This window comes from Rattus norvegicus, chromosome 10, assembly GCF_021556685.1.
Source record: "Rattus norvegicus strain SHRSP/BbbUtx chromosome 10, alternate assembly SHRSP_T2T, whole genome shotgun sequence".
Taxonomy (NCBI): Eukaryota; Metazoa; Chordata; class Mammalia; order Rodentia; family Muridae; genus Rattus; species Rattus norvegicus.
Genome location: NC_141543.1, coordinates 103986202 through 104058290, shown reverse-complemented (window position 1 = coordinate 104058290; position 72089 = coordinate 103986202). Strand labels below are relative to the sequence as shown.

Below are 72089 nucleotides of genomic sequence, written 5' to 3'. Positions count from 1 at the left end.
TTAGTCTCATCGTTAGCTAACATCTTCTCCTCAAGTACCTCAACACTACCCAGAACACTAAGAGTAAAAGTAGAGAACGTTGTTGTGTTCACACTGAAGTTTATGTGACTGATTCCTCACCAGGGTCATGGCTGGATTGTGGGATAGAAGGTTCGATAAAGTGCAGGATTTTCCTTCAGGAATTCAGGTTCCATATCTAAGTGTATAAAAAGACACTCAAAACAGGTTTCCTATGAACAATGACTTGTAACCTAGAAGTTGAAGAGTACTGGTCACCCAAACATTGTAATGATGACGACAATGATCGTGATGATGATGATGATGATGATGATGATGGTGGTGGTGGTGGTGGTGGTGATGATGATGGTGATGTGTCTTGAATCCATCCTTGGGGTGATTGACATGAGCTGGCTCACCTATATCATCCAGGGCACGTTGAGGTTGGTGGATAGTCCAGTTATTAATACCCTCATTTGAATACTTCCTTATTTTTTTATTTGTGATTTTGTATATGTGTTTGTCTAGCCATGTACATGAGTGCCCATGGAGGCCAGAGGCATCAGATCCCCTGGAGCTGAAGTTACAGGTGGTTGGTGGTGATGGGAACCAAACTCAGGCCCTGTGCAATCAGAGATGCCATTGCTCAAGCTCACACAGCTACGCATGAGGAGAACCCAGGATTCCTGCTCACGATTCTTTGTTCCTTTCAAGCCTGCAGCTTTCTCTGTCAGGTTTTGTGAATTTTTTAATTTTTTTTTTTTTTTTATTTTGAGGCACCAGATAGACGTAAGTTAGAAGGGAGAAATGACACACGAGAAAGTCTGGACTTCCTTGTAAGTGACTCATCGCCAGTGTGGGCTTTCCTGAGTGTGCTTCCAGATACAAGGGAGGAGGGAACAACCACATGATGTATTATTGGCTGCCACCTGTAACTTACAGTAGGAGAGTTTACTGTCCACCGGACCTCGGTGCTAACATGATAATGTCATATGCTTTTGCTCTTAGCAGGTGACAACGGAAGAAAAAAAAAAAAACCCAATGGATTATAATTACGGGATCCTGAAATTTCATGCTACAGCTGACTGTAATGAGAATCCTCGTATGTTATGACAACTGAAGATTAGTAATTTATCTCTCGCCAAGCGGCAGGGTGGTTTCCGATGTTGCCGGTTTGTTAACTCTTACAGAAAGCACAGGTAATGTGTCAGATGGCCTCGTGAGTAATAGCCCGGTTTTACGATGCAGGATAAATCAATCACATAGATTTCTTGTGTTGGCTTAATGAGGTTAGGTCAGCAAGCACAGAGCTTGGGAAAATGCTGTTGGTCAACAGCCTCCAAGTGCTGACACAGGACCCTTGCGGGGCTGAGATTGGTTGGAGTGGATCCTCAAGCAGTTGGCCTGTGGGTGGGTGGCAAAGGTCTAGGTTCTGCTTTAGGAATTAGCTCTCAAGAAGTTAAGAGTTCCAGCATAGAGTCGAAGTTGCAGAGAGTCTTTGGAGGTTAATAGGTGAGGGGTTAAATCAATAAAATCGGTAAGAACCAAACGAAAAACAACCGGTTCTGAGGCTGGCAACCCTTGTCATTCTCTTGAGGAATGACAGTTGTGTTTGGAAGAGCCAGCTTGCAGACTATCACAATGGCAGATGACCCCCCGCCCCCAACCCAGAGCGGTGTTTGGTACACTCTGTGGGCACCACTGGTTGAGGCAAAGTGTTTGAGGTGCTCTTTAGTGACTTCCTTGTCTTTCTACTTCCTTGCCATTGCTACAACCTTCCTTCACCTCTTGAGCCAGGGTCATGGAGAGGGAAGACATTCCATTTGGCTGTGGCCTTTGTACCTTGTGCTTTTTCTAGATGAGTTAGGAACTGCCTCTGACCTCCCTCAGACATTTGCCTGTGAGAAAAGATTAAAAGACTATACATGGACTGACCCTGGGCTCCAACCTCATAGGTAGCAATGAATAGCCTAGTAAGAGCACCAGTGGAAGGGGAAGCCCTTGGTCCTGCCAAGACTGAACCCCCAGTGAACGTGATTGTTGGGGGGAGGGTGGTAATGGGGGGGAGGATGGGGAGGGGAACACCCATAGAGAAGGGGGGAGGGGTTAGGGGGATGTTGGCCTGGAAACCGGGAAAGGGAATAACAATTGAAATGTAAATAAGAAATACTCAAGTTAATAAAGACAACCAAAAAAAAAAAAAAAAAAACAAACAAACAAACAAAAAAAAAACAAAAGGAAAAAAGAAAAAAAAAGTTATCAGGAACTTCTCACCCAAGTGCACACCCACAGGTACCATGGAGCTATCCCGTCTGCCTTTCTCTGGATGGACTGTCTGTGAGAACACCACACAACAGCGGTTCAAGGGGCCATGTAGGTCGCGCTTGTTAGGGGAGCGATCAGAGATCGTGGAAGGAGTCAGAGAAGTATGGGGCGGCCTGATACTTAAGTGTTCTCTCTGTGTCTTGCCTTTGTGGATGTGGCCATGATCCGTAAGGGCTTTCAAGTTGAGCCTAAGAAGAATTTTCCGTGGCTAAGGCTGTGTGTGTGTGTGTGTGTGTGCGCGTTGTTTCATTTCATGCTTCTACTGTGTCCTTTCTAGGCAGAGATGTAGACTGACCAGCTATGGCAAACATTTAGATAAACCCGTGTTAGTAACTGAGCAGAAGGTGATAGGGGAGACCTCGGGACAGTGTTTCCTGACAGGTGCCAGGGTGCCTCATCAGTCAGGATTGGCTGGGTTGTGGTGTGGTAACTAATCCCCGCGCCCACCAAGTAAGTTTTAACTTTTACTGTAAACTCAAGGAGCGCTACACAAACCCAGCATCTTCTCCCCCTCTTCCTCGCCCTCCTTCACCCTTCTCCCCCCCCCCGCCCCCCCCCCCCCCCCCCCCCGGAGCTGAGGCCCAAACTCAGGGCCTTCCACTTTCTAGGCAAGCGCTCTACCACTGAGCTAAATCCAATCAGCTCTCAATCTGAAAACGCCCAGGCAGGCGCCCCCGGAAACCCCTTTAGACACTCCCCTATGCTTTGCCTTTGAAATGCCCCCGACCCCCATCAACCCCACCCCTGGCTCACATGGTTTGAACACTTGATCTCCAGCTGGTGGCGCTGTTTGGAGCGTGTAGCAGGTGGGGGCTGGCGGAAGGAAGTAGTTTGCTCAACTGGGCCGGCCTTAAGGGTTGTAACACAGGGTGGATCTGAACGATGCTCTCTGCTTCCTGATCATCACCTCTGGGTACTGCTGCTACAACCACAAGCCACTCCCATTGTCATGTTGTCCTACCACGGTGGACTGAATCCCAGCAATCTATGAGCCAAAATAACCCCTTTATGTTGTTTCTGTTAGGAGCTTGGTACACAATGTCACCAGTCATTAAAACATACTCTTCGGGTTGGGGATTTAGCTCAGTGGTAGAGCGCTTGCCTAGGAAGCGCAAGGCCCTGGGTTCGGTCCCCAGCTCCGGAAAAAAGAACCAAAAAAAAAAAAAAAAAAAAACATACTCTTTCCCTTCTCTTCCTCCAGAATTATTTACTTTAATTTTTTTCTTTACCTTTGTAGTTTTATCTCTCAAATTCTAATGGTTTAAGACAATAAAAAGCACATTTTAAGAAATGCGATAAATCTGCCACCAGAAGCTGAATATTATTAATTTGTTGTCATTATCATCTTTATTCTAGGCCAGACACTGCCAGAACTTTCTGGAACATTGCAGAGGGAATGTTCTGGGGAAACCTTTGGGAATGTTCTGGGGAAACCTTTTATATATATATAAAATATATATATATATTTTTTTTCCATGATATGTCCAGAAGGGGGAGTTGTGGAGGTACCAAGAGTCAGCGTTCTTGGGACAAAACGAACTGTTTAAATTAAAGCTTTTAGGGCAGTACCTGTCAATCTTAGTATTTACTCAGAGCTTATAACTATGCGAACTGTTTAAACATTTTCTGTTTAGGTAAGATAGTCAAGACTGACAGAGATCCTCCCTACCCCATCACAGAGAACAGGGTCTGACCCAGTATTAGCTGCCCATGTGGTCTGACCCAATATCAGCTGCCTTTGCATTGCTGTGTCCCAGAATATCTGACAGAAACACGTTAAGGTGGGAACGCTAGGTTTTGGCTCACGATTCCAGAGGAATTGCAGCCCACCGCCGGAAGACTAAACAGGAGTACACCACCTCCACCACCGCATTCAAGGTGGGAGCTGGGAGTGTAGAGCAGAAGGAGCTGTTCTAGGCCAGGGGAAACAAAAGTAAAGAGAGCAGAAAGCTACAGGAAGTAAGGGGGCGTGGCTAAGACCTTCAAAGGTCTTTCTCTTTTGCCTCACTTCTGCCAGCCAGGCTCCATCTCCTAGGCAACACTACTGGGTAGGGACCTAGTGCTCAGGACATGATCCAAGGGGGCTGGTGTTTCATCCTGGAACCATAATAGACCCCAAGTGTAAACAGAGCTATGGGCCATCCTTTTGTAGCATCTTGAGGTCTTTCTATTTCTACTCCGTGATCTAATTTGGAGAGTGTTGCGGGGAGGGTGGCGTAGGGAGAGGAAAAGAAAATGAGCTAGCCCTTGCTAGAGACCTCCGTGGTTTCTCTTTTGTCGTTGTTATTATTTCATGATGTTGGTCTTTCCCCCTAGTTTGGGTGACAAGAACGTGATTCATGTTCAAGGGGAGGGACCTTATCTGCCGTTTCTTTGACAGCAGAACTGTCACAAAGCCCATCCCTATAAAAGCTGACCTGGCAAATGAGACCAAGTCTCCACATGGAAAATCAAAGTCAGGGATCTGGCAGGGAGTTGAAAAGATGGTTTGAATCAGAGGCAGAGACAGACCATGGACTTTGGGGTGGGGGGCATAGGGGATGTCTGCACCATCGTGCCAAGATGGCTGGGGACTTGGGCCAGTAAGTTTCCACCCTGAGGAGGAGGCTCTAGTGGAAGCCAGAACATGGCAGGTCTCTGGTTTAAATTTGACTCATCAGAGGGTCCTTCAAGCTAATTGGGAAGGAGCGGGCTGTGTTTTCTTTCCTGCTTAATAACAGGAGAATTGCTTACAGCCCTGGACTTTATTAGGGAGAATTTGACATTGTTTGGTCGGACGCAGGTTCGGTCCAGGGAGCTAATCTCTCACACCTGTTTGGCGTTGTTAAGGAGCCAGGGGCCCTAGCCCATTTGCTGTTGGGTACTACAGAGACCGATACAGGGAGAAGGCAGGCAGCAAAACCAGAGAGATGCTGTGATTTCTCTCATTCCTAACTCTACAACTCCAGTGCTTAGGTGCAATGGCCTGTTACAAATTTACTGAATATGATGTCTCTGTACAGCGCAGATCTACAAAAGGACTGGGTCCCTAAACATTCGGCCAGGAGCTATTAGGTACATGGTACTGCCCAGTGCTTGCAAGAGAGCCGAGCAGGGGTCCTATACTTTGGGAATTAAGTTGTGAAAACAAAATAATTGTGTGTGTGTGTGTGTGTGTGCGCACACACACACACACACACATACCTATGTGAATGCACATATCCAGGGAAGCTAGAGGCATCAAGATACCCTAGAGCTGGAGTTAAGGGTTGTTGTGAGTCATCTGAACTGGAACCCATAGGACTCCTGATATGGAACCGAACTGGGATCCTCTGCAAATGCAGTACATGCTCTTACCTGCTGAGTCATCTCTCTCTTGTCCTCGCTTTAGGAATTTTTATATTAGTCCATCCCCGGAATATATTGGGTCATCATTCAGAGTTCTAGGAAGTGGGAGCTCTGAGGGAGAGGGGTTCCTCCTGGCTCCTGGCCTTGGTTTTTGTACTTCACTGGTGTGAATTCCAACACTATATATGTTATTGCATAAGTTCGGGAAATGTGGCTTTTTGCCTCTCAGGGAACATTTTACACCCAGTGCTGCTAAAATAATGGTCAATAGTGGCTGTATCGGAAAACAAAGTGTGTCCCATTCACCCTGAGGAGATGGAAAGTCCCTCATGAAGAGGACAAACACAGGGCTGGTGGGTGTCCAGAACATACACTTTTTCTTCAGTTCATGGCACCTGACAAATGAGGAAGCCAGGGCGAAGTAATTCTCCATAGACAATTAAAAATAGCAAATCGAAAATGTAAAGACTGGGTCTGGAGCTAGCATGTCATGGACTCAGAACTCCACAGAGGACTTGCTGCCTCTGAGAGATTGCTACCTCTGGAAAAAGCTTAGGAATGCTTTCTGTGTTCTCTGCCTGGGAAACCACAGGGTGGGATCCTGCCTTGACCCTCTTAGCATGTGTATTCCGGTCCCTGCTGGCTGTGGAAGACATATCAGAACATCCGACTTTCTTTGTCAGGACATATGCGTTGTTCCATATGGAGGGCAGTGGCCCTCAGAAGAAAGGCTGAGAAGGGGCGCGCAGTCCTGGTTGGTGAGGCACAGGGGCCAAGTGATTGAGAAGCCACCTCAGGAGGGTGAACTGGCTGTGAGGAGTCAGAGGCCGAAGTCCTGCACTCCCTGGGCTTTTGCAAGTCACAAATTCAACAGTAGCATTTAAGTAAGAATTTTAAGACAGACAGTACCCTCTAATAATGACACCCCCAACTATCAGCCTTTGGAGGTCCCCTAAGAAACTCTAGAGACCTGACTTACACCTCAGCTTTATGCTGGAAAACAGCCAAAGCTTCAGGCTCAACTGGCTTCAAACCTTGCTGCCCACAACGTTATGACACAGAGCTCTGTCTCCCTTACGAGCAGATGGCCATGATGTCACATCTATCTGCTTGCCTGTCTATGTACGTGGTAGTCGTATGTTTACGGCTTTATCTCTTTCCCACAGGAGCCTCTGTTCAGGTACCGCTGTACTTTCCTCTTGCTATTTTAGGACCAGTGGCAGGAGATGCTGAGAGCAAAGTTGTCAGGAGGAGATCAAGAGTAGACACCTTAGAGTCCTATGCCCATCCACGCACCCATACTCACACATACGCCTACCCTGTCGATTGGAGGGTTTCAGCCATTTGGTGATTCTTTGAAGGCTCCTATGAGCGGACAGCAGGGAGATCCAGTCATTCTCACCACACTAAGTCCACTGGATCACAGAAAACTGCTCCTCTCTTCTGAGCTGTATTCTGCTGTTTCATACAGGATTTTATTGAAAAACAAAGCTATGTCCTGGCCTTGTAAATACAAACAATAACAATGCAACAAGAATGAGAGCCCAGACTGCTGGCAAGAGAACAATAACAATGTAACAAGATGGAGAGCTCAGACTGCTGTTGTTTTCTATGAGCCGATGTCCTGGGCTCTGTTAAGAGTTTGATGTCACTCCTGAGAGACACAGCCAGAATACAGCAAATACAGAGGCGAATGCCAGCAGCAAACCACTGAACTGAGAATAGGACCCCCGTTGAAGGAATCAGAGAAAGAACTGGAAGAGCTTGAAGGGGCTCGAGACCCCATATGTACAACAATGCCAAGCAACCAGAGCTTCCAGGGACTAAGCCACTACCTAAAGACTATACATGGACTGACCCTGGACTCTGACCTCATAGGTAGCAATGAATATCCTAGTAAGAGCATCAGTGGAAGGGGAAGTCCTGGGTCCTGCTAAGACTGAACCCCCAGTGAACTAGACTGGTGGGGGGAGGGCGGCAATGGGGGGAGGGTTGGGAGGGGAACACCCATAAGGAAGGCGAGGGGGGAGGGGGATGTTTGTCCGGATACCGGGAAAGGGAATAACACTCGAAATGTATATAAGAAATACTCAAGTTAATAAAAAAAAAAAAAGAGATGGATAAAAAGAGGAGCTTTTTGTGAACAGAGAAACTGGGGATTTCTCTATTTTGTTTAGGCAGTTTCGATCCATAGAGTTTCACGATGATAATTATGACCAGGTATTCCAGTTCAGGAATAGAAGTGCTTTGATGATTAAAAAAACGGAGCCTATTTGGTTGGTAGTGGGTGAAAGGAAAATTACGAAGGTATGGTGTTCTCATGATTACCCTTGAAAGTAATGAATAAAGAAAATAAACCAAAATTAAAAAAAAAAAAAGAGTTTGATGTCTCTGACCCCGATCCTCCTAACCAGGGTGCAACGGCTATCCATGGGGCCAACAAACAGCTCAGAAATCTGGGCGTGGAATCAGTGGTCCCTCAGGCAAGGAGATAAGACAGGTAAGTGTGTCGAGTTGACAACCTGGTGTTCAGGTCTTTGCCCTATAAACAGCCTTTACCTAAACACAGGTGTAAGAAAGATGGGACTTTCTGGAGGCTCTACTTCAAAAGGAGCCTGCGCTTAAAAAATACATGGGTTTTGTGTGTTTTGTATGTTTGTGCCATGTGTGCATGGATGCATATGTGGAGATCTGAGGACAGCCTTGAATGTTATTTTTAAGACCTCTGTCTCTCTGTCTCTCTCTGTCTCTCTATCTTTCTGTCTCTCTGTCTCTCTAGTGTTTCTGTCTCTCTCTGTGTGCCTCTGTCTCTTCTTCCCTCCCCCCTCTCTTTTTCTTGAAATGCAAATCTCCAAGTTTGCTAGGCTAGGGATCAGCCTGTCTGCCTCCCCAGTGCTGGGGTTACATAAAGGGAGTATTTTGACCTGGAACTTTCTGCTTAGGCTAAACTGGCCCGCCAGGAACCTCAGGGATCTGCCTATCTCCATCGATGTTGCTATGACGAGAGGCTGTTCTTATTTTAGCCATCCTCAATTGTGTGAGCCTAGGCAAACTCTGGACTTCATCTTCTCATCTATGAAATGGGAGCCCTAGCTTACTTCTCTTTCCCACCAGGTCTCAGTAGGGCTGCCATGGTAACACTTTCATGGCCTTTTTGGAAGTCATGAACCAGTGCAGACAAGTAAAGGACGGAAGGTTGAGTTCTAGACTCCCTTGTCTGTGCTTGCATGAGTCTTACTTGGAGCTGTCCTGACACAGTAGCAAGGTGAGCAGCAAGAATTCAAGCCACAACCTCCTGATCCCTGTTGCCCTTCCTCAGTGTTTTGTGACCTGCCACTATTAGGGAAATGTTAAAGGAGGTACCTAATGCCCTCCACATACCTGTCAGTCCATACTCTCCATCATTAAAACCACTCCCTCTCTTTGTTTGTAATTTTGTCAGTAGTTGTTGGTAAGTGTTTAACAGCTAGTTCTCAGAAGAGGTACGCACAGACGTTCCTTACAAGTTACACTGACAAAAAGGATGTGGGAAGTGTGTCTAAAAATTACCACCTAGGTGGATTCTCTATGGCAGATTCCACTTGGTTAATTGAGTGTCCCAAGAATCTTGGTTGGGAGTTTTCTTGGACAGCAGAAGAAGCCTTCTAGTGACAATGTAAGTGTTGCTTGCCATTTATATTTTCATTGAGGAACAAGAAGAAAGAATGAAGCGATTCAGTGAAGGTGCATCCTTTACTCTAATGGTGGAGGATGGTTGTTCTCTCAATCTGGGGCAGTTTTCTGTACTAACTAGAAGAACATTTCTTAAAACTTTTTATTGTGTGCGATTTGTGATTCCAACAGCCCCGACACACGTGCAAATGCACTGTTGGTATTTTTAATTTGCACCGTCGCTTTCTTCATTGCTGCCTTATGTGCGAATGATTTCAAAGACACAAATAAAAACTAGGATTGACAGCATTTTTTTTTTATGTCTGCAGAGATGTATGACTGTACACAGTGAGCTTGTGGATATGTGTTTATGTGTGCATGGGTGTACACCTATGTATACATGTACATGCATGTGTGTGCATGGGCATGCAGAGGCCAGAGGTCAACCTCAGAGACTCGTCTTCAAAGCTAACTCACCTTATTCTTTGAGGTAGTGTCTCCCACTGAAACTGGAACTCACTGACGAGACTAGACCGGCTGGCCAGGGAGATCCAGGGTTCTGCCTAACGTGCATATGTCCAGTGTTGGGATTACAAGTGTATGCCAGCACGCTTGGCTTTATTATGTGAGGACCAGGGCTCAACGTCAGATCCCCATGTTTGCCCAGCAAGCACTTTGCTTACTGAGCTCCTCCCTACACCCCATCACTCGCTGTGAGATGATTGTACAATCGTGTTGAATAACAGCATGGGAAACAGACAAAATAAATGTTTTCAGGACAGAAGCACGAGTACAGGAGGAGACAACTCATTATTTACCATGTCAGTTGCTAGAATCTCCTTTCGAGCAGTGCCAGCATTTAACAATTGGCTTGAGAGACTCCTCAAAATGTTTCCATCTGCTCCCGGGAGTGGGTGTGGCTTTCCCCAACACATCTTCCTGGTTGCCTGGTTGTTTTTCTCTTTCTCCAGATCTGGGATTTTTTTTTTTTTTTTTTTTTTTTTTTTTAGTGTTCAGAGAGCCGTGGGGGTGAGCGTGTCTATGTGTTACACGGGCGAGGACTCGGAGACATGGTTCCTGTCTCGCAGAGCTCACCACCTTCTTGAAAAACAAACAAATAAGCGGTGACTCAGAGCAGTTTCCAGGATGCGTCGTCTTCGCTTTCTTTTTACGAGACGGTGGCAACACACACCACGCGCATGCGCGCCTTGCTTCTGCTTCCGCCGTTGCTGTCTCAGTCTGGCATTAATGTCCAGTTTTCCACTGAAACATTCCTCTTCTCTTTCTGGGTTTGTGTATTGATGTGTGTGTGGAGGCCAGGGATCAATGCTAGGTGGCTAGGTCTCTTCCTCTTCCTCTTTTTTTTTTTTTTCCTTTAGACAGGGTCATTTACTGAATTAGGCACTTGCTGATAGCCCTGGCGATCCTCCTGTCTCCAACCTCTCCCCACCAGATTGCACATACACTGCTCTACCTATCCTTTCCCCACAGAAAAGAGAGTCGAGTTAAACACCTTCCAGTGTGTACAGAGACGCCATCGATCTCCTTTTCAGGATCAAACCTTATTCTTGACGCTTTTATCCTCTTTCATGGACAAATACTCCCTTTAGGTGCCAAACCAAGAACGCTAAAATTCACACTGATTGTTAAGAGCAAATTGTGCCTCGTTATGAGAGATCCCCATTTTGTAGGCTCCTCCTAAGACCCCCAGAGCAGGGAGCTGTCAAACCATAGTGACACGGGGATACCTCTGAGTGTATACACGTAGTGTGCATGGGCTTGCATACATGGGGACCCAGGCATGAAGAGTAAAAGTGTGTCATCACATCTTAGCGGGGATTGTTTGACACAAAGGCTTAGCAGTGGGCTCTGTCATCGTGTCGAGCATCTCCTAAAATGACTTCGAAAACTTTAATTATGCCAGGGTCTTATTTTCAGCTCTTGATAGCTTTTGAACTCTCAGAGTTGGGGGAGGGGCCATCCCAAGCCCGAGCCTTTTCTATAGCGCCTTTGTCTCCCTGCTCAGGTATTAAGTTGGTGGTTCAACAATCACAGGTACCCTTCGGTTCAATTTTCTCCACTCCACCCCCCCCCCCTTCGTAAGCACCATCTTGGCCCTGAATGTGAGCCTGTGTTCTCCTGACCTACCATCCTGCACAGGGGGACCGAGGAAGAATGGGCCACAGGAATGCGCGCAGAACAGAGCCAAATTGTTCAAGCTGCGTGAAGAAGAAAGAAAAAAAAAGTGGGAGAGGGGTGGGGAGGGAGAAGAAGAAAAGATTCCCTTGTCGGGTCAGTTTCTCTGGAGATATTCGGAGGATAACACAGTAATTTTTAGGACGGGGTTGCGGGGGGGAGTAAAAGCGAGAGAGCCCAGTTTTATCGGCACAGTGGCGCGCACAGAAAGGTGACATTTGAGAGAACAATCGCGAGGTTGTTTAGCCTCATTTGCTGCTATGAATGAAGCCTAAGAAAAGGTGTCTTTGGGCTGCTCCTAACAGTCATCTTCATCACTCCTGCTCACCCTCTCTCTCTTTCTCAGTTCCCTTATGAAATAAGGGCACGCAGGTAATAAACAAAGCAGTATAAAAGATCAGATTGTGGGGTTCCGTAGGCTCATTCAATGTCTGGAGCATGCTTCGGCCGCTCCACCTCGGCTACTCCGAAGCTGACCGCGTGGAGACCCGGGGATGGTGGCAGGATGGTACTAGACCCCTTCTCTCCGTTTCTGCCACCTTGGTGAATTGAAAAAGGATCATGTCCTTGGTCATTTACACCATACCAGATGGCCAAGGTACAGAAAAAAATGGCAGGGCAGACCCCCTTGGATTTGCCCACGTGGAGTTTGGATATTTACCTGATTTCTTTGTTCAGCCTTGGGCCCGATCCAGGTGAGTAGGAGCTGAGGCTCAGAGGCAGTCTGACTATTGGATCTGACTCCCCTCCACCCCACAGAGGGTCCCCTCTGGTCTTCGCTTCTCTTTTTGCTTCGAGTCAGACTCTGGCATGAAGCTCCTAGCTAAACAGCCTAATGTTGTAAGAAGAAGGCCGAGGTTGCAAAGGAGTTTTATGTTTATGTAGGAACGAGGGACAAAGGACCACTAGGTGGGTTCTTTTTGCTTTTTTGGGGCTGTGTGTGTGGTATTCAGCAATGGCTAGTTCTTCTGCCAACAGGAAAGCTTTCTGACCCTGTTCTTCCAGGCCCGACCCCTGCCTTCTGTCTTAACCACCTCTGTAATCCTCTTGCTTTCAGTCTGTAGGGTTCCCCATGATCAACAGTGAATGGAGGGAGGAATGGGTAACATTGAAAAAAAAAGCAGGAGCTAAGCATAGCAGTGGGCGCTGGTAGTGGATTTGGTTTCCTATGGCATGTGGGTAGGCAGTGTACTTATCTGGAAACGTCATCCCGGTACTGGTGGAAGAAGCTGGGCTCCTACAGGTTAGGCCTAGAAGGATAAATGAAATAGGGGACCCGGGAGTTTTGGGGACTGTTTGTAAGAGTCTCACTGGTCCTTTATTCTGCTTTTCTCTGTCTGGATTATAAGGAACACATCTGGGTATGCGGCCTGGTGGTAGGCACTAGTGAGGTCACCCCAGTTTTGCAGAGATAAACATAGGACGCGTCCTTCTTCTGTATTTGGATAAGGGTGCCTTTTGAATGTCACACACATGCTTAAAAGATTTGCTTGCCTGGGTTGCTGATAGAAACTGTAATTATGTGGGTGCTTAGCTCAAGCATCCCGGTGGACTTGTCCTCCTAGTAGCCGTCTGTCTTTCCACCAGCGTGTGAGAGGAAAAGGGCATTCAACACCCATGGTCTATGACACTAAACTTTCTTACATTTGCAGGGCACATTGTGTTTTGGGATTTTATGTCCTTTTTTTTTTTTCCTGAATGATCTGTTTATTAACTTGTATTTTGTTGAGTAGAGGGTCAGTATAGTATAAGACATTCGTGATTTTGTTTTTCTCTCCATTTAACTGAAACCTTGGACTCCCAGGGCGAGAAATAGACGCCCAACTCAGGTGTGTGTGTGTGTGTGTGTGTGTGTGTGTGTGTGTGTGTGTGTATCCCTAAGAATAACACTACAAATGTTATATATAAATGATTTACCATCTGCCCTGTTCCTAAGAGGGCATGAATGCAAAATAGTCACTCTATCAATTCCCTATGATTTACTGACTTAAACCCAGGCTCTAGATCTTTCCAGAGTCACCTCTGACAGCATATTGCCTGAGAAATGAGTACAAATGCAGCAAAGGCGTGGCACTAATTCGCAGGAGCGGGGTTGTGCTCATAGCTCCATAAACGAGGTTCCCAGAAATGCAATTTATTGTCTCCGGTTCCCCTCAGTCACCAGCTACAGGTACCCCGAACACTTCCCCCGATTTCCACAGCACAGACAACCATCTCTCTATTTGCTGAACTTTGAGAATATTTCCCTTTTCTCCGTCTGCGTTTTCTGAGCTGTGTGGAACTAACGAAGCTTCTCCCAGGATGCTCAGAGAGAGACAACTCAATCCTCTGACATTGAGCTGTACCCAAAACATCGTAGGGGTGTAGCTCGTGTTTGCACAGCAAAGGGGAACCCGAGAGGTTCTCACAGCCGTAGATATTGATTTAGGAAAGCATGTGATTCTGTTTGCTTACACACACACACATCTGCTTTCTTAAGTGCAGATTTCAGATTCTCACCCAGTTAACAACTTTTAACTGTTTTATTTAATTTATCCGTGGTTAGTAATCAGTCGGTTGCTTCAGTATCAGTCAAGTATCTTAGCATGTTTTGTCTTCCAGTGTCGTCCACAGTTACTCTACACACTCAGGTAGCCTGTTAGAAATGTTTTCTCTCGGGCGCTCTATCCTGACACTCACAGCAATGTACACATGTCAGTGCCAAGTCCCAGAATAGAATAGAATTTATTTTCTTGAAATTCCTGATGAAAGGCTTAGAATGGCCAGGAGAGCTATTGGTAGCCCACGGGGCTAAGGGACTATTATTCCTTTGAAGTGAAAGGAAGAGAAAGTATAGTCAACAGCAGTGTAAGTTATGATCTAGGGCTACAGCCTGAAAAACAGTTTCCCTATTTAATGCTGGGTGAAGGGGTTGCCAGGGATGTCCAGCCCTGGGGATTTACGCTTTACAGACTAATGGGGGTATAGGGACCCACACCTTAGACACATGCATTATTCAATGTTGCTTTCTGTGCTTATTAACCTTGTGGGTACAGGCAGCATTAACCACTGGCCTAGAAACCTTCTGGAACAACATGGCAACATTTAGGAGAACACATAGTCTTGTGTTTGGGATTTTAAGAGACTCCGAGGCGACTTGGTGCTCAGGAGGATTTGAGAGCAGTTTGGCTTATAGCCACTACTGTTGGCTAATAATTGCACTAATCTTTACTTGAGGGAGGGGTTGTGTGGGCATTCCCCCCTGTCCCTCAGTCCTCTAGCCAGGGAACAATAGGGACATTGTGTTTCTGCACTGTTCCATAAGATGGGTCAGGGGCTGCTACTGGGTGGATAAGGTCTTCAGTGGATGAGCCACCAGGCATTAGCTCTCGGCCATAATTAAGGAACCCGAGAGCTCTGTATTACAGCTTCGGCCGGATGAGAGGAAAAGGTTTTATCCCATGAGGCATCTGAACAGCAGCTGAGATGGGGTTATCAGACCCATCGACCCTTGGGGTTGGGGGTGCTTAGCAGCAGGTGCAACGCTTATTTGACAACAACGGGAGGCTGCACACCCCAGTAAAAACCATTCTGCCTTCTTAAGAACAGAAACCAAAACCGGGAGTAGAAACACCCAGCGGAGATGGCGCTGCAAAATGAGCCAGGAGCTTGTGCTTACCTGGAAACCGTATTTACCTTTAATATTAACGTTCATACTACCACGAGGTGCTAAGGCCGTCTACAAGGCTAAGACGATTTTAGATGCTCTTTCGTGAAACAGAAGATAACTTAATGCAGCCTTCCCCGGGGGAAGCATAAACTGAAAACACCATGAGAATTCTGTTTTTTTTTTTTTTGTTTTGTTTTAGTCTTGCAATTACTATTATTATTTTTTGGTGTGTATGTGTGACTCCAATCTGAGCTTCTGCAGCATGAACTCTGTAAAGGACAATGTCGAACTGAAATGTCCAAATTTGGTCATGGTTGATATGAAGGACTGGGAGTGGAGAAGGTCATGTGTAAACTTTACGCAGACGGTATGTCGTTTTATATAAGAGAATTGTGTCTGTTCAGGTTTTCAGTATGCAGCCGGGTCTTGGAACCAGCATCCCAGGGTTACTGAGGGACACCTGTACTCTCTGGTGTGCAAAGTGCTATCTGAGTATTAAAGTGTGACGATGGTGCACCCTACCATTTAGGAAGCAAGTGCCTTGATCACGCCAAGATGCTAAGAGCAAGTGAGGACATTGTCGCCATTTAGGCTAATTCCCTGCATGCTCCTGGAAGTGGGGCACCTAGCCATTTTATTTAAATTTCTTGTGTGTGTGTGTGTGTGTGTGTGTGCAGGTGTGTATAGATGTGTGTGTATCTGTGTGTGCATTGTGTGCACATGTGTGCATGTGTATGCATATGTGTGCAGGTATGCACATGTATGTGTATGTGTGTATGTATATCTCTGTGTGCAAGTGTGTGCAGGTATGTGTGTGTGCAGGTGTGTATAGATGTGTGTGTGTGTGCAGGTGTGTATAGATGTGTGTGTGTGTCTGTGTGTGCACATATGCACACATGTGTGTATGTATATCTGTGTGTGCACGTGTGTGCAGGTATGTGCATGTGTGTGTGTGCGTGTGCGCGCGGGCACACACGCTTACATGTGTGCACATGAGCGTTCATTTTTGTGGAGGCCAGAGAACAACATTAACTGTTGTTTTTTAGGTGATGCTCCTCCCCCACCTTCTTGAGACAGAGACTTACTGATTGGGCTAGCCTGTCAGGCCAGTGAGCCCCAGGGATGCTTCTGTCTCTACCTTCCCAATGCTGTGATGACAAGCAGGCACCCCATGCCATCCCCTCCTGCCATGTACTTTGCTTTGAGGTCTAAACTCAGAGCCTCGGCTCGTCCAGCAAGCTCTATACTGACTACAGCATCTCCCAGCCCACAGAATCACCCCAACAGCCAGTTCTTTCCAGTGAGTTCCACAGGGTTCTTCAGTCAGGATGGGATGGCTGTCTAACACTGCAACCAGTGAGTTTTGCACTTTTTCGTCCCATGTGTCCTAAGGGCCACAGATGTCTGTGCCTCTCTCCATTCTCTCTAGAGCTGCTGGCCTGGGCAAGGAGGGAGGCTGGTGTGCAGCGGACAGAACCCACTATTAATATGCCTTGGCTTGAAGCTGCTCACTCTTACAGAAGGCCAAGGACATAAGAGGGAGTGAGAATGTTCCCGTGGCATAGCGAGTGGAGGGCAGGCGAGAAGGGTCGGAAGTCAAGCTCATAGATAGCTCATGTCCACAGTGGGTACTGCTGACCTGAATTTGATTGACATCCTAGCAAACTCACTGTCCCTCCTCCTCAGACCCCAGGGGTTCTCCAGCCTGCATTTTCCAGCTCCCCGTGAACATTTCCAAATTACAAAAATAAAATAAAAATACGTGTGGAAAAATACAGTACAAACGACAGCACCTCCCCAGTTTCCAATGGCTCTGTTTTGACTTCGCCATCAGCCAAACTGGAGCCCCTGAGTAGCTGGCTTAATTTGTCACCTTGAGTTATTAACCGTTTCCCTGCCTCTCTCAGTGGGTGTCCTTCTGGCTCCTGGCCCTTGGCTAGCTCTGTGAGCTGTTAATCCTGTGTCCTCTCTCTTGGGCTCATGGCTCTGTCTGCCAAGGAGCTGGGCTTCCCTCATGGAGACACATCTGAATTCACCGCCCTGTCACCTCCCAAGTGGTTATTGCCGAGGAGTGGCTGAAACCCAAGGGTGCTGGGGAAGGGCAGGAAAGGACTCTAGGACCAGCTCTCACATGGTGTAGGTGCCCTTTACAAGTTCAGGGCTGTGGTCTGTTTCTCTTGGTTAAGGGCCAAAGGCAGAGAGAAGTTCATTCTAGAATTGGGATGGTCCAGAGGACTGTCTACAGGGAACCAGAGGGAAAGTAACTCTACTGTGTGCTTCATGTATGTTTTTAATGAAAAACTCTGTGTGTGTGTGTGTGTGTGTGTGTGTCTGCGTGTAGTGTAGTATGTGAATATAGTGTGCGTGTGGTGTGAGTGTGTGTTTGTGCATGTTTATGAGAGTGTATGAGTGTAGTGTATGTTTGTGTATGTGAAGTCTCTCTCTAGGTGTAATGTGTCAGTGTGTGCAGTCTGTGATTGTGTGTGAGCAGTCCTGAGTGTGTGTGAGAGTGTGTATGAATATGTGTGTGTGGTGTACAAATGTGTGTAAGTGTGTAGTGTGTTTTTGTGTATGGAATCAGTGTGCAGTCCTGGGAGCTTGTGAATGTGTGTGTGTATACTGTGAATGTGTGTGTGCGTGAGTGTGTATAGAGTGTGAGTGTGTAATGTGTGGAGCACACGTGTGTGTGAGGTGTGTGAGTGTGAGTGTGTATGTGCAATGTGAGTGTGTGTATAGAGAATGAGTGTATGTGTGCATGTGTGGAGCACACATGTGTGTGTGTGAGGTGTGTGAGTGTGAGTGTGTATGTGTGTGTGCAATGTGAGTGTGTGTGTAGAGAATGAGTGTATGTGTGCATGTGTGGAGTGTGTGTGTGTGAGGTGTGTGAGTGTGTGTGTGTAGTGTGTGTGTGTTGTGTGTGTGTGTAGTGTGTGTGTGTGTGTGTGTGTGTGTGTGTGTGTGTGTTTTGTGTGGTAGCGTTGCTTGTACCTGGTGCATGTTCATACAGAGGCCAGAGGAGGTGTCCTATTCCGTCGTTCTTCATCTAATCCCCTTGAGATAGGACCTCTCACTGAACTTAAACCTAGACTCATGGTCCAAAAGTCCCAGCAATCCTCCTGCCTCTGCCCCAACAGCCCCGAGTTATGCAGGCATGTGGTCACAGGAGCCTTATTACAAAGGTGCTGGGGATTTAGACCTAGGTCCTCGTGGGTACACAGCAAGCACTCTTACCCACCGAGGCATGTCCTCTGCTCTCACTGGATAGTTTACATCAGTAGAATTATAGTCTCTACACATCCAACCTCTCCCTTTGGGCATTTTATCGTTCATTTTCCCATCGCCCCTTAAGAACTGCGTGCCTGGAATTTTTTTTTCCTACTCGGACACTTAGACTCTTCTTTATTATTCAACATATTCAGAGTGCTACTTAGTCCCATTCCTTGCTCTGAAAATGTACCTATTCCTGATACCATTTTCCTTGGATCCCCGCAGTTTTAAACCACGTAACTTACAGATACAAGTGAACACCATTGGAAGAACTCACTCAAGAGGACAGCTTCTCTGTTTCATTGAAAGAGGGTGCTTCAGAACAATGGCGTCTTGGAGAAACAAGCAGCTTAGATGACTTATGATTGATTCTGTATTATGGAGGCCGCCTTATGTCTGATAATGACCTGGTTGACCATTCAAATATAGAACTGGTTTCTGTGAAACCTTTTCCAGCAACTTAGGCCACTCACTGGAGGCTACAGAAATAACCAGTTTATTATCCTTCAGAAGAGATTTATTTACGTGTAAATACTCGGATGACCTCTACTTTGTTTTAATTTTTGATAGACGTTTTATTTTAGAATATAGTTTATATTAAAGAAAAACTGCGTAGACTCGTCACCCAAGTGTCCCCTTTGATAGAATCTTATACTTTAATGTTACATTTTGCATGCCACAGTAACAATTATAATTACTTTTGATATCGGCACGGAGCAGATATCTGAATTTCACAGCTTACCAGATTTTGTTAGTTTCACCCCAGTGTCCTTTCTCAGTCCGGGATGCTACCTTAAGTTAGTTGTTGTGTGTCCTTGATTTAACCCGTCCTGCAGTCCTTGCTCAGTTTATGACTTTGTCTTTCATGACTTTGACAGTTTAAAGAGAGCTGGTCAATGGTTTTGTCTGAGATTCCCCCATCAGTGTTGGCAGATGTTTTCCTCCTGGTTAACCCGGGACATTGGAGTTCCGAGAGGACGACCGCAGAGATGATACAGCACCAAGGTGGTAGACCTTAACTTGATGTGTTACTCAAGATGTCGACACTCTGACCAAGAGTGAGCACTTTACTCCAGCTTGCCCCTAGACCATTTGTATCACTTGGCCGAGGTAGCTTACTAGGTCATTCACTGTCAAGTTACTTCACACTTTCATACCATAATCTTTGGGAGAAAATCACTAAACGACGTCCACACTTAACTGATAAGGTTGCGTCTCCCCGAGGCCTCTTTAATTTATAAAATTTCCTTCTCTTTTGACAACATATTTCAGACATTTCCCCCATGCTATCTACATAGTCTGTATTTAGGGATTGTTCCCACGTCAAGGACTCCCATGTCCTTCATTAATTTGCATTTATTTTATGGGTGTGTTGATACCATAACTGAATTAACCAGTCCCTCTGTGATAGGCACTTAGGTCACACCCACAAGTTGGTTTTATATATAATACTGACTCGAATAACCTGATGCTCTTCTGAGTATATCTGCAAGATGAATTACTGAAAATTGAATGGTTACACAAAGATAATTGTTTTGTAATTTCACGAGCTGTTGCATATTGCCTTCCGTGGACAGTGGGCCATTTTAGGTCCATAGTGATAAATCATCACAACAATACGGTAGATAGCGTTTCAGGCTGGTGAAGGAAAAGCTTTCACATTGATAGGCCCATCCGATACTTTTGTAAATCTCTTTAAGACACTGTACCAAGGAGATGACTGTAGACACCCAAAGATGAGCAACTTGGTCTCTGAACTTCCCAGATGAAATCTAGACTCCAGCTGATGGCTGAACCCCTCAACCCGTGCCACATCTAGCTACTTAGCCATGGTCTTCCACCAGTCAGTTCCATTGCACACCTTTGAAATCTTCCTGTCCCCTTTGCACAGGACATTCTTCACTCTTCCAAGACTTGCGTCATGCACACCTTGTCTGACTTTACTGAATTCCTCCTTTTCATACCAAGGTCTTTGTGTTGACTTTCTGACCCTCAGAGCAAAGATGGTAGGAGCCGGGGATTTTGAAAGAGGCTGCCTATCACCCTCATGAGTGAGACTTGTATTCTTCCAACACAGGCTTTAGAGAGACTCCCTTCCCTGCTCCCACAACACGAGGGGGCAGAGGGAAGGTGCCGTCCACGAAGCAGAAAGCAAGCCTTTACTAGAAACTGCCTTGGACTTGGACTCTTCATACCCAGGTTTGTGTGACTTGCACATCTCTGTTTCTGCATTAAATATGCTTGTTTGTCTGTGTTACTTGCTGTGTTCAGCCTCTTGGGATGTTAAGAGGATGGACCTGCTTTCTGTGTGTTTTATGAATGTGCTGAGGGAAAGACTTCACTTTTTCTTTACTACCTATTTCTCCCAAAGTTCCCTGATCCCGTACGTGTAGTTAGAATTCTTGATTGGCCTCTCCCTCATCCCCTGTCTTCTAACACATGGCATTGGAAAGCATACCTTGGTGGGACATTGCGTGAAGCTTTTCCTGAAGCTGTGTGAGCAAAGTCCCCTCACCCCAGAAAGGGCACTGATGACTAATATCCAAATTGGAGAACCAATGAGCATATTGGGGTTAATTACAGGGTGTTAGGTGAGGGGTTACTTACAAATGACTTAGAGGCATCTGCATCACCAAAAAGTCCACTCCAGTGTGGGCGATGACTGACAAAAAAACTGCATCTCTGGATCTCTCTGCAAGACTTGCCCGCATCTGGAGAGGTTGGAGAGTTCCTCCAGGCACTCGCACTCATCAGAGTATCTCTTCTCTCGAGCAGTCATTTCTACTTCCTTGGGAAGAGGCCTCCAGAACCTTGTAAATCTTGGCCTTTTGGAATTTGCGGGGGCTATTTACTTTCCGAATCTCACTGCCTCTTCCTTCTTCCTCTTCCTCCTGGAGGGAGTATTTCAATATGGAGGAAATTGCTATAAAACACGGAGCCATCTGCTCACTCTGATTTCTTGGCGTTCACATCCTTTTGTCAGAGTAAGATGATAGCGAGAGATATTTTCTTTGGGATCAAGTGATGGTTTCTCAGAGCTTTCGAGAAATACCTATAAAGACATGGAATTATCCACCATTATCGGAAAGCCCACCTGAGTGGCTCTGGGTCACAGAAAGAGTGGTAGGTTTGGGGAGTTAGACTGCCCCAAACTGATGTGTTAGCTGGGGATGTCTTGAACTTGAGAGGTGCCCTGAAGTAAGGTGGCCTCTTGAGTTTTCTACAGAAGTCCTATTGTGTTGTGAGTTAAAGATACTTGGGAAAGTGTTGAATGATCCACCAGTTGGAAACTACTTCCTTAACTAACCTGAAATTCTATCTACAGCATCTTCTACTGCAGCAGGATTGCCTGCAGCTAAGAAGAACCTGCTGCTTCCCTGCTGCATGGCCATCCTGGTATTGTTCTGGGTATATTTAGTTTCTTTGGGATGTTTTGACAAAGTAACATAATCTGGGCAGCTTGTAAACAGTTCGCGTTGATTTTCACAGTTCAGGAGATGGAGAATGCCAGATCAAGATACAAATAGGTTCAGTTTCTGGTCAAAGTTTGAAGGTTCATGAGGCTTCTCTTTGTAGCCTCACATGGTGTTGGTGGTGGTGGTGTTGGTGGTGGTGGTGTTGGTGGTGGTGGTGTTGGTGGTGGTGGTGTTGGTGGTGGTGGTGATGGTGGTGGTGGTGATGGTGGTTGTGGTGGTGGTGGTGGTGGTAGGGGAAGATGAGGGGATCTCTTGAGAACCTTTGCAATGAGAGTGCAAATCCTGATCTGAGGAGGTGAATCTCATCTCCCAAGAGCCCCACCTCCTGACATCATCACCCTGAGGGGCATACCTTGAAGGTATGTACAATCAATATCTATTAATTTTGCAAAAGAAAAACAAGAAAGTGAACATGAAAAATTTGACTAGTTTATTTTTAAGCCTGTCTTCACATGAGAGATAACTGGTCTCAGTTTCTTATAATTCTAGTCTGAGGAAGTCTACATTTGCAAAAATCCAAAGACTACTATATTGAACTTAAATATTTTGCCAAAGGAGCTTGGTGCTGCTGCTTGCCCCCCTTCTGTGTGTGTGTGTGTGTGTGTGTGTGTGTGTGTGTGTGTGTGTGTGAGTTTCATTAGGGTTACTTACAAGAACAAGGGCAAATTACCAGTAGTTATACAACTGAAGAAAACGTCTTTCTCCCAGTAATCATCTATGTATAAATCCTTTGAGAGATGTGTGGCCTTATGAGCTCCTCCCTTTTCCAGAATAGGATAATGTGGGCTAACATGCCCTCTGTGTAGGTCACACACACACACACACACACACACACACACACACACACACTGCTGTGAGTGTGAGTTCAAGAGCACAATGGGTATTTTTCACTTTCTGATCCCTTCGGCCCACAGATGTATGCTTGGATGCATGGTTTTGTCACACTGGGTTCTCATCCATACCATCTTTATAGAATATGGGGTTTCAGAATTGAAAGGAAGATTACAACCCAACGGAAAGGTGAGAGAGTTGGCAGAAGAAGCCCAGTGTTGGCTCAGACTGCCTTCAACACCCATGGGCCTGTTTGTTTGTTTCTGCCACTCTTCCTTATTTGTCAAGCATTCAACAGTAGCGCTGACACTAATAAAGAGGAACGGTGCTTATTTACCCAGTACTTGCCATGCACCTAAAAATTATTTATTTATGTTGTTTCTCTATCACATCCAATTTGAGAAATTATCATTTCCCTCCCTGAACAGACGAGAACATTTAGGGAACCGTGGTCAAATTACTTGCCTGAGAACGCACAGCAAATAGCAGGCAAAACCAGCACGGTGCAATCGCAGAGAATACATGCACGCGCTCTTTCTGTGACTCTTACAGAGCAAAGTCACACACAGATTGCAGAGAATGTGGCAGAATCCATCTTGAGTTTCCATCCTAGTGAGGAGGGAAGGCTGTGGGAGAGAGTGAAATTCAGGAAAGCGTTAGATACCCACTTACTCTCTCTCGAATTCAGATAAACACTGGGCATGCCATGCCAGATTATGAATGTGACTTACTCAGACCAAAACTTCTTTTGATTGAATTCAAGTTTGGCTTGAATTTGATATGACAAATGTTTTATTTCTTATATTACACATATATCCACATACTCACTCTAAGGAAATATTGCATGGGATATATTTATAGCAAAATTTTTTTATATCTCAAAATTCAAAATGACAACAGTATATCTTAGCTGATATTTTGTGCTGATTATTTGGTCATTTCATTCATTTATTGGTATGTCTAAATATTGCACGGAATGTTCTTATCCTCATGCCACGTGTAATACTCTACAGAACGTCTTTATTTGGAAAAGGATATTTCCATGTTGATCTCAAATTCAGATCTCACTGGGTGTCTGGAATATTTGTTTGCCAAACCAGGCAGTTTCTTAGGAACGGCCCTTTTGGGTGACACTGACAAGCTTATGTGTAGCACATAAGCTTCTTTCCTTTCGTTGGTCACACTAGTTTCTCCCCTACTCTTCCCTGTCCACCTTCATTTCTATTGCCGAGAGAAAACACCTTGGGCAAAAGAAACATAGTGGGGAGGAAAGGGTTTATTTTCACTGACAATTCCAAGTTGCTGTCCATTATTTTGGGGGAAGTTAAGGTAGGAATGTAAGCAGTCACTCATATAAACATCCCCAGACAAGAGACGAGAAGAGTAAACACATAGGTCCCTGTTCAGGGTCAAGCCTAGGATGTGGTGCTGCCCACAGTGGGCTGCATCATTTCACAAAAAAGACAACCCCAAAACCCTTCCCTGGACTGACATGCCAATAGGCCAAGCTGTTCTAGATAATACTTTAGTTGAGATTCACTTCCCAGGTAACTATAGGTTGTGGTGAGTTGACTGTCATTTAAAAGTAACCATAACAAACCCCCATCCTTCTCCCTGTTTTTCTGTGTTCACTCCATCCACTGACATAGCCTGTAACAACAGCAGCATCTTCTAGAGCTGCCCAGGGTGCCCAGGAGTGGGCAAGGAGATGTTTTCCTTCTCTGCCTTGGGACACACCCTATGACTTCCAGGCTTCCTCTTTAATCCAAGAACACCTTCCTCCCAGCTCTCCACATTTGCGGTGCCCAATCCTTTACTCCACCCAGACATAAGCTTTGCCAATGTCCCCACCCTTCCCAGTGGCTCATCCTGGTTTGCATCTGGCTACTTGATGTTCATTAATATTCACCTAAGTCCCAGGGGCCCCTATGGAATGAGGCAACAGAAAGCCTGGCCCCTTTGCTGTTCACTCTCAGATAGGCTTTCAGCGATGGGGTGAGCCCTTGGGGTAGGCTGGGTGGTGCCCTGAACATACTAACTACAGTTAGAGCATTTATACCCTCTGGGCTGGGGGTGCTCCATCAGCTATTTTAAGGCCAGACTGGTGAATACTGGGTTCCCTTCGTTTACCTAGGCTTTCGATATTTTCCCTGGCACAAACCAAGGTGGTCACAGAATGTGGGAAACCAGGCAAGGGAAAAAATGAATGCTCTCTGATGACGCCCCTGGTCGCTGCTGCTAAATTCCATGGAAAAGCTGGGGGCTTGCTATCTTGGCCTACGGGTGTCTCCTAATGCCGGTAGCTGCCCTGGCACCTGCTCAAGTCCAGAGACATGGAAAAAAGCAATCCGTCTGCAAAGTTGGTGCTCGGCCTGCCTAGTAGCCCAGCTCCACCTCTTCCCGTGGAATGTCTTTGCCCACCGTGAATGCCCCTTTATCGTCGGCGGCCGATACTGGCTTTTCAAAAATACTATGGAGGCCTTGTATCCCAGATGCCTGCGGCATGAAGGACCTGCTTCCCTTGCAAGGGTGCTGGCTGAGAAACCTGGACAAAATCTCTTCACTGGGCAGCTAGGGGAGGCCGACACCAATTGCTTTCTGTTTCTTAGTCTGCTGGTCACAAATGGCTGTGTGGGTGATGGATGATTGTTATGGGAGAAAGAGGTAACTTCAATACTGAGGCAAATCTACTCAGACTCTCGTGGCGGAGATATCCTTTCTCACTTTCCACCAGTAGCTTTGCGAGAAGGTGCCCTGCTGACTTGTTGCAGGCTTGGCCCTCTTGGTTAGCCCTTCCTCGTTAGGGCTTCATGTGAAAGAGAACCTTTCTAAGGGACTCAACTGGGATATGTGGTTAAATGTCAACCCTTGCATAGAGCACGCATTTGCTACACACTTATATGGCCTGGATTCTGGGACGCTCACATCGCATACACAGTGACCTTCAGCTTAGACAACAGAACGGTGTGGTAGGTAGGAGCCATTGCACTTGCCTTAAGGAGCCAGAGAAGGTAGTAGCTTGACAGTTTCTTCCTCCCTTGAATGAATTCTCTTGATCATTTGCTCATCTGCTTGTGATGTCATCCTTTTGGGAAGAAGAAGTCATATATAGACTTGAAGATTTTGTATTCATTTGACGACATATTCATAATAGTTTCTACTGATTTCCAAGGGATAGACATCATAACTCTGCTCATATCCAATTATAAATGCCTTACCCAAAGCAGTTCTCTGTCTCCGTCTCATCTCTGTCTCTATTTCTGCGTGTCTCTCTGTATGTGTCTGCGTATGCTATGTGTGTGTGTGTGTGTGTGTATGTGTGTGTGCGCGCGCGCGCACGTGTGCATGCGTGCGCATGAGTGTGGAGTCTCAAAGTGAATCTCAGACAGCCTGTCTTGTCAGCAAGCTAAAGTGATCCGTCTGTCTCCTCTTCACAAACACTGGGATTACAAGCTTGTTTCAGCACACATGTCTTCTTACATGGGTTACGGGTATTAATCTCAAGTCCTCATGCTTGCAAGGCCAACATTTTGCTTACATTTAGAAGTTGCCTTTTTGTAGTATGATACTGGTCTGAGAACCAGTCTCAACCAATTGAAAAATGGAGACAGATTTATTTGGTCTACAGGTAACTCACTGTGGACATGAATATATCCAGACAAACTGGAGATCATCAGACATGGGTATGTGGCTCTGTGGGATGCTCCATGTGAACTTTTGTTCTTGGGAGCATGATATCCAGTACTTAAGCGGTAAGTGCTGTGAACTTCCTAGTTGGGAGCGAACATTGAAACTCCTTCAAAGCCCCTGACTGCGTTGGTTAATGTTTGGCAACTTGAGACAAACCCGAACATACCTTGGGATAGGGAATTGCCTCTATTAGATTGTCCCGATGCTAACTGATTGGTAATCAATGTAGGAAGGCCTACTCCACTATGGGCAGTGCCATTCCCTAGGCAGGTGGACTAGGTTTATAAGAAAGCTTGAAGAATAAGCCACATGGAACAAGCCACTCAGCAGTGATCCCCCATGGCCTCTGCTTTAGTTCCTGCCTTCAGTTTCCTGTCATGAGTTCTAACACTGGTTTTCTCCATGATGGGCTATGACCTGAAAGCTGAAATAAACCCTTCCCTTCTCAACTTGCTTTTGGTTGTGGTGTTTACCACAGAAATCAAACTAGAACACTGTGTTTGTTTGTTTTTGGCTAAATCTAGACTAAATCTAGTTGGTATTAATTTCTTGTTCCCTATGGTACCTCTCATGTCCCAACCATTTCTTTCCTTTGTACTCCATAGGTGTCACCCTCTATCCTTGTGGTGATTGTGTGTCTGGGTTTACTTTGAATGTCCCCCAAACCATCTATAAATGAGCAAAAGGGGGAAAAAAACCATCAGAAAACCTACCCATGAACATTGGCTCATGTCCATATTCATTCCTAACTGTGATGGTTTGTATATGCTCGACCCAGAGAGCGGCACTGTTAGAAAGTGTGGTCCTGTTGGAGTAAGTGTGGCTTTCTTTGGAGTAGGTGTATTACTGTGGGTGTGGACTTTAAGACCCTCATCCTAGCTCCCTGGAAGTCAGTCTTCCCCTAGCAGCCTTCAGGTGAAGATGTAGAACTCTCAGCTCCTCCTGCACCATGCCTGTCTGGATGCTGCCATATTCCCATCTTAATGATAACGGACTGAACCTCTGAAATTGGTTAGCCCCAATGAAATGTTGTCCTTGTAAGAGTTGCCTTAGGCATGGTGTCTGTTCACAGCAGTAGAACCCTAACTAAGACACTAATACTAAGGATGTTTTCCTAGTTAAGGTCATGCTTGGATTTCTTGATGATAATGGTTTCATTAGAGCCTTAGCGGAAAATGCATCCTCCAGTGGATTTGTTTGTTTGTTTGTTTCCTGTTATGGTGCTGCTGAATGAACTTTGGGGTTTTGCACATGCTGGGCAAGTGCTCTAGTACAAAGTCACACCCCAGCCAAAAGTTTAAAGTCCATTCTTGGCAGCACAGAAGGCCCTCTTTGAATAGGAGAATCCCATTGCATTAGAGATCTGAGTTAACAAAATGTGAAAGAATGGACGGACCCTTTCTTGTTCTTCGATGTGAACACAGCACTTTGGAAAGCGAGGGGGTGTGGCTGTCTATTGTTCTTGATCAGGGCACGTCTCCCTCCTTCTGCGAGCGCTGAGTTAACCTCAGGTATGTTTTGGGGTCTGTTGGTTTCAACTTAGCTTTGGATTCCCCCCACCCCCCCGCCTCCCACTCTGAGCTCTACGTAGCATAGCAAAGGAAATATCTTCCTGATTTTCCCAAACGACCATTTATGCAGCATCCATTTCTCAGTGCTCTGAGCTGAGTGGCTGATGTCAAGCATCCTGGGGGGACCCCATGACCGTATCCAGAATAAGCGGATTAAGATACAGAGCAAAACAATAACAAGGGCAGGTGACCTTGTCAAGGGACAATTGCCTAAGCCTTGTGATTGTCCCAAATTGTCAGGTAATACTGAAGCTCATGGGAGAGCACCCACTCACTCATTCTTATGGCCTCATTCAGAAATTCCGTCCTGAAGGTTTTCGGTGTTCAAAGTCCTGCAGGAAGCATTAAGAGACAAGTAGAGATCGATGGAAGTCACTGGAGAACTTACAGGTGGGTTTTGCTTGGGTTTCACTACAGGTCATAAACAGGGAGCTTGTTGTGTGCTATGGGAGTTATTGTTTTTGGAATGCAAATGGCACTGGCTAGATTCAAGGGGATTAATTTGTCAGGGAACTAATTCTTTAGTTTGGCCAGAACATTTCAATCGATTTGGCAGCTGAAGTGCCCTTATATACCCACCCATGAGTGCACTTTATTAAACATGTAGGTTGGTGTGTGTATGTATGTATGTCTTCACCTGTGTACTCATATATGTGTGTGCATGTGGAGGATAGAGGTTGATGAGTATCTGTCTTGATAGCTCTTCACCTAAATTTTTATCACAAAGTCCATCACTGATCCTCAAACTCCCCCATGTCGCTAGCAAGCCCGGAGGAATCCCTCCCCCTCCTCCCCTCCCCTCTCCTTCCCTCCCCTCTCCTCCCGTCTCCTCTCCTTTTCTCTCCACTATCCCTCCTCCCCCTCTTTTTTCCCCTCTCCCTTTTCCCCCCTCCTTCCCCTTCTCTCACCCTCCAGTCCCCTCCCTTTCCTCCAGCAGTGGGATTATAGGGAAATTCCTCTCCTCTTCTTCCCTCCCCAGCACTCCTCCCCTCCCCCTCCTCTCCAGCAGTGGGATTATATGTTAATAACACTGCATTTGGATTTTCATATGAGCACTGGGACCTGAACTCAGGTCCTCATGCCTTGTGGCAATCGCGTTGATGTTCGAGCCGTCTCCCTAGTCCCCACTAGGCATATTGGCATTCAAGACTAATCATTACAGCCATTATATGATTTCCCCCATCATGTATTTGTATGTTTATAAGTTCCTTCATTGTGCTTGGCGTGTGTTGGGGAAGGAGGCATGAAAGCCACAGTGCATGTGCAGACATCAGAGGACAACTTTCAGAAGTCAGATCTCTCCCTCCACCACGTGAGCTCTGGGCATTGAACTCATGTCTTCCAGCTGGCTCACTTAGGAACTGAGCGATCTTGTTGGCCCAGCTGATGTATTCATGATAGGAATTCTTCAGACTGGAATCCCGTGGACCTAGGAGGGTGTGCTCCGAGACTTCGATAGATGCAGAGGCTGATACTGAATTCACCACACTCAATGATTTCTCAGTCTTAACACCTTCTTGTCTTCCTCCCAGATGTTTGGGGATGTCTTCTGGGCCTTGGAAGCAGTAGAAACACATGGCCTGACTCTTGATCCCTCAGACTTTGATGGTCGTAGGAAATGCCTAGGGGTTTGTTAAAAACATTAAGTACCCTCTACCCATGGCAACTAAATCAGACCCCTCAACAAAGGCATGGGAAGCCACTTGAACACAGGCAGACAAGTTTTGGCACGAAAAGGCAACATTCCAGATTTTGATGGGGACTTGGGGTCAATGTAACTGAGAGTCATGGGAAAGGGTAGACAACCCTCAGGGGGTAGATACCTGAAAGAGGGGGGATGAGCCTGGCTGACTTCTCCTTTGGAAAAAGTTCACAGGATACTGGCTGCTGCATCGTCAGCGATCCATACAGACACACTGTGCAGGAACAGGTAATCTGGTAGTGAGGCTGAGAGAGAACAGGAGCCGGATGCAGATAAACATAGTACTGTTTAACATCCCGTGCATGAAATAGACAGCCCTGTTACTGTCACATCAAAAACTTCCTCTAAGGATCACCTCACCCACTGGTTGTGTAGCATAGCCCGTGTGCCTGTCACTTTGGTGTATGGTCAACCTACACGGTCTTTATGTCTCCCGGTGGTGACTTAGGGGGAACAATTTTTGAGGCTCGCCAGGATAAATTAGTGTGTTCAAGTCGATCTACTCTGTTGCGGGGTGGGGAGGAGCTAGATCTGAAATTTGGTTCTCTTGAATTCTAAGACCCACAAGATTATGGATTTGCAAATGCTTTTGATGCACTTTACAGAGGAGTGTGGACAAAGCCACAGGGTGAATAAGGCCTCACTATAGAAAGTTGGTTCACACATTATTTTTTTTTTTACCTTCAGACAAATGAAATATTGGTTTAGGGGCCTGGGCAGGTAGACCAGTCAGTAAAGTGCTTGGTGAGCAAGCTTGATTACCCAGTCCCATCCCCTGCACACACATCAGCCTGGGCTCATATACTTCCAGAACTTAGGAGGGACAGACAGGAGGACCCTTAGGACCTGCTAACCAGTTAGTCTGCCTGAATCTGTGAATTCCAAGTTCAGGGAGAGAGCCTATCTCAAAATACAAGGTACATAGAGATTGAGGAGGGCCAATCATATTTGATCTTTGGCCTTCAAATATAGACACACACACACACACACACACACACACACACACACACACACACACCACACCACACCACACACCCTTCCCTAACACCCCTCCACGTATTTCAAAAATGCCACAGGACAAATGCATAATTACTGTCCACATTTTTACTGTGGCACAGAGGACAACTAGTTCTAATTTTAAAGCTTGGAAGAAGGGCTGTAAGAGGCCCTTCCTGTTGGCAGCTGACTAATCCCCAGCGCCAGAAATCTCACTTCACTTCCTGCTTTGCCTTCACTAACGTGAAAACTCTGAGTTAGACCCATGCTCTTCTCAGTCACCCGCCTTCTCCTCGCAGCTTGTGCACTTTACCAAGACATGCCACGGGAAACATTGGCGGGCTTGAAAACAGCGTGGTCTCAAAACATGGAAAGCAGACGACCCTTTGAATATTCAAGAGCAATTTATGGGAAAAGAAAACACACTCTGAAACCCAAATAAGCACAAAACCGCAAAAAACAAAAACAAACAAACAAACAAAACAAACAAACAAACAAAACCAGGGAAGGGAATAACTTCTGTTGCGAACGGCTCCTTCATGAATATCTCTTTCCTTCTTTCCTCAGGTAAGTGTGGTGGGGCCCTTGGAGATCTGTAGGAGCAGTTTCGAGGAGCCACTGTAGACCAGCAATCGCCACAGCTGCATCATTTGTGCCAAGCAAGAAATTCGTCCTGTTCCACACACCAGGGCTGAGGGGTAGAGCTACCAGCTGCAGTCGGGCATAGTGGTAGCCTGCTATCATTCCCTGAAAGGAGACTCCATGGGAGATGATGGTAGGTTTCTGAGGGATCACTGGCACCCCCAGACTTGCTTCCTCTTAGCGCTTACTTTTCAAAAAGGTTGTAGGCGCACAGCAACCAGTTCAGGGACTCAACAGGACAAGGGAGCCGTCACCGTGGCCGGGAGGTAGTACTGACAGGACTGATGGAAAATAATGACAGCTACCATCCATGGGGCAGCTACTATCTGCCAGATAAACTCAGATAGTTCATCACCAGAGATCATTTTAGCCTCTGGGGCACATATGGGAAGGTCTGATGACATCTTGTTTTTGATCGCGACTGTGGGAAAGAGAGTGGTCTGTGGATGGGCTGCTGGTACTGTCTGGTGGCTAGAAGTCAGGGATGCTGTGGTTGGCTTGATGATGGCTCGGTGATTAAGAGCACAGGCTGCTCTTCCAGAGGACCTTGGCTCTCAGCACTCACATGTCAGCCACAACCACCTGTAAGTCCAGGGCCAGAGCGTCCGATGCCTTCCTCTGACCTCCGAAGGGACTGTAGTCAAATGGCGTACACCCATGATGGATGCCCCTTCTCACACCCCCAATAAGACAAAACAGACATTATATAGGAAGGAAAGAGAAAATAATCCAGGGACGCTGTAATAACTCTGGAGAAGGGGGGCTCCACCTGAGATGCTCCAGTGTGTGCCTTGCATGCACAGAGTTCTGGGCTCAATCCCCAGCACTGTGTCAACTAGACTTAGTGGCACACGTCGCTAATCCTGGCTCTTGGGAGGAAGAGTCAGGAAGATAGGCCTGACATACACAAGACTGTTTCCAAAGCCGAACCAGACAGAGAAACAACTTTTCACGCATGTGACAGAGCCAAGTGTCCAGTAAAGAATTACCACACCTGAAATAATGATGGTGACAAAAGCTGAGTGACCTTACAGCAGGCAAAGCTTCATATATATATATCCTTCCAACAAACTGCCAGGTCATGTTATCGGCATCCCCATTTTATGGAGAATATTCAAGTTTGTGATTATTAGCTATAATTGTTTAGGCTTTGGGCACACTCATAATTCTACCTTGAGATGTCTTAGTTTTATTGTCATTGTAAACATTTGAGATTTGACTTTCAGTGGCTGGAAAATGCTTACCTTAAGCATCAGTATAAAAGTTATGTAGCCCGAGCTGACCGACCCAACCCCCATTCTATTGTGGACTCAGGCTGGCTAGCAGCCGGTGGCTGGAGCATGGGTCACAGATATATACTGTCTGTGAAGGTAATGAAAAGTTGACTTAGCCACTGAGATAAGCAGGCAGGAGACAGAGTGGGACTGTATACGGACAGGCAAATATTTTCTTTCTGCGCGGTGTCTAGGCTGTTTTCCCACATCCTGTGTTCTTCCTAGTGTCTGATAGTGGTGTGGCATACACTGTGGCGAACACTGGGGCTCCGATGCCATGAGAGTCAGACAGAGGCAGTCCCTCTACTGAAAGCTTAGACAGAATTAGGTCATAGAATTCCAAGAGTGTTGGGTCCTTTAGAAGACAACTTCTGTTTTCCTTCTTTTCTGTCCTGATAAGTGCCAAACTCCTTGTCAAAGTGTTTATGACCAGACAGTGAAATCAGACTCTGTCTTCTGAGTCATTTCTTTGCTTCTGGTCTAGATATTTGATTTAAGTTTTTGAAAATTTGTGTGTGTGTGTGTGTGTGTGTGTGTGTGTGTGCATGTGTGTGTAAATCAGACTGTCTTCTGAGTCATTTCTTTGCTTCTGGTCTAGATATTTGGTTTAAGTTTTTGAAAATTAGTGTGTGTGTGTGTGTGTGTGTGTGTGTGTGTGTGTGTGTCTGACTATGTACATATGCATTTAGAAGTCAAAGAAAAGTAGTTCTCTCCTTCTTCTGTGGGTTCTGGAAATTGGGGTTTGAGCTTAGGTTACCAGCCTTGTGTGGGAAGCACTCTCCCATTGAGCCATGCTGTTGGCCCAGAGTGGATGTTTGACCACGCTGAAGGGAGATGGACAGAAGTTTCCTAAAGGTTTTCGAGACATAAAGAGAGCACAACCAAGGTCAAATCTAAATGCTTTTCCTTACTCATAACAAAACAATACGAAAACCTTCTGGTCCTCAGTAGCTGCTTGCTTTGCCCTGGTGTGAGTGAATAGTTTAAAAAAGTATTGTTGTCAAAAGTAATTGTGAATCATTTCAATTCACAATTAAATCAGTAAGCCTCCTAAATATTAGTTGTCTTAGATATGGGCCAATTTGTTTGTGAGGGATACCAAGGTGTTGCCTTTGCCCAAGTTGAACTTGACGTTTTGTTGGGGAGCGAGTGACCATTATCGGAATAAGAAGTTGTTACCCTGATGCTTAGAGGTCTAAGATGGTTTCTGTTATTTGGAATCGACTGGCATCTGACGGGTGCTTCCCTGGTCTTGTGTGACAAGGTTTATTACAAGGCTGCATGAAGTCAGGGTGTAGGGTCTCCATTCCCATCTGAGTCCCAGCTAAAGACAGAGACCTACGTCTGAGCTCATCCATGTGACTGTTGGAAGGGTACAGTTCTGTGACAGTATTGGTCTGTGGGTCTTGCGGTCTTACTGACCCACTGACTGGAGCCACCCTTGATTCCTGCCATGCGGGTCTCAGCAGTGTAGACTGCTTCATGGAACAGGAACTCTGAGAACTCTTGAGGGAACTTGGCAACAAAATGAAAGGTACGACAAAATAGCTCAGCGGGTAAAGGGGCTTGCTGCCAAGCCTGTGGTTCCGAGTTTGATTCCCATCTCACATGATGGGAAGAGAACCAACTCTCACAAGTTGTCCTCTATAGTGCATGCATAGACACTGCAGTGCATTCATGTGCTATGGCACGTGTATTTGTGTGTGCATGCGTGTGCGCTATACACCATACAGCTATACAAATATGTGTTAAAAAGTTATAGTTATGCAAACTGATTTTGAAAGTAGCAGCCTTGTCATCTCTGTATGTGTGGCTTCATTCAGAAAAAAAGCCATTCTCTGCAGCTCTCCATCCAAGTGCATTCTTCCAGGAGAATGGTTGCCAGGAGATCCCGGAAGGCAAATCAAAAGCTGCGTCCCAGGTGGTGCATCCTAAGGGGCACTGAACAAGAGCAAAGGAACAGTGATTTCCTAAGCTCACGGACTGGTAAATAGATCTCCTCTTTGCAGGCCCGTTGGCTTAGGCTTGTCATCTCAGCTACTTATGAGCTGAGGCAAAAGGATAAAGAGTTCAAGGCCAGCCTTGACAACTTACCAAAACAGGTTCAGTTTTTGTTTTTGTTTTTGTTTTTTTTTTCTTTTTGAAAACGAAAAACAGAGTAGGGAACGTTGGTTAAGGGGAGAATGCCTACCTAGCATGCATGAGGTCACAGATTCAACGCCCTGTACTGAAAATACAAGTGATCTCCTCTTTAAAAGGAATCGTTTTCTGACTGTCCTGGAAACGGTTGGTTCTAGAAGTTTGACACTAACTCTGAGATCTGTGGAACACCTCAGACTTGGAGTCTTGGTAGCTAACCACTTCAAGCGTAGTGTCCCACATTGGGATGACAGACAGGGGACTTCACAGTGTCCCCAACCTCGTGTTGATTGGTTTTTGTCTCAGGAAATCTTTTGGGTCTAAAAGTCAATTCATTATTTCTGTACTCACTCATTTATGGACCTATTCGTGCTTAATGGTGAAGCTCACAGGTGATTTGTCTTTGATGGGCTGGATAATAAAACTGCATGGATCAGGAGTAAGAGAGATAGAGTTGGGATGGATCCGAGATCTGGGGCTGAGACCCGGTACAGCATCCAAAGGCTTCGACCTGAGTCAATTACAACGGGTTGGATCTTTGCTTGCAAGCTGCTGCTCCGTCAGCATAGCAGCTGAGGAAAGGAGAAGTTCCTTTGATGAGGGACTACAACTACGAGAAATGTTATCAAAACTAAAAGCATCTGATGGAGAGACGTGTCCTTCCCATCAGCCCACTGATTGATGGTGGGATGGGACTTCACTATGTCAAAATGAGAGGGCCTGGCCAGGCTATGAATCAATCTTTGATCACAATCACATCCTGTACTCCAATCCAAACGCAAACCACACGGACTCGCTCTGCCTGTAGCCCTAGGAATATCTGGCCAAAAGGCCAGCATCCATGTTAAGACCCAACTCCTTCTTGGCGGACTGAGCCTTCGTAGTGGATGGTGCAGAGACCATGCAGGAGAACAGTATGGAAGTCTCTGGAACTCACTGGGAAAGGGGGCTCTGGGCGTGAAACATGTGAGGAGGTGGGATGGAGAGGTAATGGTTTTTACCGGATTCTTTTTTAATATTTTATTTAGATTAAGCTCTTCTCAGCAGGGTGATTTCTTTTCTTTTCTTTTTTTTTTTTTCGGAGCTGGGGACCGAACCCAGGGCCTTGCGCTTCCTAGGTAAGTGCTCTACCACTGAGCTAAATCCCCAGCCCCTAGCAGGGTGATTTCTTAATTAGAGTCGCCCAGCCAGGCGGTCCTCTAGTTCAGACCCCTCCACAGCCTTCTAAGGTTTCACGAGGGACCTTGTCTTGCCTTATTTCCTGAGTTCTAATATTTGAATAGTATGCAGTGGGCTTCAATGGGAGGAAAAGACATGTAATTTAATCATATTTATTAGATTTTTGCCTGTGGATGGAGAGAAGAGGAGGAAGGAGAATGAATCTTCCTTTTCTCTTTCTGTACCTTTCTTCTAGTAGGAGGAAAAAAAAAATGGTGCCTCCCCGAACCTTCTCCTCCTCGTCCTCGTCCTCGTCCTCCTCGTCCTCCTCCTTTTCCTCCTCCTCCTCCTCCTCCCTTTAATATAAAGATGCTATATGGAAACATTAAGCTAGAAACAGAAATACACAGGAGGCAGAGTGTTTCAAGGTCTGATGGAACCATTCACATAAACAAATTATGCAGTTCCTTTGCTGGTGACCTGGATGCTGAATGTGATTTGTTCCAAAGCCCCTTACCTTCTTCACCATAACAGGGTCTGCACGAAGACTGAACTCAGCCAGCCTAATGACCCAGCATGCTCAACCTGTGGCCAGTAGGCTACATGTCCCCCCAGGTCAGCTGGGAAGGAGGCCCGACACAAAATGATCGAGACCCGCTTAAAGTATTATGAAAAATATATTTCCTCTCTCTCTCTTTGTAACCCAGCTGTAAGACATGCCTGAGCTTTGCAGATGACAGTGTTGTGTCACCGTGTCTAAAGGTGGGACTCTATAGGGTGCTGTTTTGCCTGAGCATAACTGGCATGGGTCTAGACACTCTTACAGGAAGAAAACCAGCTGGTGATAACGGCTGCTACTAATGTTGGGGAGTCAGAATGTTGTCCCAGAGGAGAATAAAGAGATGGAGGCAGGACGTTTAAGGTCTGATGAACCACCTTGCCATCTGGGGAAGAAGGATGCCTCTATTGGGATGAGAAGCAGGGCAGCAAAAGACCAAGTCCAAATGGCATTATGGAGGAAATGATTCTACTGGAGAGACTTCTGTGTGGCTCATCCCGTACAAAGAGCATTGTGTTGCTACAGTTGGCGAGCTGGCTCTGTGGGGAAAGGTGCTGACCACCAAGCCTCATTACCTCTGTTTGACTCCCCAGGACCCCACATAGTGGAAGAGAGAACTGACTCCTGCAAGATGCTCTCTGATTTCCTCCACACAGACAGTGAGAAAAGAGAACTGCCTTGCCAATTCTCTCAGTCCAGCTCACAATCCCCGCTTCCTGATAATCTTCTCTAAATTGAAAATTATCAAAAAAGAAGTTCTTGGTTGACAAGATTTCAAGATCCATGCTCACGCTCCGTTCAAAGGAAGCAGGACCTGGAATTGTCAAACTGTTTGTATCACAGATAAAACCCGATGGCCAAACTTTTCTATCCACAGACCTTGAGCTCCAATTACGTTTTCTTCCTGTCTGTGTTTCTGAGAAATTGTCAGCCTGTGTAGGTTGCCTCATAACAAGGGCAGGGCATTGTTCACTGCATTGATTTTGGGTGGTGGTTGGGGGGCTGAGTTAGGAATAATAATGTTGGGGTTGGGGATTTAGCTCAGAGGTAGAGCGCTTGCCTAGGAAGCGCAAGGCCCTGGGTTCGGTCCCCAGCCGAAAACCAAAAAAAAAAAAAAAAAAAATAAAAAATAAAAAAAAAGAATAATAATGTTATCTCTAAACAGGAGGCGGGGAAGAATTCCCTGAGGTTAGGAAGGGTTCTTTGCCAGCACACCCCATATATACGCTGATGTTGGTCCTCTGGTGACTTTGGTCTCTAAAAACACTTGCTCTGAATCTCATTTACATATCAAGTATCTTTATTAACGGCTTATATAAGCAGAAACAGGATTTTTACAGCAGTTACAATGGCTTTGATTAAAACGTTTTCTCTGGTTCGGTAGTTAACCCACTCATTTTAAAGTTAAGAAAATGAGATTCTAAGAAAGTCCAACGTTCAGCCCTATGTTTTGAAAATTCCTTACAACTGCAGAGGGTTATGAGGTCAGTTTTATCAGAACAGTTGTCTCCAGATCCAAAGAAAACTGAAAAGAAAAAAAAAAAAGCCTCCTGTTCATCCACAGACATTCACCCTTGGCAATACTACACAGTCCAGTTTAACCTACAGCCTAGATGGGGGATATGGAGGTCAATCTTATGAAGGAAAAAGTGGGGTGGAGAGCAATGACAGGCTCCCACCATTCCTCAAAGAGTCCTGATCTATACACATGGCATTAGATCTAAGATGGCTCCTGGAACACGGGAGAGACAGCAAAAGGAACCAAGGCCACAGATGTGGCTGCTTCCCCCATTTTCATGAAAGTCCTAATAGGTGATGATACTCCCATTCCTCCCCTTCTGAGTTACCTCATAAACCAGGGAGGGCTTTCATTGGGGCATAGTGACATTGTGGCGAGATATGATTGGTTAACGATTTAGGGGCTTACGATTGGCTTGAACAGTGTACATTAGCGCATGCGCTATACAATAAACGCTGATCTGCACCTTGATACTGGTCTCTGGAGGAGTCTGATTTCCTGGGATTCATAATGTGACATCATGCCTCTCACCGACCCCCTCCCCCAGCCCTTTCCCTAAGGAGCTGGTCTGTATTCCTCGACAAAAAGCAATTTAGGGGTCAAATGGTTTACCTTGTTTATAATCCTAGACTGCAGTGTATCACTGCGGAGAATTCAAAGGAGGACTTGAAACTGCTGGTCACATCCAGTAAACAGAAAGAATGCTTACATGTGCCTGGACCCAGCTAGGTTTCTCTACTCTTATACAGTCCAGAACCTCATGACGAGAACAGTGGCACCCACTTCTAGACAGACTCTTTACACGTCAGTGAAGAAAAGGCAGTCCTTCGCAGACATGCCCACAGGGTAGCCTGCTTTAGACAGTCCTTCACTGAGCGTCTCAGTGACTCATGGTTAAGTTGATAATTAAAACTAACCGTAATAGTCTGGGAATACCCTCTTTGATTTAAGAAAAACCCAAATGACAAATTCAAAGACAAATTGCTTTGTAAATCCTAGGAGAACATGTCTGTCCCATCATTTCCACAACACTATCTTGCTTGTCATGCCTAAAACCAGGCTACCCTAGGAAGACTTCATTGGTAAAGAAGTATCTGGGTCTTGTGCTGGACTCAGTTTGCTTCGTCAGATTTTTTTTCAGGATCTGAAGCAGATTGGGTTAATGTTTTTTTTTTTTTTCAGTTGGGAGTGGGAAGGGTCTTAGTTAGGCTTTACCACTGTGAACAGACACCATGAGCAAGGCAAGTCTTATAAAGACAACATTTAATTGGGGCTGGCTGACAGGTTCAGAGGTTCAGTCCATTATCATCAAGGTGGGAGCGTGGCAGCATCTAGGCAGGCAGGAATGGTGCAGGAGGAGCTGAGAGTTCTACATCTTCATCTGAAGGCTGCTAGGAGAAGATTGGCTCTCACATGGCTAGGAGGAGGGTTTCATTACCCACCTCCACAGTGGCACACTTCCTCCATAAAGGCCACACCTACTAATAGTGCCACTCCCTGAGCCAAGCATATTCAAACCACCACAGAATGGGATTTGATCACGGATTGATTTCATAACGCACCAGTCTTGGCATATTTGTATCTTCGACTTGCTAACCTAAACATACACATAATATTTGAACACAGAACTAATTCATCCTTTCTGTATTTAGCTGAAAATCCAAAAGGAAACTTTACTACCCAAGGAGAATGTGCCTTTGAGGGTGCTGCCCAGTCTTTGGGTGTAGAGGAACAATGTTCATGCCTTCTGAGAATGGAGAAGCACCAGCTTGGGATTTTATTTTATAGAGGCTGGTCAGCTGCCTGAGTTTGATACCCAGCTTGCTTGCTTGCTTGATTTATACCTGAGTGTGGCGGAACAGTTTACCTGGAAGCCCAGCCCTGGTGAGGTATGTATTGAGAATATTGGAATTTTAGGTTCTTTAAAACAAAACCCGCAGGAATATGATAAGAATGCACTTTTCTTTTAATCCCAGCCATAGGGATATGGGGCTGCTTCGGATTGTCCACAGCAGCTGACTATGATTTTCTTGTGCTCTAGCAGAGGCGTGGTTTTGCCAGCTGCAGATACTCTCTGCGATTGTGTGACCTTTGGAATTCTGGGAACTTTTCAGAGGGTGTTTAAATGCTAGAGCCCCGAGAGGAAGTTGGTTGGTGGTTGATGGTCACTGGGTGGGAGGGGTTGTTAGTAGTTCTGGTGTGAAAGAAGAAACAAAAGGAAAGAAATTAGATTCAGGGATATTCTCTCTGTGTGTCTCTCTCTGTCTCTATCTCTGTCTCTGTCTCTGTCTCTCTGTCTCTCTGTCTCTCTGTCTCTCTCTCTCTCTCTCTCTCTCACACACACACACACACACACACACACACACACACACCCATGGAAAAAGAACCCACAAGGTAGCAAAGACCAGCTACAAGGTGGAAATAGAACTGGCCACCCAGATTAGCTGAATCATCATGGACTGCTACTGCAGTGAGAGATGCTGTGTCATGTATTAAATTGCCAGAGACTAAATTTAATCATAGAAAAGAGTGTATGAGAATTCTCCCTGCCACACTTCTCAGTTACTGCATATCTGCAATCACATCAAAACGAAATCATTTTTAAAGGTAAGATTTAGAAGCTCGAGATAGACATTCAGCGCTGGCCTCTGGGCTTTGCATGAAGAAGTGCACACACACTACACTATCCACATGCACACTTCTGCGTAGAGTGGGTGGCTGTCTCAGTAGATTGGTAGGGGGATGGGCTTCTTCCTTTGCTGTATAATGATGGCCAATTAACAGGTTTGGGTTTATGTAACAGTTTGATCCCAGAGAAGGACAAAAGAGGTCACTCCGTGAAAATAAATCAATTCCAAACAGTTTTGAGATCGATGTTAAGAAGTCCTTCAGGAGGACACACCTGGATGTTGTCTATTAGCAGAAAGGAAGACTATGCCGCGGCTGTTTTGAAGTCACTCTGTGCTTTTAGATTCACAAAGGATACATGCTCGGCAGCCACTGTGTTTTTGTATTTGGGGAGCTGGGGGGGTCTACAGAGGGAGGGCTGGCGGCTCATCATTAGCGAGTACTGAGCTCTCTTGCCTCTTGAGTCTGGGCACTTAGCTGTGAAGCCACAGGAGGCTGGAGGTGCAGAGATTGAAACAGGAAGAGGAGGAAGTGAACGGTGGGCTGATGCCCAGGAGGGCTCCTGGAGGGTAACCAATCCCATCAGTGGGGGCAGATGGAAGTCTCCCCTGTGACTGGATAACTCCGGGGCAAGCCCTGCAAAAGGAGAGGAGGAAAGGGTTTTTCCGGAAGTCTCCAGCTCTCCCTCCTGACCGTTTCTCTCCACCCTCCAGCTGCTGTTGGCAAAGAATAGTTGAAAGAAGGATGTATCAAAAACCCAAGAAGAAAGGACCCCGCCGGCCTCCCCCATGACCCTTAACTCCAATTTTGCCTGGACTGTTTTTCTTTAACATAGCGGAAGGAGGTGCAGGTCCCATATCAAAGGAGACAGGAATAACAGCAGGTCTTGGGCTGCTGGGGGAGGAGCTTAAGTCCCAGCAGCAGATGTCAGTCAAGCACCCCTAAGATTCCCCACCTCCTTTCCTTGGCCCACCTGAGGAAATTCAGAATACAAAGCCCTTAGTACTCAGTGGTTGCTGTTCATTACGGTGATTTATTATAGATATTAACTATATGTTTTTGATCTGATTATCTCCCGAGCTGCAAAGAGTTGGGTTACCAGCACCCCTGGCCGCTCACAACCCTCTGTAACTGCAGAATCTGATGCCATCTTTTGGTCTCCATGGGTACCCTCACAAATGAGACATACAGCAACGCAGGTTCATATGTATATACTCGTACAGGCACATATACATACACATGCATATATATAGTGTATATATAAAAAGATAAGACTTATTATATTTTTTTTTTGGTTCTTTTTTTCGGAGCTGGGGACCGAACCCAGGGCCTTGCGCTTCCTAGGTAAGCGCTCTACCACTGAGCTAAATCCCCAGCCCCTATATTTTTTAATAGATTATCTCAATATTCCTAAGGAAGTTAATTTCTTTAGAAAGATAGGCTCTACCTCCTGTAGGTAGAACAGGAGAGCTGAGTTATCAGGAAGAACCAGTGTTGCTTTGTGTATCTGGAAATGTGATGCTTTTGCCTTGCTTGCAATTTGCTTTCCCAGAACATGGCTATGGAGAGTTGGGTCTTTGCTCGCACTGGGTATGGAGGTGTATGTGTAGGTAGACCTGCAAAGAGAAAGCACCCAACTTGTTAGGCGGAAAGGATGGGTCTTGGATTTGCACAGAATCGAGGCCACTGGCAGCCACGGTGGCTGTATGGTTTTGTTCTCATTTCTACTTGTTGCAGACTTAGGGAGGTCAAATATCTTTATCCTCCATTTCCAGGTACAGGAAAAGGAGCCTGGTGAGGGAAAAGGGATGCTCTTGTGATTGTTAAGGGGGAAGGGAATCACATATGTATCCATTGTTACAATGTATGTGTGAGTGATGTGTGTGTGTGTATGTCTGAGTGTGTATGTGTTTATCTATGTCTATGTGTGTCTGTGTGTGCACACGTGAGTGAGTGGTATGTGCACCTATGTGTACGCTTGTGTGTGTGTGCGTGTGTGCGTGTGTGTGCAGAGGATAACTTTGCAGAGTCAGGTCTTTCTGTCTATCTTTACCTGGATCCTGCAGTTCCAACCCAGCCTGACAGAGTTATGCAGAAAGTTTCTTTACCCACTGAGTCATCTTGCTGGCCCCTCTATTTCTTCATGCTCTTGAAGCTCACCTCAGAAACATCCGAGAAAACTCCATTGGAACTGAGCATTTATGATGTCTGTCCTGTTTCCTGCCTTGGTTGACAACATTTTCTTCCAAGTTTCAGAGCTCCCTAAGGGGACCTAAGTTGGTCCCCAGACATCTCAGCACCTTCCTGTATTTCTGAGATGTTCTGTTCTACCAGTTCCCATTAAGCTCTTCCTCTGAAGATGCCCAGGAGCTCTTAAGGACAGAGAGCTTCCAGAAGGGTTGAACCCAAAGCAAATCAGAGCAAAGTCACCTTTACCTTGAATTCCCTGTAGGATCTGGATGCTGACTTGCTTTTCTTCTTGTTTACCAAATTCCTAGTGGTTTTTATGTGGAGGAAGCAGAACCCGGGGCCAGGAGACTGTTGGAGGAGGAGGAGATTTGCAAAATTCCTGTCTCCGTCTTTAATTTTTCATTCAACTCTGCGGATTTTCTGCTAAGTAACCTCTTGTATGTATTAACCCATGACTGTCTCATTGAGTCATTAGCCATGTATCCACGAGATGTTTCAAGTGGATCAAGAGGGAACACTAGCTTGTTCTCAAGTTTGTCTGCCTCCCCTTCTGTAGGTTCCGCCGAGCTCTTCAGAGGGCATGTCTTAGAGAAAGTGTGGGCGAGGCTCAGTCTTCCTTTCTCAGGGGTCACCCAAGACCATTGGAAAACAAAGAGATCTACATGATGATTCATAATGGCAGAAAATTACAGTTATGAAGCAGCAACAAAAATAACTTTATGGTTGGGGTGGGGAGTCACCCCAACATGAAGCACTGTATTAAGGGGATGTGGCCTTAGGAAGGTTGAGAACCACTGTTCTTTCTGGGTATTCCATCACAGCAACAGAAAAGAAGCTAATACTCCAGCTTATGCTGTGATAATCATACGGGTCACAGGGATCTTGCATGTGACGTAGCAGAGGGAGAGCTGGCCTGAAGACAGACAGAAAGGTCCAGTGGTGAGTCTTGAGGCTTTGGACATGTGACACATTCAGTATGTTCTGTATGTTCACAGGTGAAATGTCCGTGACCCTGTCCCAGATGGTCTGACAGGACTGGAGAACCATGGACTCTTGTTCACCTGCCCAGTCTTTCTATTGTGTTCTTGCCGTGGTTTGGAACTTGAACGGCTCCCAGAGCCCCACAGACTGAAGCTTGGTTACCAGGCTGTGTTGTGATTGGGAGGTCATGTGACGTTCAGGAGAGGAGTCGTCGAGTGTGGAGCAGTTTAGGTCATCAGGGCATGCCCTTGAAGAAGTCTTTGGATCCTGGTCCCCTTCTCGGTTTTCTTTGCCTCCTGGTTTCCACAAGGTAAGCAGCTTTGCTCTACTACTACTCACTTCCCACAGTGATGATTAACTTTATCGAAGGTCCCCAAGCAATGGTGTCAACTGTATAGCAGGTGTGATGGTGCGTAATTGGAATCTTAGTACTTGCAAGGTGAATGGAGGGGAACCAGGAATTCAGGGCCAGTCTTGGCCATAGTAGACTATGCCTCCAAACCACCAGTATCACCACAACTACCACTATTATTACCACTACCATTACCACCACCACCACCACCACCACCACCACCACCATCACCACCACCACTACCACCACCACCATCATCACCACTACCACCACCACCACCATCACCACCACCACCATCACCACCATCACCACCACTACCACCACCACCATCATCACCACCATCATTACCACCACCATCACCGCTACCACCACCACCATCACCACTACCACCATCACCATCATCATCATTACACACCACCACCGTCACCATCACCACCACCATCATCACCATCACCACCACCACCATCACCCCTTTCATCATCATCAGCAACAGCAAATAGAATCAACTGAAAATGGACCCACACCTCCGCAAATCAAATCCCTTCTTTCTTAAAATTGATTTGTATTAGGTATTTTATTACAGAGACGAACACACGACTGGCATAGTTTTATACCCGCCTCACTCTGTCCACACAATCAAGACCGAAGAGTAGCTTAAAGTTAGAAAACAGGAAGTTGGAGTGACCTGGTCTGCTGTGATCACGGCCAGTGCTTTTGTACCCCGGGGCATTTTATTCCGAATTAGCATTCAAGATGAAGCAGAATGATGCTCCTGGTTCTCAAGTCTTGACCTTCTATCATTTACCATCAGACATCAGGGCTTTCCTCATCCCACTTGCTTTCAGGGGACGGATTGTGCCTTATTCTCTTCTTCGAGGGACCCTGCAAACACCAGTCTCTTCTATGGTTGTTCGTTTGATGCTGCCACACGGCGCCGCAGCTCCAGCACGGCTTTGGCTCCTGTTGAGACCCAGTCACAATGACCAGGCTTGTGACATCATGACATCCCCTAGCCAAGCTGCTCACCAGCTGGGAATTTTACTTGCTGTTTGATACACATCCATAAGTACACTTTTTTTTATTTTTAAAGCATAGAGTACTTTTTCCATTAAGTTTTAAATCCTGGTGTTCATGTCAAAGGAGATTTAATACGTAGGGTTCTGAATCATTTACAGTTAAACCATTCATGTGTGATTCTCTAAGAAGTAATTAGTATCTAAGAAATCTTAGGCACATGCACACACATGCACACGCACATGCACGGGTGCACGATGCATGCATGTGTGGGCATGCTTCTAAACTTCTTTAAAACATTAAGAAACAGACGCCGCCATCTTCTGAGTGTAAACAGGAGTGAAGGGTTCCCTGTGGCAGGGAGGGAAGTAACGAAGGTGAAGGCGAGCATGGGGAGGTGAAGGTGCCCAGAAACACTTACCTCAGTCCCTACAGACATGAGCACAGCAGATGCTCCCCGGACCTTACTGGATTGGCAATGTCTTCCCCATAGTCAAGGGAGCCACTGGTGGCTGAAACTTTTCCATCCTGGAGGTTGGCAGAGAGCATTCCAAAGCCGCCAGCAGAGAACAACACAGGAAAGACCACCTCTCGCTTCTCCTACCACCTCTCCTTTTTCTCTTTAAAGAAAGTGGCCATGGTGTGCCCTTTCATTTGTCATGTTATGACGGTCTCAATTGAACCTGCAAAGAAAGTGGAAAAATGCTAAGTTGCTGTGGACATTTGGCTTTTAGTCCACTGTCCTGAAATCTACTCTCTCCCCCGAAGCAAAATGATTCAGAGGTTCTGATAGGAAGAGCGCAGGACAGAGAGGCCAGTGGTTTAGAGTCGGGGCCTTTAGGAAAAAGACTTATTTTCAGATATGACCCGTTTAGCTTCTCACTCAATGACAAGAGAATTCCATTGCATCTCACCATGCTTGTCACTTCTGCAAGCAAATGCTCTCCCTGCATGGCTTCTTTCACTAATGGGCCGGCAAAGTGCTGACTGTGGCTTTCCTGTGGTGTGTGTGTGTGTGTGTGTGTGTGTGTGTGTGTGTGTGTGTGTCTACATGCACATGGGCACATGTGTGTGAGGGTGAGTGTACAGGTGAAGGCGTGAGCCTGATGTCAGGCTCTGATTCATTGAGGCAAAACCTGTCAATCCAACTGATAAGCCGTCCAGTAGAATAGCTGGCCTTGCTGGCCGGCTTGCTCTGTGGATCCCATCTCTTCCTTCTAAGGATGGAATTTCAGGTGGGTGCCACACTCTCCAGCATTTACAAGGCCTCTGAGAAACTGGGCTTTGGTTCTCAACCTTTGTGACAAACACTTTACCCACTGTACCACCTCCTGAGTTTTAGGTTATATACGAATGGCTAGCTTTAGAGTGCAACTGTATGGGGTGGGGGTGGGGTGGGGGTGGGGGTGCTGACTTCCACTCTCAGAAAGGATCTGCCCCTATCTCCTATGTGGCTTTGTTCTACTTGAAGTTATTAGAGGATAAGGTTGTGCATGTTTTGAAGTGTCTTCCCTGCCCTCCCGCCCCACAAAGTGCCCATAAGAAGATCAATGGAAACATGTTTTCTGCACTTATGAAATGATTACTACCTGCTAGCATCATGTTTCTGGCATTTCATTGACACAGTGGTCTGTGCCATTGCTAAGGAAACGATGGCTTACTTTAAAACCCCATGATGTTGATATTGATCAGAGAAACCAACTGCTTCAGTGCTAGGCTGGGATGGACTATTGACCAGACATGTGTTTGTCGTGACTGACAACCCAGGATCAGAGCTGGGCTTTCAACCGAGAAGCTGGACTATCCTATAGCAGCAACTGTTGTATTTTACTTAATACTTTCACTTATCATTTGAGAATTTCATACAGTATATTCTGGTCATACTCTTTCTCCCCTCTCCCCAAATATCCCAGATTCTCCTCTACTACCCTACCTACCCAACTTCATACTCTTTCTTTCTCTCTGAAAAAGAAAACAACAACAACAACAACCACCACCACCACCACAACAACCACCACCACAACAACCACAACAACTACCACCACCACAATAACAACAACCACAAAACAATAACTACCACAAAACAACAACCACAACAACCTCAACAACAACAACCACCACCACCACAACTACCATCACCACAACAACAACAACCACAACAACAACCTCAACAACAACAACCACCATCACCACAACAACAACAACCACAACAATAACCTCAACAACAACAACCACCATCACCACAACAACAACCACAACAACAACCTCAACAACAACAACCACCACCACCACAACAACCACCACCACAACAACCACAACAACTACCACCACCACAATAACAACAACCACAAAACAATAACTACCACAAAACAACAACCACAACAACCTCAACAACAACAACAACCACCACCACCACAACTACCATCACCACAACAACAACAACCACAAAACAATAACTACCACAAAACAATAACTACCACAAAACAACAACCACAACAACCTCAACAGCAACAACAACAACCACCACCACCACAACCACCATCACCACCACAACAACAACCACAACAACAACCTCAACAACAACAACCACCATCACCACAACAACAACAACCACAACAATAACCTCAACAACAACAACCACCATCACCACAACAACATCCACAACAACAACCTCAACAACAACAACCACCATCACCACAACAACAACAACCACAACAATAACCTCAACAACAACCAGCACCACCGCAACAACAAGAAGCACAACAACAACCACCACCACAACAACAACCACAAAACAACAACCATAAAAACCACCACAACAACCTTGACAACAATAACAACCACCACCACCACAACAACAACCACAAAAAACACAACCACAAAAACCACAACAACCTCAACAACAACAACCAGCACTACCACAACAACAACAACCACAAAACAACAACAACCACAACAATCACAACAACAAAACCAAAGCAGAACAAAACATCTTTCCTTTTAAAAAACTCAAAACCACAGAATCTGATATTTGTGGTGTGTTAACTTGGCCGAAACATTTTAAGGTCCTCTAAACATATTTTTTTCATTTATTTGTTGCTCGTGTAGGGAGGGAGGATGCCACACATGTATGTTAGATGTGTGTGTTAGTTTGCATGAGTTATTGCAGAGGCCTGATTTTGACACGGAGTCTTCTTTAGCTGCTTGGCCACCTTACTTTTCGAGACAGGGTCCCTCAGGGAGCCCAGAACTCTGGTTGGCCAGTGAGTTCCTAGGATCCTGTTGCTTCTGCCTTGGTAGAGGTACTGAACAGGTATGCACGGACGCACCTAGGATTTCTATGTGGGTGTAGGGATATGATCTCAGGTCTTCATGCTTGCACAGCAAGCATTTCCCCCATGGAGCGGGATCTCTGGCTCTGCCAAGCAATCTTTTGAAGCTCATAGGATAATTTGCATATAGCTAGGGGTGCTTTCCTCATCCATGTTTATGGATATTTCTTATAATCTATTCATGAGGTACTTGTTTGATGAATGCGAACTCAGAGCTGGATAAGGCTGGAAGCAGAAGGTCAGAGGGACGGAATACTGCGTGTTGACTAACCTAGTCAGAGGACTGTAATAGAGAATCTTTTAGAAATCTATGAGACTCTCTTAACTCGTGCGTCTTGAGTAGCATTTAGCTTCACCACATCACTTTCAACTTGGGCTTGATGCTCTGTGGGAAAGAAATGTCATGTGGGAAGCTCCTCCCTCATATCCAGATACTTTTCGTCATCCCTATAAACTAATGTGTAAATGATGTAGGAATGCCCCAACTCTATTTTTTGTTCCCTATTTGTGACTTTAAGTGCCAGAAAGGTGAGGGAATCTACTCAAACTCACAATTTGTTTCAAACAGTTTTTTTAAAATTTACTATTTCATTATGCTGAATTACATTAATAATTATTAAAAGTTTTTAAATTTAAAAAATAAAAAATTAGATTTTAAAATTAAAATTATTAAAATAATAAAAAGTCTATAAAATTTTTATATCATATATTTTGATCATTTTCCCCATCTCCCAACTTATTTTTAACAGTTGCAGGTATATGTAGAAAGGTCTGTCCCAGCTTGTGGCCCTATTGAAAGTCCCGCCCTCCCATGGCTCTGCTCTGTAGAGACTAAAAATACAAGCAGAAAACACTAATTAACTGATCATTAGCAGGAAGGTGAAAGATCAAACTTAGACTTACATGTTGCCTTCTTGTTCAAAGAGCTGTGTCAGCATCCACTAATTAATCCACTGGCAAAGCCCGCTGCCAGGATCTCTCTGTCCTTAGCCAGTCTCCGAAGGAAGCAAGAGGACTGGGGATGGGCGCCGGATGGCTTCCAATGATGCCTCTCTGTCATTCAGTTCTCCACCACCAGGTAAAGTGGCCAGATCGAAGTCCAATTTCCAACCCCCGACTTTTATTTACAAGTAAATTCTGATTTTCTGAAAGAGACCAAAGTTATGTAAGAAATGAGGTGATAGACAGAAAAACAAATGAATTTTAATCTCAGCCTTTAAAAAAACACTTTCATTTCCTGTAAACAGTGAATTTCAACATATTTGTTTTATGATAAAAAGTTCCTTCTTGTTATGACTGCTTACCAATGTATTTCTGTTTCTACAAGGTGTGTGTGTGTGTGTGTGTGTGTGTGTGTGTGTGTGTGTGTACGTATACATACATATGTGTCAGGGCCAGAGGATTAATTGGACTATGGCTTTTTGGGGGATTAGGGTTTGAGAAAGAAGAGATTCTTGTTTTTTTTCTTTTTTTTTCTTCATCTTTATTAAATTTCTTACTTACATTTCAAATGTTAGTCCCTTTCCCAGTTTCCATGCCAACTTCGCCCAAACCCTCCCCCTCCCATTCAATATGGGTGTTCCCCTCCCCATCCTCCCCCCATTACTGCCCTCCCCACAAGAATCCCATTCACTAGGGGTTCAGCCTTGGCAGGACCAAGGGCTTCCCCTTCCACTGGTGCTCTTACTAGGCTATTCATTGCTACCTATGAGGTCAGAGTCCAGGGTCAGTCCATGTATAGTCTTTAGGTAGTGGCTTAGTCCCTGGAAGCTCTGGTTGGTTGGCATTGTTGTTCATATGGGGTCTCAAGACCCTTCAGCTCTTTCAATCCTTTCTCTGATTCCTTCTGTATCCATTCTCAGTTCAGTGGTTTGCTGCTGGCATTCACCTATGTATTTGCTATATTCTGGCTGTGTCTCTCAGGAGAGATCTACATCTGGTTCCTGTCGGCTTGCACTTCTTTGCTTCATCCATCTTATCTAGTTTGGTGGCTGTATATGTATGGGCCACATGTGGGACAGGCTCTGAATGGGTGTTCCTTCAGTCTCTGTTCTAAACTTTGCCTCCCTATTCCCTCCCAAGGGTAGTCTTGTTCCCCTTTTAAAGGAGTGAAACATCCGCATTTTGGTCATCCTTCTTGATTGAGTTTCATGTGTTCTGTGCATCGAGGGTAATTCGAACATTTTGGCTAATATCCACTTATCAATGAGTGCATACCATGTTTGTTTTTCTGTGATTGGTTACCTCACTCAGGATGATATTTTCCAGTTCCATCCATTTACCTATGAATTTCATGAAGTCATTGTTTTCGATAGCTGAGTAATATTCCTTTGTGTAGATGTACCACATTTTCTGTATCCATTCCTCTGTTGAAGGGCATCTGGGTTCTTTCCAGCTTCTGGCTATTATAAATAAGGCTGCGATGAACATAGTGGAGCATGTGTCTTTGTTATATGTTGGAGCATCTTTTGGGTATATGCCCAAGAGAGGTATAACTGGGTTCTGAGGCAGTGCAATGTCCAATTTTTTGAGGAACTTCCAGACTGATTTCCAGAATGGTTGTACCAGTCTGCAACTCCACCAACAATGGAGGAGTGTTCCTCTTTCTCCACATCCTTGTAAGCACCTGCTCTCACTGGAGTTTCTGACTGGTGTGAGGTGGAATCTCAGGGTTGTTTTGATTTGCATTTCCCTTATGACTAAAGATGTTGAACATTTCTTTGTGTTTCTCAGCCATTCGGCATTCCTCAGCTGTGAATTCTTTGTTTAGCTCTGAATCCCATTTTTAATAGGGTTGCCTCCCTGCAGTCTAACTTCATGAGTTCTTTGTATATTTTGGATATAAGTCCTCTATCAGTTGTAGGATTGGTAAAGATCTTTTCCCAATCTGTTGGTTGCCGTTTTGTCCTAACCACAGTGTCCTTTGCCTTACAGAAGCTTTGCAGTTTTATGAGATCCCATTTGTCGATTCTTGATCTTAGAGCATAAGCCATTGGTGTTTTGTTCAGGAAATTTTCTCCAGTGCCCATGTGTTCGAGATGCTTCCCCACTTTTTCTTCTATTAGTTTGAGTGTGTCTGGTTTGATGTGGAGGTCCTTGATCCACTTGGACTTAAGCTTTGTACAGGGTGATAAGAATGTATCAATCTGCATTCTTCTACATGCTGACCTCCAGTTGAACCAGCACCATTTGCTGAAAATGCTATCTTTTTTCCATTGGATGGTTTTGGCTCCTTTGTCAAAAATCAAGTGACCGTAGGTGTGTGGGTTCATTTCTGGGTCTTCAACTCTATTCCACTGGTTTATCTGCCTGTCTCTGTACCAATACCATATAATTTTTTTTTATCGCTATTGCTCTGTAATACTGCTTGAGTTCAGGGAGAGTGATTCCCCCGGAAGTCCTTTTATTGTTGAGGATAGCTTTAGCTATCTTGGGTTTTTTGTTCTAGATGAATTTGCAAATTGTTCTGTCTAACTCTATGAAGAATTGGATTGGAATTTTAATGGGGATTCTATTGAATCTGTAGATCACTTTTGGTAAAATGGCCATTTTTACTATATTAATCCTGCCAATCCATGAGCATGGGAGATCTTTCCATCTTCTGAGATCTTCTTCAATTTCTTTCTTCAGAGGCTTGAAGTTCTTACCATACAGATTTTTCACTTGCTTGGTTAAAGTCACACCGAGGTATTTTATATTATTTGGGACTATTATGGAGTATGTTGCTTCCCTAATTTCTTCCTTAGCTTGTTTCTCTTTTGTGTGGAGGAAGGCTACTGATTTATTTGCGTTAATTTTATACCCAGCCACTTTGCTGAAGGTGTTTATCAGCTTTAGTAGTTCTCTGGTGGAACTTTTGGGATCACTTAAATATACTATCATATCATCTGCAAATAGTGATATTTTGACTTCTTCCTTTCCAATCTGTATCTCTTTGATCTCCTTTTGTTGTCTGATTGCTCTGGCTAGGACTTCGAGAACTATATTGAATAAGTAGGGAGAGAGTGGGCAGCCTTGTCTAGTCCCTGATTTTAGTGGGATTGCTTCAAGTTTCTCTCCATTTAGTTTAATGTTAGCTACTGGTTTGCTGTACATGGCTTTTACTATGTTTAGGTATGGGCCTTGAATTCCTATTCTTTCCAGGACTTTTATCATGAAGGGGTGTTGAATTTTGTCAAATGCTTTCTCAGCATCTAATGAAATGATCATGTGGTTTTTATCTTTGGTTTGTTTATATAGTGGATCACGTTGATGGTTTTCCGTATATTAAACCATCCCTGCATGCCTGGGATGAAGCCTACTTGATCATGGTGGATGATTGTTTTGATGTGCTCTTGGATTCTGTTCGCAAGAATTTTATTGAGTATTTTTTGCATTGATATTCATAAGGGAAATTGGTCTGAAGTTCTCTTTCTTTGTTGGGTCTTTGTGTGGTTTAGGTATAAGAGTAATTGTGGCTTCATAGAAGGAATTCGGTAGTGATCCATCTGTTTCAATTTTGTGGAATAGTTTGGATAATACTGGTATGAGGTCTTCTATGAAGGTCTGATAGAATTCTGCACTAAACCCGTCTGGACCTGGGCTCTTTTTGGTTGGGAGACTTTTAATGACTGCTTCTATTTCTTTAGGAGTTATGGGGTTGTTTAACTGGTTTATCTGTTCCTGATTTAACTTTGGTACCTGGTATCTGTCTAGGAAATTGTCCATTTCCTTCAGATTTTCAAGTTTTGTTGAATATAGGCTTTTGTAATAGGATCTGATGATTTTTTGAATTTCCTCTGATTCTGTAGTTGTGTCTCCCTTTTCATTTCTGATTTTGTTAATTTGGACTCACTCTCTGTGTCCTCTGGTTATTTTGGTCAAAGGTTTATCTATCTTGTTGATTTTCTCCAAGAACCAGCTTTTCGTTCTGTTGATTCTTTGTATAGTCCTTTTTGTTTCTACTTGGCTGATTTCAGCTCTGAGTTTGATTATTTCCTGTCTTGTACTCCTCCCGGGTGTATTTGCTTCTTTTTTGTTCTAGAGCTTTATAGTGTGCTGTCAAGCTGCTGATATATGCTCTCTCCCGCTTCTTTCTGCAGGCACTCAGAACTATGAATTTTCCTCTTAGCACAGCTTGACAGAAGAGATTCTAAATGTATACCAATCAGAATTTTGTCAAGACCTTAGGGAGGCAAATGTTTGTAGCCGTAAGAATTCATTCATCTGATTTTGAAAAATCTTTTTGTCATGATGGGTACGATGAACAGATACATGTTTAAATTCTTAGGGAAATTCTAAAAACACCAAACCAAAAAAAAAATGCACCGTCAAAATTTGGGCAACTTGGGGCTGGCGAGATGTCTTAGCAGATCAGAGCAGGTGCTGTTTGACGAAAGAGAGTTTTGTTCCCAGCATGCATAACAGGTGAGTTACAGCTGCCTCTGATTCCAGCACTAGGCTGTCTAGTGCTTTCTTCTGACGTCCTCAGGTTCTTAAACTTTTGTGCATTGTATACCACCCCACCCCCACTACACACACACACACACACACACACACACACACACACACACAGAGAGAGAGAGAGAGAGACATGCGCATGCGCTAAAATCAAATCTTTATAAAAGGCACGTTCAATTTCTCAACTCAAATTGTTGTTTACTGTCCTTCCTCTGAATTACAGCCAGTCTCCCTAGCCTCAAAAGATAGACAAACAGGAAATTAGCTCAATTTAAGTTTCTGCGTTTGGATTGGTGTCAATTGTGCTTGTTGGGTTCAACGAGAAAAATCTCTGACATTCGGCAAAACTAACTTGTCTATGGGAATCGTGTGTGTGTGTGTGTGTGTGTGTGTGTGTGTGTGTGTGTGTGTGTGTGCGCGCGCGCGAGTGTGTGTATCTTTTGCTCCAACCCATTTTATTGATAATTTGTAGCTCAGCTTTGGTTTCTATCAACTTCCCTTTCACCCGCTACTTAATCACAGTGAGTGAGAGCCACAATATGCTTTTAAATGAGATTGTAGTGAGTTCATTTTCTCCCTGTGAGTGGGCAGAGAGTCCTCTGTCTTCTGAGAGTAAAGCTAGGAAACACAGACCTTACTCAGCTGGATTAAGATAAACAGAAAACACACACACACACACACACACACACACACAGAGAGAGAGAGAGAGAGAGAGAGAGAGAGAGAGAGAGAGAGAAATGAAAGAAAAAGGAAAATAAGAAATAGGAGATTCAGTGAGCCGGTGGAATGTAGCCTAGACATTGGCCAAAGCCAAGAGTGGAAAATCACAACCTGAGAAGCCAATGATACTGAGTGTGGCTCTCTCCAAGAGTCCTTTCCTTTGATGGTAGCCACAGCCCCTGCAAAATGAGCTTCATCCATCTCTAGGATCCCGAAAGGAAGGCTGGGATCTTCAATACAGTGTGGCTTTTATCCCCTGCTTACGTGACTTTTTTTCCTCGATGAACTTACTAAAACGTTTTATCTTCTTACACCTAGGGACTTATCTGTGTGTTGGTGTTCATTTTGCAGGCATGGCCCACTACCAACGAGATGAACCACAGTCTACTAAGGTCTTCTAAGCTCCCTCTGCCTCCCCTTCTCTATCACATCAAGTGGACCACATTCCCCTTGGGATTTTAGAGTGGCCCCAAGCATCTTGAAAGTCCACAGTGTTCTTGCAGCCACACTCAGTGGCTCATTTGGAAAGGTACTTAGGCTCTTGACTAAATAAATTCATTCAAGGGCAATTATTGGGGGCACGGGGAAGTGCTTTTCCATGTATGAGTCTTTCTTTCCTTCCAAGTCCTCTGCTTAATGAGTTGGTGACTCCTCTGGTTCACATCGCAATACAAATATGATTCATCCTATGAGTCTACTTTATAAGCTAGGACAACAGGTGACACATAGCCTTAAAATACCTTGCAAAGAATATAGGAGATAAGAAAGTGCCCTATGAGAGTCCTGGTGGCTTTGAAATTCCAACTCATAGAAAGTCACTTGTTAGCTCTAAAATTTCTTATTACAAGAAAAGCCACATGTAGATTGAGTATCTTACACCACACATGCTTCAGATGGTTGAAGTTTTTCAGTTAATTTTTTTCCTTCTTTCTTTTTTCCTTTCGTAAATTCATGTAGTCTCTGCCAGTTGAATTCCAGTGCACCACTCAAAGGGCCAGCGTTTGGAGCATCTTAAGAATGTGTGTTTTCAGATTAGAGATATTCAACCTACAACAAAGCTCTCCAAGAAAGTGAGTCTTGGTTGTTTTAGAGTTGATCGTGCAGACGGCATCCATCCCTCCAAGAGGTAGACTAGAAAAACAAAAGTGGAGGGGTGAGCACATCAGAATGTGCTTCGAATCCGCATGGGAGAATAGCAGCTATAAAACAAGGGAGAGACTCCCTAAAACACTAGAATGGTAGTTAACAACAACAATAAAAACACAGTCCAGGTAGCAAAGGGAGGGTCAGATATTTCATTACCTGACATACTGCCATTGCCCCCCTATAAGGCAAACCTCCAGGTAGTGCTGCTGTCTATGGCTTAAAAGTCCACATTTAACAACACTATCTAGTTGGACCAGCTGTGAAACCTTTCCTCCGCAGAATAACTAAAATTCCTTCTATTACATGAGACCTATCCAGACCAACTTTGTGGAGGGTGACCAGTTGTCTGGGCATGCCCACAGCTCTCTTGGTTCTAGCATTTGGGAAGCCCAAGGGAACTCATAGATAACCCCTGAGTCCCGAACAAGTGAGTAAAGTAAGTTGGTCATTTCTTCCTACAGATATTTTCAGTTCTAAATCATCAACTTTTCCTGCCCCCCTTCCTCATAATCACAGCGGCAAACACTTTGTAAAAACCTCCGTCTGTCTGTCAGGGGATCAGCCAGCACTTTAACACTAGTAGGCATCTCGTTACCTCATGAAGCCCAACAGTGGCAAGTGGTTTTATTTTATTTTTCACATTTGGTGGATGAGGGCATGAAGACACAGGGTAGAGAGATTTTCTTGGGCTTTAAGTAGGATTTTGGCAGGAGTCAGGATTCAAATGGAGGGGAATTAATTCTTTCGGTCTGATTTCTTCACAGGTAAAGCAGGCAAGAAATAGTGCTTCTCCTAGCTCGGTAGGGATATCGAGCTCATGGGACCCAAATGACTTGGTGCAGGATAAAGGTTATGTGCCTCCAACTGGAAGCAAATGTCTCCTCAGGACTCTTTAACCACCATTGCTTGCTTGCCTTTGCCTTATTGTTTCAAACTACAAGTGCCTTGAGAGATAAAACGGCCAGAGTACATAGGTCCTCCTCCTTAATCGAGAGAAAGAAAAAAAAAAGCCCCATTCCCTTGGGGATACAATCTAGAACAAAGCATTCGTCCTAATTTCTCAGGTCGGGTTTGGCTCTGTCATTTCTTCTGTCTGATGAGATGTCTCGAGTCTCTGGGCTGTGTAAAGGTGGACCCTGTGGCTTTGACGTTAGGAAGCTGATGATAACGGTTATCATAGGATTGAATTCCCACCATACACGTTCCAACTGCAAATTAATTAGCATTCAGGCTTGTTTTTTCCACAGCCCAACTAGGCAGGGATGCCCTTAGCACACAAAATAAAAGGAGCATTTGTGCTTTTCACCCAGGGTTTGCTTTGGATTAGAGACCTCACGGACGCCGTGCGTTTACCTTCGACGTTCTCTGTTTGACTGGACTCGCCTGCTGAGTAACGGAGGCTTGTAGACTCGCACCAGTGTCTGCATCGGGGCAGCCATAGAAACTTCACCAGGTGTGGCTAGTTTATGGACAGGTGTGGACAGGTCAGTCATTGAAAGCAACGCCTAATTCCGTCTCCTACCTAAACTCAACACCTCCACACCCCACTCCTGGCAGCATTTCTTTGCCTGTGCAGCCCTCTTTTCCTTGTTAGGCGTGCAAACCTTTCACTCATCAGAGGCCCAGAGCAGTTTGGAAGGCTCGGATATGTCAGTATCAGTAAGCTAATGGGAGCCATGTGTTCTCAGAATGGGAAAAAGCTGGCCTCTCAAGCATCCAGACATGGCTTGCTTAAGTGGGTCTGAAGCAAAGATTCTCTCCTGCAGTTCTACTCTTTTCTTAGTAGGTTGGTAACCACTCTGAGGAGAAGTTTGCTGATACTCTGCCCAGTGACCCCGTGCTTAAACACAAAGGACTTATTCCATAAGGGCTGGTGAATTAGCTAAGGTTTACCAAATAGATACCGAGGTGGCGAAACTCAACAAAATAAGGATAGTCAGAACCATTACAGCAACCAGATGTGTGTTTAGTGCACATGCCTGCCTCCTAAGAGTCTTACGTTGATGGGCTCATTTAATACTGACCACACGTTGGGAACTAGGTATCGCCATTTTCATACCACACCTTGACACCTCCTCACAGGAGGGCTGAGGAATGTATCTGACCATGGACACCATGCTGTGGGGGCTGCCAATCTACTCTTTATACTTTCTCCATGTGGTGTAATGGCCTAGAAAGGGGATTTGTGATATCAACGAAATGTAGACATTATCTAAGATTTCAAAGGATGCATCGTAGGAAAAAGACAACAGGTTAATACAAGGTGAAAAACTCACTTGTTCAGTACAGCCTGCCTTGCCAAGAGCAGTGAGGTGTGGAGGTTTAGCAGACGAGATATGGGCTTATGATACTCCACAGTGACATTGACATAAAGGGAAGGAGAAAGCTTTTGGGAAGAGGGTTTAGTCATTTGGTCTTATTTCCATAACTTTGATAAAACACAGCAACTTAGGAGGGAAAGAAGGCATTTCAGCTCACAGTCCCAGGGTCGGTATTAGTTACTTTCTGCTCATGTGAGAAAGACGCCATGGCCCAAAGGGACTTCTGGAGGGAAGAGTTTATATTGGTCTATGGTTCCAGAGTAAGGGACAGTCCATTGTGGTGGGGGAGGCACAGCCACAAGAGGCTGGAGTAGGAAGCCCAGAGTCCACATTGTCAACCAAAAGTGAAACAGAGCAGGTGGATTTGAAGTTGGGGCAGGCTATACATTTCCAAAGCCTGCCCCCAGTGACACATGTCTCCTAGCAAGGCTCCACCTCTTAAAGGATCCATACCCTCCCTGATTAGTGACGCCACCAGGGGACCAGATATCCCATTACCAGAGTCTATGATGGTCATCTTTAAAGCACCAGACAGTCCAGCATCATGGGGAAATCAAGGCGGCAGGTGCTCAAAGCGACTCCTCCTATCCATAGTTAAGGCAGAGAGAATGAATGCATGCTTGGAGTCAGCTTGCTTTCTTTACTCATACAATTCAGGAACCAAACTCAGGAAATGGTGCAACCCACAGCCTTTCCACATCAACGAGCATGAAGGTAGGTAGTCAAGGCACTCCCCCAGTTTTCTAGGTATTTCTTCAAAGCAATGAGAAAAGAGGCTCATCTAATACTTTTCCGAAGGAGAAGAAAAACTAGGACTCACTCCTTAGACTCGGATAGATGGAGGGAATGAAGTTCTTCTCCCTCCTTCAGACCTCAATACCCCCACTCCTCCCTTTGCTTCCACCTCAGCTCTACTAAGGTTCACATTCTCAGTGCAGGCAATGCTGGGTGGACCACTGACTGGGGAGGCTTCCTGTAGGAGTCTTCTAGAAAAGCTCATTGTTGGATGCGCTCTATCTCTCCCCTCCATTCTCCCTCCCTCCCTCCCTTCCTCCTTCCTTCCTCTTTCCTCTTTCCCCCCTCCCTCTCTTCCTCCCCTCCCTCCTTCCAACCCTCCATGCTATACACCCTCTCCCCCCAGAAAAACAAAAAACTGACGTTAGAAGCATTTCATCCTGGCTTGCCAAATGATTTCTTCACAGTAGGTAAAAAACTTAACTTGCTATTTCCTGAAAAATCTACCAGCCCTCCCCACCCCCGCCCCTTCTAAAAATATATTTTGTGGTGGTGAATCAAAGTCTGGGAACTTGATAAGGAGTTAATGGAAACAAACTAATTCTGTCTGCATTTGAAAGAGGGACAGCCCCGCCTCGAAGTGCTCTCAGTTGCTTCCTTGAATGCAGCCTTTTCTCGAAGAAAGGCTGTGCTGGAAAACCCAGTCTCTGAGGAAATACATGAGAGTGTGCCATTTTCTCACTGGGGAAAGTGATTGCGTGTGCGTGGATGCTTCAGGTAATTTTGGGAGGCTGAGTGGGAGAGATCTCTGTCACATCCCACTCGTTTTCAGTTATCATCCTTACTCTCTGTCCTGTAGGGAAAAAATTGCATTAAATGCCAGGATAGAGGGTGGACATTTTAAGTAGCGCTGGTGTGAGGGCTGCTGAAAAAAAAATGTCTTAATCCTGTTTGGTCTGTCTTTCTGGAACAGGTTTATGAAGTAGTAGGGCTTGGAAGAAGACTTCAGAGTTTGAGAAGATATGTACCTTTCGAAGCTGACCACTTTCCATGTCCTTGCTAAAGTGTGTGTGTGTGTGTGTGTACACAAAGACCAGAGAGAGGGTCACATGTGCTGGATCTGAAGTTGTAGGTGGTTGTGATCCGCCAGAGTGGAAGTTGAGAAATAAACCCAAGTCCTCTGCAGAGTACCAAGTGCTCTAACCATTGAGATCTACCTGCAACTCCCAAAAACAAATTCTCAAAGAGGGCGTCTCACCCTCTGTGGATTCTGGAATTGCTATGCGGGTGATTTTGCTCCTTCGTGGATGTCCTTCCCCAAGCTGGAGAGTGTGGATCCACATCCTTATCAACGGAGACAAGACACCTTGTGAACAGGTTTTCCCATTTCAGGACCCTGCACATGCTAGAGAGTGGTCCACAGAGTCTGCTCCAGCAGAAGAGTCCTGAGTTGCCCAAGCTCTGGGTTTTCTGATGAGGTGACTTGGAACGGGGTTGGATGTGTGGTTTGGTCCCAGTAGACGGCAACAGCTGTATTTGGCTCTGGCTTGAGAATGATGGGCACAGGAAAGTCCACGACCAAAGCAATGACGCTGGCAGTACTAGCGGAATGCAGAAGGGCAGAGTGGGGAAGGATGCTAAGATCCTACAAATAAAGCTCTCCCATTAAGGAACTGCCTCGAGTCCCTGGATTCTCTTCTCCATATTCAGGCTGAATCACTCTGTCTTCTTCCTAGGGTTTTTAGTATACCTTCCAGGACTGTGTATTACTTCACCTGCCAAGGCAAGCTCGGGCTTGGTATCAGGATTCCTGAATGTTAACAAGCAGATACGAGATCTCAGGAAAAACACAGCAATAAAAAAGCATTTATTAAGGCAACTAAACTTGTCTCAAGTGTACATTCATTCATTCTCTCCCTCTCCCTCTCCCTCTCTCCCTCTTCCTTCCTCCCCTTCCCCCCTTCTCTCCTAATGAGTCAGACATTCAGCACAGCCTACCAATGATATGACTGGAGTTATAAACGATGTAGATGAATAGCCTTGCTCCTTTTAGACATACCAAACACAACACACTTTTGCTTGCCTATGTGTTAATTGTGTGCCCCCCCCCGAATTCCAGCCAGCTATGATGATAAATAGAGCTTAAAAGCAATGCCATGGAAAGATTAGGATAACGTATTAGGGATTCGTATTCAAATTTCTGATGTATCGATCACCGAGGATACAACCTTAGCAAAGCCAGTCAGCTTCTATGAAGTCAAAGACCTTCAGTGAGAAAAGATGCCATGACAGAATATGCTAGAAAAATAGGGGAGGGACTTCTGGTAGCTTTGCTTGTAGGTCTTCTTTGGATAGTTGGTTATTTTAATCGCATTACGGTATTAAGGAATTAACTACTCCCTAGCCATGGTATTGGGAGGTAGGAGCCATGAATTCATTTTTGTGTGTGTACACCTGGGAGGCCTGCGTGCGTTCTCTCTCTCTCTCTCTCTCTCTCTCTCTCTCTCTCTCTCTCTCTCACACACACACACACACACACACACACACACACACACAGAGCACATACACATTATTATGGAGGTTAGAGGTTGACCTTGGGTATCTTCTTCCTCAGACACACTCTATCTTGCCTTTTGAGACAGGGTCTCTCATTCAACCTGGAGTTCCCCAATTCAGTTAAACTCGGCTGGCTGATCAGCTGCAGGGTACTTCCCTGTGTCCAGGATTAGAAGCATGCGACACTTTACTTGATTTTCTGTTGGGTGCTGGGGATCCCCACACAGTTCCTCATGCTTGCACAGCAAGCCAGCAAGCCCTTACTGACTGAGCCCCCTGGAGCTGTAGATTCTTATAGCTGATCATAAACTGCAGCAGATTGGAGAGAGGACCTAAGGTTGTCTCATCATAGCTATTTTGTTTCCTATCCCTTAATGACTCCCCACCCTTTCGCAGGATGCACGATCTCCCGAGATTTATTCATTTTCACTAATAAAGTTTTTTAATTTTTCTTTTTATTTTTTAAATCACTACGTCTTTGGTGTTTCTGGTGCCGCTGTGATGACTTACCAGACACCTAGTGGTCTGAAGGAAGAGACATTTATTATTATTTCTGTAGGGAGGAGTTTCACTAGGCCAACAGGAAGGTATCGGCTGGAATATTTCTTAGTGGAGGCTCGGGGAAGGGTAGTTTCTCTAGTTCATTAGAGTTGCCTGCATTCAGTTCCCTATAGGTAGGATGGAGACTCTCCTTTGCTAATCAGATGCCAGTCAGGTCAACCGCATTCCTTGGCGCTTCCTTCCGACCTTTTTCAATGCTTGGCAAAGCAAGTTCTATTTTATATTTTGGCCTTTCCGCCAGCTTCTTGTCCTCATCTCTTTTGCCTTCCTCTTCTTATGTTTTTTTTTTTTTAAATAATGTTAAAGTCAGTTCAGTTTTTTTTTTAAATTATTCTTTTAGAATTCCATCGATGTATATAATGGAATAGGAACATATCTACCCCTCCATTTCCCTCCTTCAACTACCTTGGGTCCAGCCCAACATATCCTCCTTCTGACTTCATAGGTTCTTCCTTCACTTCCTTTTCTCCTCTGGCCCCTCCTCTTCTTCCTCCCTGCCCGCCTCCAATTAATACTGTCTCTATGTGCACAGATGTGGGGGCCATCTGCTGGGGCATGGGTAACCCACCAATGGCCACACCCTCAGAGAAGAATGAGTCTTTCTTTCCCTGCAATCATTAACTACTAACAGTTCCTCAGTGAGGGGTGAGGCCTCATAGGCTCCTGTGATCTATTGCGCTTCTGCGAGTAACTTAGTCTACTTTCCCTGCCTCAAGGCCAGCTGATCAGGGAGTCCTCTCCAAAACCCATTCATAACAGGGCCTAGGTTAGTCCTTGATAGGACAGTCAGAGGGGAAATCGTCGTTTCAATTCTTCGTAGGGCACCCCTCACACCACACCATACAGGAGGCTACCATCAGTCATCAACTCCTCTGTCGCATTAAGCTGCTTAGATGTATTTCTGGCGCTGATGCCAGCTGAAGTGAATGGGGAGATGGTTTCCCTTTTGGTGCGTCAGAAGACTATGTGGTTGGGGTGGGTCTTTAGTTCTGCGGGGTCAAGCGTTAGTGGTTTAGTGGCCAAAGCTTGGGAGAGTGTGCTTGAGGGTGGAAAGTGGCTCCTGGCCGCTAAATAATACAGCACCTTAGAGATACACAGGGTCCTCATGGTTAAAATCAATGAAAGGTATGTAGATATCTTGGAAATATTCGAAGAGGTTTATGCAAACCAGAAGAGGGGGACTGGAGAGACGGTTCAGTCACGAAGGGCACAGGATTCTTTTTCAGAAGACTCAAGTTCAGTTCCTAGCACCCACAAAAGACAGCCTGCTACCACCTGTAACTCCAGATTCTAGGGGTCCGGGGCCTCTGGCCTTCTCAGAAACCTATGCTCACAAGAAAACACAGGCATAGACATAGATCGGACATGACACAAATATATAATTAAAAACAAAATGAATCTTAGAGACAGACCGACCAACAGACAGACAAATCCCCAAATACTGGATATGGAAGAAACATCCTCTACTTAGGTTTACCTATTTGATTACTTATTATTTATTTATTTACTTATTTATTTATTTGTTGCAATAATTTCCAACCCCAATGAGCTTGTATAAAAACACACACAATCCGGTTATTATACTCATAAGTTATATACCTAGATTGGTCAGAACTAGCACTATAGTAACAGTTCTGAGCTATGAGACCCTCTGTTACTTGCAGTTTCTCCTGGTTCTGTTCCAACTTGGCTTCCTTCTCCTCTTCTGCCCTCCCTCTTCCCTTCTCCTTCTCCACCTGCCCCCACTCTCAAACCTCCCATCCCACCTTTCCCCTCCACTGCCCAATCACAGGCTCAAGCCTTTATTGACCAGTTAAAATGAGGAGAAGGTTCACATGAGATCACCTGAGTATGTGATCCACTGCTCATTGGGGGCCTCCCCTCTTGAGGAAGTAGAAGAATTAACATCAGAATTCAAACAGAATCAGGATAACCCATGACATTTATTTATTTATGCATCTTTAAGACGTGGCATTTGCCACAAGTTGTGTGAATTGAACTCTACAGCTGCTATGTAAGCAGTTTTAGATAGGATATTGGTATCAATTTAAGGGTAATGCATGCTATCTTAAAATATAAAAGCCATGAAGAAAGGTTATACCCATTTATATCTGTATTAATATATGTTTTGCTACTACATATTCATGAGGCTTGGTCCCCCACCTCAAGAGAAACTCCACAAATGCCCAAGTTTCTTCCATAAGATTGTATACTTACACTTAACCTAGGCACATCTCCATGTATCCCTCCAGTCTCTGAACCAGACACAATGTCAACACTGTGTAAGTAGTTGTTATCCTGAATCTCATAGGAATCAAAACAAGAAACCAAGCCTGCTTGTTCACACAAACACAGATAGGTCCTGCAACACATTCAAAGTTTTGCTGATAGAGTCTATCTATGCGCATGTAGAGCTGTTTACATATGGGTACATACAGAGATATACAACAGACGGGGCCATGTGTGGGCAGATACAATATAGGATTTCTTATCACTATCTGCATGAATACAAGTCTTACACTCTTTAGAAAAATCAACTGTAGGACCGCACAGGATGGAGGAATGGTTATTATCCATTCTGTTTCCACCTACACTCTATTGTTACCTGATTCTTTTTAATCTTTCAGGCACCCTTGGGCGTGTGTCCTCGCATCCAAATATCCACAAGAAGTCCCTTCTCGTTGCCAAACCTTTTCCTCTGCACACTCACCTCGAGGTTATCAGGTCCCACGCGTGGTCTCTCTGTGAAGTCCCTTTGGGCTCAGCTTGGCTCGTGTTTGTTGGAAGGACGAGGAGACAGCTATGCCTTTGATAACATCCTATCATTTCATCGGGTCCAACACATTGAGAATTCTACCCACCCCTTGGCCTGGAACCCGAGCCCTTTCAAATCACACATTAATCTGTGTCAAGTTGACCATTGTCCGGTGTTCGGGCCTTTGACTGGGAGAAGCGGGGCTGAGGGAGAAAGGAAATCATATCCTGTCAATAAGCGCTGAAAATATTTAGTATGGCAGGCTGTGTGTTTTCTTTCGTAGGAAAAGCTGATTAATATTCAGCGGTTGGAGGTTAATGCCCCATTCATTTTATTCACTTTACATCCTGCACAGAGCACAGGCCGTTCCAATTTCAGCTCCTAATTCGTACAAGTCTGTTTCTAATCAGGAGATTAGTAACGAACTGCCTAAGCAGAGACAAGCCACACAATTGCTCCGCTTACAATCTCTTCCCTGCTCAGACACCCACGTGTGCTTGAAACGGACTCACTCGTGGATGGATGCAGATGCTCCGAGACCAGCAAACTTTCTTCGGTGTGGGCATATCTAGGAAACGTTATTTACGGTGCAATCATGGGAGAGACACAGATGGATGGATAGAAGTGATGAGGGGGAGGGAGGGATGGTCTAAATACATTTACGGGTACCAAGGTCTTCAGCCTTGCTCCGAAACTACATCTTCTTTAAGTCTTCTCAACCACAAACACTCATCTGTCGAATTCTACTTCAGCTGTATTAGCTGTGTGTAACTGACACGCTTCCTTCTGCTTTGCACTTTTGCAGACTGTCGCATCAGTTTCTTTTTTTCTTTTTTCTTTTTTTTTTTTTTTTTTTTCGGAGCTGGGGACTGAACCCAGGGCCTTGCGCTTGCTAGGCAAGCGCTCTACCACTGAGCTAAATCCCCAACCCCTGTCGCATCAGTTTCTAAGTTCATCGCAACACAGTTCATCTACAAATTCTTCATTACTATTCATTTTTGAGACAGGCTCTCACTGAATAGATCAGGCTGACTCCAGTGCACAGAGATCCACCTTTCTCTTTCTCCCAAGTGTTGAGATTAAGTGTCTACCACTATATACATTGATTTTCATTTTACAGGATCATTTGTTTGTTTGTTTGTTTGTTTGTTTGTTTGTTTTTTACCTTCAAGAAAGTGAAATACAAGGTAGAGATGAACTTAAGAGGAATGGGAAGGAAGCCTTTTCTGATCGTGCAAGGAAAGCTTTCAAACAGGTTAGCAGAGCAGAGAGGGATTGGCCATTCCCTGAAACACCCTTTGAGATCTTAGTATGTTTACCTAGAAAGGATTCAGAACACACCTGCAGGTTCACCCATCAAACCTGCGACCCAACATTTGTCCTGCCTACTAGCAATCCTGGGACAAATATACTACAGAAATGGAGGGAATGGCCAAACAATGACTGGCCCAACTTGTGATCCATCCCATGGGCAAGAATCAGCCCCTGACCCTGTTAGTGATGCTCTGTTCTGCTTGCAGACAGGAGTCTTGCATAACTGGTTTACTCTCATTTAGTCACTGAACTGAAGCTATCTACACTTAGGATAGGGGAGGAGCCATGACAAGGAATTTATGGGCCAGGAATGCACATCCAGGGTGATTGACTGAAAGAAATCACCTTCAGAGTGGTTGTCTGGGTGATGGTGACAATAATTGGTACTAGGTATAATAGCATGTGCTTCTGATTGTATTTGTTTCTTATTAGCAAATGTGTATATTGTGCTTCTAAAAATTAGACAAGGTTTTAGAATGGAGGGGCTGGACATACCACTTCGCTCGTAGAGTGCTTGCCTAGCATGCATGAAATCCAATCCCCTGCATGACATGAACCGGGCACGATCGCACAGGCCTGTAATCTCAGTACTGAGGACGCGGATGCCAACCTCCGCCGCTCGGTGATTTCGAGGCCAGCTTGGGATATGCGAGACTGTCTCAAAATGAAAACAAAAATGTAAAGGAGGAGAGTCTTACTACTTGACAGCTTGAATGGTTTATTCAGAGACTTTGTGTTTCGTTGTGATTTCTTGCCCAAAAAGTATTTCCCAAGGATGTTACTCTAGCTTATACCAAGGCTTGAAATCCACTTCCATCACCTAGATATTGCAAGGACACCATCTTTTCTTTCCTCTTTGATTGGAGCATTAGTAAAATGGCATTACTTTTGAATAAAACACAAACCAGCCAACCCACTATCAAAAACATTCATCCAAACCCAAACTGGAACTGATTCTGCTTTACCCACTAGTGAAATGGCCTTGGTTTCATGTCTCCAAGCCTCATAATATTTTAATAGACTTGGAGACGAAAGAAGTCAGGGTTTTGGCTCAGTGAGAAAGAGCGCTTGCTGTCCAAGCAGGAGGACCTGAGTTCAAATTCACAGTATGTCCTTAATTGCAATCCCAGGACTGTGAGGGGCCGGGGCAGGAGGATGGCTGGAGCTGGCTCCTAGCCCAGCTCCAGGTTCAATTAGAGACTCTTTCTCAAAAGCATAGCGTAGGGAGAGATATGTGAGGATACCTGTGTCATCCCACGGTAGTCACAAGTGTGCACAGTTACATGTATCTGCACGTATAAGGGTGTATATTCTTTGCACACATACCCCCAACAATTGGCATATTACAGGCCTACCATGGTGTCAACACATCAGAGGTATGTTTTGAAGACTGTATGATTTGTATCTATGAAAGTATTTGTAACTCTACATACTGCTAAACCAATTAGTCACCACAGTTATTTCTCTGTGTTTGTTTTAAATCTGCCCATGTATACCCACTCCCCAGCCAGCCTTCCAAAGTCAGTCAAGTACCCGGTGGGTTCTCTTTGAACTGGGGGAATCACCAGTTACAAAGTTAAAGTTACACCTTAACTTTGTAGCTAAGTCCCAAACGTCTTCTACTGTACCACAAAGGGCTGGGACAGCAAAAACCCAAGGAATGGGTGAAATTTCTATCAGCAAAAGCTTTGCTTCTCATAGAATGCTGTTGAGCATCTGTAGACCTGAGTGAGTCTCAGCTCCAACCCCTGGAAGCTGCAGTTGGGAAAGTCCTTTAGCTGGGGGCTTCCCAGTTCCTTCAAGGATGCTATCTCATCCATGTCTTTCTTTAAATGACAGCACAAGGTGGTGCATACTTCTAATCCCAATATCCGGGAGACAGAGTCTGGGAGATCTTTGTGAGTTCAAAAAGAATGTTCCTGCACAAAATGATGATGATGATTATGATGATGATTATGACGACGACGATGACGATGATGAAGACAATGATGACAATAATAATAATAATAATAACAATAATAATAATAATAAAACAATAAATGGCAGTGTAAACCACAAAGGTACCATCCTCATTAGTTTCAAATGTTATATTCATTGATATCAATACATTGCTATGCAATTATCCCCATTCTGGACCACTAGAAGTCTTAATCTGTTAGTACCAAAATTCCATCTCCATCAAACACCAATGCCCTTTGACCCCTTTCATCTTCCCCCAGGCCCCAACCCGGACACTACTTCTTCCTCCACAAGTCTTGTCTCTCTGGGTGACTTGCTTGTTTCATGGAGCATCCTGTCTTAACGCTCATCCCTGAAGGATACATTCCGCTTTTGTGTGAGGAGGGGATGGCAGCTACAGGCTTGGGAGGCATTGGAAGGTTGTGGGGGAACCAATCTTCTTGGAGACTCTGTAAGCCTCAGGGTATTGGCAGTGACCCAAGGTGTGGTGGTAACATTAAGCTCAGTTTTAATTGGTGCTGATAAAAGCATCTACTGACCAGGCTTCCCTTAAGCCTTGCAGAAGAACTCCAGGGGTCCAGCACTCCCAGCAGCTCTTAGGAGGAGGCCCTGGGCTTCCTGGACACCAGGAAAGCCTTGTGATAGAGTTTCTCAGCACAGCAAGGCTTGTCTTTTAACTCTCTCGTTTTTTATTTCACAGATGCCACCAGGAGGGATTCCTTGGCTTGTGAAAATACTATTTTGTCTTCCTGCCTTTGGGTGACCATTAAAAAAAAAAAAAAAAAAAAAAGGCCGGAGTTTGAGCAGAGCTCCACACGGGGTGTCTGGCCAAAATGCAAAGTTGCACCACAGTTTGAAGGCAGACACTGTTTTTCAAGAGAAGGAACAGAGTGCCGGTGCCTTTCAGCACCTCTTCCTGCACTTCTTTAAAAGATGATTTAAATTTGAGGCAATGGGCCGGAATGCTGAACATCTGACACTCAGACAAGACCTAATGAATCATACTCTTGACCAGTGTTGCTCCCCTCCAGCCACTTCACTTGGCGGCCATGGTGTGTGTGTGTGTGTGTGTGTGTGTGTGTGTGTGTGTGTGTGCGCCTTTTTTCCTCCCTGACAAAAACATTTTTTTTTCTTCCACAGACCCTGTGCTTGTTAACAGTGGCCTGGGCTACTGTTAACTGGCCTGGCCTTTGCAGCATTTGTGGCAGGGGAGGGGGAGGAAGATGTTCAGGGGAGCCTGCAGAGCCACATACATGCTTCTTAGCTGCTTCTCTACCCCTAGATCTGAGTTCCCCAGGGGAAGAACACTGATGGTCCTAGGAGACTTGACTTCGAACCGCAGTTCTACATAGCCTTGTGGCATAATATGTAACCTCCACAGCCAAATGTTCCTAACTCTGCATCACCCAGTGTCGCCATGGTATAAGTGACTCAAAAGAGACAAAATGTGAACAGCCATGTGAGTGTGTGGAGGAAAGGGCTGAGAAAGGGCCTGGTTCTAAAGACTGAGTGGAAGCAGTAATTCCTGGTGTGAACACCCATAGGGGGATGTGGGTTGGCAGGTTAGTGCATAGAATGCCTGAAAATTGAAGGACTGTCATGTGACACTGTTCTTGGTGAGACATGAACAAATATCTATGCACCCCAGATAGGAACCTTACGACAACCAAAGTAACCATATGACCAAATCCAACCTGGTGAATCAGTGAGTTTGTTATGGTTACTTACAAGAGTATGGGGTAGAAGCAATGGACAGGAGTGCAGATGACTCAAAGATATCTGCATCACTGAAAGCCTATCCCAGCATGGGTGACAAAGAAAGCTGGAATCCTGGAGCTCTCTGTGTGACCTGTTGGCATTCCAAAAGGTCTCAGAGTGTCCTCTCCTCAGCAGTCCTTCGTGCTTATATATCCTTGAAGAGGGAGGGGCTTTGTGAATCTGGTAAATTTTAGGGACTTCCTGAGACTTGTGAGTTGATGGCTTCCTGAGTCTTATTGAGAGCTTCTCTTCTAAACAGAATATTTTAATTCAGAAGATTTGCTACATAAGGACACAGGCTGAATAAACTGAGGCTTCTTAACTTCTCTATGGATTCTGAATCAGGTCTTACCCACCTTTGTGAGGGCTCAGTTTCTAATTGCTCTGATGGCTTCTGTCCGATCATTTTTCTGCAGACACCCAGAACCGTAAGTGCAGAGAGTTGGTGGGGCTCTTCCTTCACTGGCTGCAGCATATGCAAACAATTTAATCTTCCAGTCCAACAGTCCAATCTTTAATGTAAATGTTTAATATAAACCTGATGTTAACATGATGTACATGAAGTTCTGGCAGGCTAAGCTGGGATTTACATTGTTCTGCAAATCAGATGTTCTCTGCAGCAGTGGCAGAGATGGACTTTAAGGATGGCAGGGTTTTCCTTCCTAGTTACAGGTGCAGCCTGAAGTGCAATTGCCTGGTGTATTACAGGGGAGTCAGTTACTCAAGTTGCTTCCCGTGGTCTGTGAGTTCCAAACCCAAGGGTTTATAGTTGGAATTTAGCTGTTGTCAAGAAAGTGAGGTGGACAGAAAGTGGACAATCTCCAGCTACAAAGGGACACACCCACCATTGCATGTGGCTCCAGGAATGGCAACACTCAACTCTCTGTATCTGGAAAACATAGGTCTTTGCGAAAAACTGGTCCTAGGGTCTGTTTTGGTTCAACCCCAAGCTAAGAATGGCTTTTAGTTTATATACATGTGTGTGTGTGTGTGTGTGTGTGTGTGTGTGTGTGTGTATGTATGTATGTATGTAGCGCCTGTGAAAGCCATAGCACATGTTTGGAGATCGGAGGACAACATGGAGAACTCTTCTGTCTTCTACCATGTATGACCTATGGATTAAACTCAATCTTCATGGTTGGCAGCAAGCCACCTGCTGAGCCATCCTGCCAGCATTTGTGGATTTTTTTTTTTTTTGGAAACATTATGTATTCAGCTCAAACTTACATTTAACTCTTAGTGATCCTCCTGTCTCAGTGTCCTGAATGTTGGTATGTCTCCCTATGGCACACTATGGTTTTTGCATATTCTACTGACTGGGGCAAGTATCTTTATGACATGTAGAAGGGATACGATTGCTACAATTTCACACTTCATAGATTTTCATTAGAACATGGCCCCAGTCACTCATGTACTGTCTACTGTCTGCTAAGCTATGGTATTTCATTGGCAGGATTTGTTTGGATTGTGACCACAGGGTCTATACAAACTGAAGTCTTATTTTCTTCTTCTTTTTCTCAGCTTGGACCATTATCAGTGACACCGTGTTGACTGAATTTTAACACCAGAAGCCAGCACACACGCTCTTCCCTCTGCACATGGCGTAGTGTGCATTCGTTTCCCCTTTAACAGTATTTGTTGATGTGGAGGTCCCACTTGAAGCTGAGCACTCTGAAGTCTCTTATTCTTCCACCCCCTCCCCCCCGGGTTCAAGGATCCTGCAGGAAGAGGGGACCAGAAGATCATAAGGACCAAAGGTAGCAGATGGCTACAAAGGAACAGCTCTTTTCAGTCACAGCAGGGTAGGATAGGAGGTGGGTCCGATCTTGGAGGAGTTGGGAGAGAGAAAGAATGTGATTAAATACATTCAGTTCTCAAAGCATCAGCGAGCTTTTTAAAATTGTTGAGTAATTGTTGCATTGTTACCGATCGCAGTCTGCTTTAGGCTTTTTAAAAAATTTAGTTAATGCTTAGTTTGTGGCACATTCCCAGATGTTTGATACCTTATAAATTAGGTAAGGGGAGGGATTATAGTTCAAGTGCGGAGTACTAACTCAGTACGCACGAATCCGGGCATTTGCTCTCGAGTACCATATAAACCCAGCGCGCTGGGATCCATCTGTCATCCCAACACTGGGGTGGAGGCAGGAGAATCAGAAACCCAAGAAACATTGTCATAAAAAGATCTGTGCAGACATGCACATAACACACACACACACACACACACACACACACACACACACACACACACACGAAAGCGCATGCACATATTTATGCACGCATGCATGTACGTACGCACGTACGCATGCGCACATGCGCACAGGGTACGCTTGACATGAAAGTAGCATGTTAGGAAGAA

General features: G+C 45.1%; 1 long non-coding RNA gene across 4 annotated transcripts; it reads left to right on the top strand.

Annotated features, from left to right (window-relative positions):
- Positions 1-11726: 11726 nt before the first annotated feature.
- On the top strand, positions 11727-60711 carry LOC148003162 (uncharacterized). 4 transcript variants are annotated; one of them, XR_015631327.1, is made up of 8 exons: positions 11727-12191; positions 28278-28370; positions 31246-31453; positions 43783-44078; positions 54977-55154; positions 55583-55695; positions 57082-57255; positions 59801-60711. It is a non-coding gene; the product is annotated as an uncharacterized LOC148003162 (long non-coding RNA). The 4 variants fall into 4 exon arrangements; XR_015631326.1 differs by having other exon boundaries at positions 55583-57255; XR_015631325.1 differs by having other exon boundaries at positions 55583-59604.
- The last annotated feature ends 11378 nt before the right edge of the window (positions 60712-72089 follow it).